Consider the following 72,089-nt stretch of genomic DNA (forward strand, 5'->3'; position numbering starts at 1 on the left):
TTTTTTTAGTTATTTTTGCCAAATTTATTCAGGTTATTGAATAAATTCATAATATTTACATAACATTTATACGCGGAAAGCCCGAGCCCTGCGAGGGCTTGAAGCGCTTTTAGATAACATGTATGACGTATGTGAAATATATGAAACAATAATGTATCCACCAAATACATAGCACGGTTTTCCATGAATTGCATCTTTACTGTAAATACTTTATTAATTAGCTTAATTTAACTTGTGACGGGCTTTCCGTGTTATAGGTAGCACCTAATTTCATATTACATGTAGATAATATGAACTAAGGCAAAGCCTCAAAGCGAGTTCAAAGAAAAAAGGATTTATCTAAAAATATTATGCATCATTTATTTGTCACAAAGAAACTATTCACTAGTCACAAGAATTCAGGAGAACCTATTCACTTGAAAAAGTCTACATTTAGTGTCACCATGCCTATGACAGCGAATATCATACATTGCAAAATTTATGGGAAGCCGGTGTCACGGTGACGTCATTACCGCGTATCCGTTTCTTTCTGCTTATTAATGACATTTTTTCCATTTTCTGGCCGATGCTTGATCTTTTAAATGCAAATGATATTTTTTTCAAACAACTGGAAATCATTTTTTCATTATTGTTGAGTGATGAATAATTTTTAGCAATTGAATGAAGTTCTGTATTCACTCCGGAAAGAAGTACTTCCTGTGAGCACCAGTCCGCTAGGGTGCGCTTTTTTAAAACTTCCGACGAAACTTTTCAAATCCATCACCAAGTGTGAAAGTATACTTGCGTTACCGTAAAGCTCGATTCTCCAGCACGCTAATATAAAATTAAGTGCTACCTATAACACGGAAAGCCCGTCACAAGTTAAATTAAGCTAATTAATAAAGTCTTTACAGTAAAGATGCAATTCATGGAAAACCGTGTTATGTACTTGGTGGATAAAATAGTAGGCCTAAAATAATTTGAATGAGTCTGGGTTATGACGTGATAGCAGACTCAGTTTGATATAGTCGATCATGGAAGGTAATGAAATGTGCAACACCCGCAATGCTACCAGTTAGACAAGCTTACTGTTGCTGAGTGGCTGCTTTTTAATTCCTGACTTTTGCAGCCACCGCAGTTTGACCGTCACAATATAACACAAACTGTATACGTCGGATTAGTTGTACTAGCTAGTGTGTTTTTCCAGGAGGCTATTCACTTCAAGCTTCCAACGAAATCGAAACACTTAAAGATATCCGATGGCCTCATCAAATGTTATTAACTTTACTGAATATATAAATTAAATTTGGTCATGATAATTAAATGCCATGCTGTTGCAGTTAATTGTTCAAAAAGCAGCCATTATATAGTCCCATTACACATTTATACTGTATAATGTATTTATCTGTACTTGAATAAAGTGTGTGCTATTTTAAATCTAATGCATAGTTCTGTTAATACACATAAACTTGTAAAGTTTATGTTTAGACTTTGCATAAAGGAAGTGGCTAGGGGTCGGTTACTGGACCTCTAGACCCGGAGTTGAAATATCCGGTTATCAATATATATATACTATTATGAACTTGATAACCAGTGTTCAAGATATGATAAGTTGTCATAAAGATGCCGTCATTATGGGATTTTTTTTAAATAATCTGATTTATAATTAGTTGTCACTCTTGAATATAAAATTTCTGCTAGTCATCGTTATTTATTTACTCAAGTTCAACAATTCATGAGTACATGCCATGTCTTAAATACTAAAGAAAATATTAAGTTTAACATTTCGGCGATATTTTTCCGACTATTTCGGGAATGGTTCCGGTACCATTCAAATGGGAGACAAATTAGTTCAGACAGAATAGACATTCTGGAAATTGGGAATAAATGACTCACAAATTCTCCAAATTTGTGGAAAATGTACTGTTTTGTAAATACGCATTTTTTTCAGTTTCCATTTTCTCTCACTGGAAAAGTATTTTACACATAACTGTGACTCAATGATTGACATAAAATTTATGGCTTTTTTCTCTCAGAATTGGGAATTTCAACTGCTGAAATTTGGACTAAATGCCATATTTGGCGACAGGGAATGTGACATATTACGGGGTCCGTCCATATAGAGAAAAAATCGCTGTAAGAATTTGATAAAAGCTTCCATTTAGGGCGTCCAGATTCCCATTTATCATTTATCAAATTTGCGATAGCATATTTATCAATTAAAGATGTAAGATAAGGTACAAGCTGTAAGAACACCAACTCAGACCTGTAAGTCACACAGACGTAATATTATAAAAAGTAAAGTATATCTTCCTTTAATATTTTTCTTTCAGATATAATAAATTATGTCTGTGTGACTTACAGGTCTGAGTTGCTCTTACTGCTTGCGTTTTATTTTTCATTTTTAACTATTAAACTTCAAGAGCCCTCTTATCATCATACAAATGCTTTTTCACCAACTCCATGGAAATAGAAAATCCGAACGTACAGTCTGTGCTTCAGTAAATTTCCAATGAAAAATAACATTCTTGCAGATGTAATTTTGCGAAATAATTGAAATACAATGGGGTTAACTCACAAGTATATTTTTTCAGAATGAGTGATTATTATATTTGTATCACTTTCATTATACATTTAAACCAAAATCAGCTATCAGAAAATCAGTGGAATAAAATAAGGCTTCATTCTTGATACCAACAAGATATGTAGACATTAAATTCTTTATTGTTGATATTAAAGGTCTAAAATAGCTAGCATTGCCCCATACCACTGTCATTCTCTTATGACACTTATATAATAGCATGTCAAGAATAAAACCTTTGGCATTTTGGAACTGCTTAGACATTTGTATGATCTGCATTTTCCCAACTGTTTGTTAGTGAAAAGAATGCAGAAAAGTAAGCAAGTGAATGTAGGACTATTCAACACTCAAATTAATTTAGTACCCTTCAAGTCTATTATGTCGTATAAATAGTGGACCACAGAAATGTTTTCATTGACGCCGATGACGTCATATAGTGGCAAATTTGTTTTGTAGCGTTCACGTCGTAGTTCGCTCATTTTTCAAGTAAAATTTCACCATATAAAATCAGACCGGTGACAGATTGATAAAGTTGTCCATAAAAATAAATATACACACATTTAGTTTGTCGTAAATATTGTCGTAATTAAATTTTCCAAAAGTCAACATTTCCGGTCTTAATCAATGAGTGATTGCGTCTAACTTTGACCAATAAGCGCCTAAATAATCAAGACTTCAAATGGCGGCCCCCATGACAGCTGGAGACGAAATTCAATTTGCATGGTATAGGAAATACTTTTCTCATTTGTTTTCATTATTGTTTCATATATTTCACATACGTCATACATGTTATCTAAAAGCGCTTTAAGCCCTCGCCTTCGGCCCCACTCGGGCTTTCCGCGTACTAATAAGCTTTGATAATGTGGCAGTTGAGTCCAATAAGTCCAGGGGTGTTCAAAGATAATCCGTCACAGATCCAACGCAGGTCCGCTCGATTGGTCTGTGACCTGTGACTTCTCAAATTACAGCAGTGTCAAACACATATTAAAACAATTGGGATGGCGTTCCCTTGCAAACAGAAAGAATGATGCCAGGCTACTGATGTTTAACAAGATTGTCCATGGACTGGTTGCAGTGCCAATGCCATCTTATATTTTACTTCCTACCCGGCTCACTAGACATATGCATTCCCTATCATTTTGGCAAATTCAAACACCCTGTAATTATTACAAGTTGTCCTTCTATCCATCATACTCTGGAATTCTTTGCCGGCTGACATTGCTCAGGCACCTACCCTGGACCAGTTTAGGCAAGGGGTAACCAAGCTGGGCAAGTACTTCTGAGTGACCAGACTGTTTTTAATCCTTTTACTGTACATTTCGCCTTTTTACTAGCACTATCAGCTTTGTTTCAAATTCTCACAAATACATTATGTATTACTTTATTTTTCCTGTACATTCCTTCTTATGCACTGACGCGCACCTGCATGAAATACTCGCAAGGGTGTCATGCAGTATTTATAGATAGATAGATCTATTTTAAAGCAATTATTGGATTTACCTGTATTAAAAAATAAACATTGTCGACTGTGAGGTCAACTGCCACATTATCAAAGTTTATTAGTACTTAGTGGTCGCAACTTGACCGCGATGGTTGACCTTAGGCTGATTATTCATATCGATTATTTCCTTGTAGAAATAAGGGGTGCATATGGAATTAGTTTGTACACAGTGCAGTATCAAAGTATGTATAATTACGTTTGATCAGTTAAAACTTTCCAATACACTAATTTATATTCACACAAATTTATATTTCCATTTTCTCGTGCTGCTCGTGTTTAACGTACACTCTTTTTGTTGCCCCCGAAGGGAGGCATATTAGTTTTCAACTGTCCGTCCGTTAGTTCGTCACAACGTTAACTTTTAACGTTAACTTTTTGCATGAAGGCTCCCAGGACTTTCAAACTTCACATGCTAATAGTATTTATTGAGTACACGACCCCTACTGACTTTGAGGTCACCAGGTCAAAGGTCAAGGTCACAGGGGCCAACGTTAACGTTTTGCATGAAGGCATTTTACTCGTGAACCACAGCACCCAGGACCTTCAAACTTTACATGTTGATAGTACTTATTGAGTACACAACCCCTACTGACTTTGGGGTCACCAGGTCAAAGGTCAAGGTCATAGTGGCCAATGTTAACTTTTTGCATGAAGGCACTTTACTTACGAACCACTGCACCAAGGATCTTCAAACTACACATGCTAATAGTACTTATTGAGTACACGACCCCTATTGACTTTAGGGTCACCAGGTCAAAGGTCAAGGTCACCAGGTCAAAGGTCAAGGTGCTGCGGGGGCATTAGTCACCATTAGTGACAGCTCTTGTTCAATAATAGGTTGTACCTCATTATGTATTATAATACAAAGGTCAACCATCGGGGTTAAGTTGCGTCCACTGTATGTAATAAACAGATAAATATATTTGCGTCAGGAAATATGCACTCGTTTTAGAGCGGAAGAATATTGTTTTTCTAAAGTCGCGCAATATTTCCCGATGCAAAGCTAATAACCTATAACTATTTCGAATCATTCCACCGGGTATTCTGAACCAATATTGAAGTTATTCATTTCTACCTTTAGATGTCTACTGATAATGATATGTCACTTTTTTGTCCATTCAGATCACACAAAATAAACAGACTGATTGAAAAATAAGACAATAATGAACGTTGTACATATTTATTATTATAATTTTAACATAAAAAACAACTACTCAGTGTAACACATAATTATGATAATAGCAAAAAAGATCTTTTAATCAAGACATATTTTTACATGAATGAGATTTAAAAATAGCGGAATAGAATCAATAAACAGCTATTTAGCATAGAACATAAAAAAGAAAATGTATTATAATTCGGAATACACTATATATTTAATATAAATATATGTTTTTTTATAAATAAGTGTGTTAGGTATAATGTACTTCATGATCATGTATTATCAGCGCGTTTTGAAGAGAACAAGTCTGTATCTAAATAAATGTTTTTTTTTAATTTTTGCCGGAAGATCTGTTGTCAACAGCTGTAAATCGTTTACAGTGACCCCATTTCAGGCCGAACACCAAAATAGACTGTAGTTATTTCGTCACATTACAATAAAAATCTTTGAAAAAGTACAGTTTGCATATAACTGTGAAAACTTGGGTTTAGGAAGTAACAAGGGCTTGATTCATAGCATTTCTTGCTAGTTTGTATTTTAATGAAACATTCTTTTTGCTTTCGTTAAGAGTGTTAGGTTCGGCAGATTCTTTCCTGTATCATAATTATGCTAGTAACTTGATTGTGCGTGCGTGTGCGTGCGTGCGTGTGTGTGTGTTGTCAGTTATATAAACAATGGTATCTTCTTGTAGCAGTGAGCACAATGTCCAGCCTAATTGTGCTACCTCACTGGAATGTTTGAGTTGATACGTACCATCAGGCTGAAGAGTCGTAGAATTATAATCTTAGGTCAGAGTACCCAGCGAGGAAGCTGCTCGTACCATGTTTCGTGTTGTTGTTGTTGTTTTATTGTTTTTGTTTTATATTGTGAATGACGTGACCGGGGAGCGAACCAATAACCGTTCGCAGTCAAAGCGAGTGCTCTACCACTATGCTGTCGAGGCGGTTAGAAGGACAAGTTTCAGTTTATTCAAGAAGGAATTTCTATATTTTGAACCATCTGGAAAATTGTTCCTGAGTATTTTTTGTCATCATTTTTCTAAAATTATGTTGATAACAGTATTTAGATTTCATTACTTACAAACAGAAATTACGAAACACGTAGTCAAAGAATAAAATTGTGCTGTCTACTTGTTACCGCCTTTGTTACTAAGTAAAATTAATGCTATATAGAGTACATGTTATTTAATAATATTATTTATTTTAAATTTCAGAAAAAGAGTAGCAACAAATAATAATCCTTTTGTACTGCCACTCAAACGAAACGTTAACATAACACCTTACTTGGTAACAACAGTTAACTCACAATAGTACAACATCCAAACTACTGTATATTATATAGCTACAAACAGTCGTAAATAAATGATGAGTGTACAGCACACTGTGACATTGTCTTGCTCTGGACTTCCTTTGCAGTTAAACATGTTATACTAACTTTCCGATAGTTACTTTTACATTCACGTACACTGCATCCTATACACAAATTCTGAAACAAAAAGTCATTCATGTGAAATAGGTTGTAAGAAATATTAAGTCAACGATAATTAAAGTCATAACATGTGAAATAGCTTGTAAGAAATATTAAGTCAAGGATAATTAAAGTCACTACATGTGAAATAAGTTATAAGAAATATTAAAATAGAAAAAAAATAGAAACTTCACAGGTCGCTCAACATGATAAAAAACGAAAATGTTGCAGGCTCGGTTTGATTGAGCCTGTTCATGAACAGTAGTGGAAATGCATGCTACCGTCAACGCCCTCTAACCCTGGGTTGAGCAGAACTCAACATTTACACATGCTAAAAGTACAAAAAGCAATTTAGAGACATCCGCAGATGTATTCAAACGGCGATGAACATGTAACCTTCAATGATACACGTGTTGAGGCGTGTAATTCCACGAAGAGCGGCGTTTGGTCCCCAAGTAAAGTAAAGGATTTGCCCTAAACGAGAAAACAATGGGCAGAACTAAACAAACTGGAATTTAGGAAGGGGATCTGAGGTTATGGAGCCTGCGTATCACAGGAACTGTCAAAAGACAAAATTAAAAAGCAGGCACCATATCCAAGGGGTGATTATACAATACCCAAGGCTGTGAAAGCGGGAGCATTGGAACCACCCAGGCCGAAATGGTAATGTTGAGAAACTAAACAGTACCAATAACACGACATAAAAGTCGTGCCGAACGATCTGAGAAGATCGAAATATAACAGCCCTGATTGAATGTACGGGGAGACTTTTTACGGCCGCCACACGGCACAAACAACGCTGCTGTGATAATAAAATAGAAAAAAAGTAGAAACTTCACAGATCGCTCAACACGACAAAAACGAAAATGTTGCAGGCTCGGTTTGATTGAGCCTGTTCATGAACAGTAGTGGAAATGCATGCTACCGTCCCCGCCCTCTAGCCGCGGGTTGAGTCAACGATAATTAAAGTCATTACATGTGAAATAGGTTGTAAGAAATATTAAGTCAACGATAATTAAAGTCATTACATGTGAATCTGTACACAGAGACAAGACGTGATTTGGATACCACAGGCTTTATTACTTTTACGGAGGCTGTTCTCACACTCGGAGTAACTAGACGGTATGCATTATGCCAGTTTTTTTTTGTTTTTGTAGTTAAACATTCGAAAGTAAATGTCTCTGTAAAGACATTGCACGATTGTGAATTGCCCCAAACAATTTACATGACTAAGAGACGGTATATGAATTATCTTATAAAAGACAGCTTGCGATTTTCAAACGAACGCGTACGAGTACTGGTACGTTTAGGCACAAGTACATTCTTTTTAAGTTCTAGCTTCTTGCTGATTTTCTTATTGGCGAATGACGAATATAACCATGTAATTCAGGAAAAAGATGTTGTTTCGTTCCATTTGTACACTGAAATATATTTTATAAAAACAAACTGCTGCTAATAATGTTTCGGCTTGCTTACGAAGAAAAACCATAACTTAGACAATTAATGGGTCTTTGATGGAAACAAGTTTCCTCTTTGGTATAGCTGTAAGCCTGCTTAAGTTCGTACTTAACACACTGAATGATAGATGGCACAAACGAGCGGGCTGGCTTGACTGGCTAACTGACAAATATTTTACTTGACAGTTCATCAATCTTCTTATATTTATTCTGCTTCTTTCTTTTATTATTTATCATTTAGTCACGTGATAACTCAGTTAATCAGATACAAAGACTAGGTCACTGGTAAGTAAAAACTCAGAATGAACACACACGAAACATTTTACGAGTTCATTAGATACTACAGGTGACCTTTGCAATGGTATGTAAAATAGAATCATAACGCTATGTACTTTAATAACGTGTCAGTCAATGTCTTCTCGTTTTAAACTGGTAAAAGGTATTTCCTGAAGGAAGTACGCATGCCATAGAAATGCATTTCTCTTGCTTCACATAACCGCACACGTTACCGTACATGTATGTGTTTGAAATCGCAATTTAAACAACAGAAGAAACTGATGACAGTTTTAACTATTAAAACTAAAAGCATGAATACATGAATTTTGACATGTTAGGCAGAAACCTTACTTCTGTATAATGTGAAAATAATAATCAGCAACAAATTATCTAATATCACGTTAATATTAGATAAAAGAAATCGGGTGAAATTTACCATTAAGATCAATTTTTCCATCTCCATTTAAATCGGCGGATTCAATTAGTTCATCTATCAGAGTTTCGTCATTAGGGTCTTCTCCGCAGTCCTTTAATATTCCTGAATGTGAAATAGTCGCGGTTAAGGTAAAATGAGAAAGGGATACTCTATTCAAGAATCAACAGTACTATTTCATGTAAGTTTTTGCTACAAGAAATCCTAAGAGTTAAAGTTTTGCTAGAGGACTGGATCAACGGCCTGGTATTAGGCAATATTTCGATTTTGATAACAATAAAACTATTATAATATTGACCTTTAGCTCTTTACATTCCGTTACCATTGTATTCTTGCATAGTCTTGACAATACGGTTTAGTTCTTTAGGTTCAAACCCGCCCGCTTTGCTCAATAAGGAGAGCGCAGATCTATGAATCGCGGGATCGTGATTTCGATCTCCGGGCGCGGCGGATGTTCTCCGTGACGATTTGATAAAAGACATTGTGTCTGAAATCATTCGTTCTCCATCTCTGATTCATGTGGGGAAGTTGGCAGTTGCTTGCTTGCGGAGAACAGGTTTGTACTGTTGTACCCTTAAGTTCTTTACGTTCTATAACAATTTTTATTCTTGTTACAGTGGTAACAATACCCTTAAGTTCTTTACGTTCCATAACAATTGTTATTCTTGTTACACTGGTAACAGTACCTTTTAGTTCTTTACGTTCTATGTAACAATTGGTTTTCTTGTTACAGTGGTAACATTACCTTTAAATTTTTACGTTCTATGTAACAATTGTTATTCTTGTTACAGTGGTAATAATATCTTTAAGTTCTTTACGTTCTATAACAATTGTTATTCTTGTTATAGTGGTAACAGTACCTTTTAGTACTTTCTTTATATTCTTGTTATATTGTTTACAATACCTTTAAGTTCTTTACGTTCTATAACAATTGTTATTCTTGTTACAGTGGTAACAGTACCCTTAAGTTCTTTACGTTCTATAACAATTGTTATTCTTGTTACGGTGGTAACAGTACCTTTTAGTTCTTTATTGATATTTTTGTTATATTGTTTACAATACCTTTTAGTTCTTTACGTTCTATGTAACCATTTTTATCCTTATCATACCAGTCAAATGCTTCCCTAAGAATATCTTTTGGCTCCCCCTGTGCGCACTGCTTTTCCATGAATGAACAAAACTCTTCACAATCAATTTTCTTATCACCTAAAATATAAGTAAATGAAAAAGTAAAGGATTTGAAATCAATACATGATTTCATCTCTGTCATTAAAGGAGTATATTGTCATAAATTCTGACATAAACATAGAAAGCAATGTTTATACATGTGAACGAAAGATCAGCTATGGACGTTAAAGAGTGTAGAAACAGAAATTTAGTTTGATTTTGACGTTTGAGATTTCAATTTAGAGACAAGCCGATAAGGGAAATCAGCATATTTTTCTTAACCACTACCTGTTATAACTACTCAAATTGGCGTAGTCGTTGCGTGGTGGCCTGCCACATAGACGCCAGCGGTTCAATACTCCGACGAATATCATGTTTTGCAGTGAAAAATGTCGAGTGTAATTTTACTTATGTTTGATGTCTTTTTTGCTTTATAATGTCATGTACAAGTAAATTATAAAGTGTAATACAAAATTGAATAGAAAGAAAACCTACTTTGGAACAAATAGTCGGACGCCTATGCGTTGTAATGCGAACATGTTTAGTTATCATACTAATAGTCAAATCTATGTGACAACACATTTATTGCAAATTGCATTAGCATTCGCAACGAGCTATCTAAAACTGTGTCTGTTATTATTTTACTTGGTTGCCTATCTATGCTACCAAAGGGTGTTCTTATATATTTGAAAACAGTCTTAAAGTGGCTGTGTTGTTATACTTCTTTATTATCCTTGATCATGTATTCTATAATTTAGGTACGCTTTAGCCGGACGTAAAGGACGACACACACCTTTATTACTCGTGATCTGTTATTACTTTGCTTGGTTACGTTCTAGGTTTCAATCTTATATATTGATTAATTATTCGTTTTGAGAGTGAAGGAAACGATATGTGGATTATTGAATTTCTTTACCGTTCTTATCGGCATCTCTAATATACTCTTCCACCTCTTTATCAGTGGGGTTAGTTCCACAGACTCTCATCAAAGTCATGACTTCTTCCTTACATAGTTCCTCATTCTTGTTTGTATCAAATTCATGAAACAGTTCAATCCATCCTAAATAAAAACAATGAATAAGCTTCAAAACCACTTTGCCATGGAAATGCCTATATAGAATCTAGTATCAAAACAAACACGTTGCTTTTGTCAACTAAGTGCCAAAATATCTCAAAACGGATATAAATTTAAAAAAATAATCGAGCATGAATAAATCTTGCAAAATAAATGTTATGCAAAACGGAACTGAGAATTGCCTGTCTATAAATATATACAGTTCCTTGCTAGTTAGCCTTTTCACTTAATGCAACAAGGTCTATATTCATTAAATCAAGGACCAGTATAACTTGTTAAAAACGACTCTTTCAAAACAGTTTTATTTTAACCACCTTCTTATTGTCAACTGCATGATAAATGACATTATACTAGGACAAACTCTTGGACACTTCCTTGTACAATTATTAAGGCGTTAACAGCAACAATCGATATTCATTACTTCTAACGAAACTTGTATGAAAATAACAACAACTGACGTCGAGAAATATTGTTTGCCTCATAGTTAGGTTTGCCTTTACATTGGTTTAGTACATCTTCGGAATTCTTGGAATTCTGAAGTATACACCCTTGTCGCGTTAGCATCTGTATATAAATGAAAACGAGAATAATTCGGGTTGATCATGTTACCTGAGCCACATTTTTACGTATTAATTATATATCTATGAAAACTATAAAAGTCATACTTGTTCTATAAATATTTAGATTTCATTTTGATACTTAGATATTCATTTTAAAATTACTAAAATTACTTACTGTACCGCTGATCTGTAACCTGAGCCTGTAATATATATATATATATGATATATATTTGGATGCAAGGAAAACCTATTTTTGAAGTAAAAAATACAAGTTTTGTCGCTAATAATACGTTTAAGCATGTCAATATTATGTTTGGTTGTGATGTTGATTGTACAAACCGTCTGGTGTTACTCCAGCTGTAATCCTATTTTCAACTGTCATAATACTCGTAAACATTTGTTAAACACAATGATTTCATGGTTTTAATATCATCATATCTTACCAACAGTGTCCACTTATTAAATCATATGCTCGTTTTTATTTTCATAGATTTTCCTAATGATACTGGTTGTGTACAATATGTATACATTAATCATTTTCTTTAGGAAAATAATATTAGAAAGATTTTTACCATTTCAAACTTTCTTGCCACAGATGAACACTGTATTCCTAAAAGTCACTACCTCGTTCAATAAGTAAAGTATGATATATTGGCTATAATCCGCTTTGCAATAATTTATTGGAAATCAATTAAAATATTCATGAAAGCTGTGGATGTCAGTAAACAGAGATGGTACAATATTCAATTACTTAAGATTTCTACAAGATGCGTTGGTATAAATGCCGCTGAGTTCAAGTAACAAAACTTACATCTACAATAAGATCTTATAAGAAAATTCTTTTGAAACATGGGACGCACATAAGCATATGTCTTATACTCGGTTTGTTTTTTCGTTTGGGGCAAACCCATTACTTTATCTGGGGACCAAACGCCGCTTTTCATGGAATTACACGCCACAACCCGTGTATCACTGAAGGTTCCATGTGCACCGCCGTTTAAAAACATCTGCGGATGTCTCTAAATTGCGTTTTGTACTTTTAGCATGTGTAAATATTGAGTTCTGCTCAACCCGGGGCTAGAGGGCGTGGACGGTAGCATGCATTTCCACTACCGTCCATGAACAGACTCAATCAAACCGAACCTTCAACATTTTCGTTTTTTATCGTGTTGAGCGACCTGTGACGTTTCCACTTTTTTATTTGGTTGTGAAATCATGCAAAGTGCGCACGGTTGCCAGCACAAATGTAGTGGGAACTCTGTCTTAAACTCATATTGAATGGACTACACGATTCCAAAGAATCACATGGCGTTTTAGTAATAGAAACACTCTCTAAGCACAGAATGCCTTTTTACAGCCGCTACACGAAAGTTAAAAGTTGCTGTTTTGTAGATTTTGAAACTTTAAGAAGATCCTTTTAAAGCATTAATCATAATAAAATGAAATAATAACAGACTCTTTTTTATTGTGTCATCTGACACGTTGTTAGGAGGTGTAACTCCCCTGATGTCCATAGCACCGGCTAAAGTGAAACCCTGTCATAAATGAAAATTCTGTGGACTCCAAAAAGGATCAGACTGAGTCCAAAGGGCTAGACAAATAACAACACCCAAACAGTGTTTTTACACTAATGCAAATGCAGTGGGCATATCGTCATAAGACGTGAAATACCGTATAAGTTATATCTAGATTAGTGTAAATCTTCAGACTTTGTGCTTTAATAATACAATGCCCAAATGGACCTAATTTGCTTATCTGAGAAGGACCATGACTTAAATCTTGCTTCTGATCAGGTTTGATGAGCATCCATTAAGCAGTAAATTAAAAGCTAATTAGAAAGATCCTCTATTTGTTTACTGTGGCAGTTCCTAAAATTGGCCCAGCAGAACCATTTGAAAAAATTTTGAAAGAGGTCAGTACTAGGGTGTTACAAACCAGGTTTTGTGATTGTCCATGAAACAGTTCATGAGAAGAAAAGTTTTAAGGTTTTTCTAGCTTAAGCTCTGGTAGTTATAAAATCCGTTAAGCGGACCCATTTGAATACTGTAAACCTACAATTTTTCGCGGGTAGTATATTTCCGTGAAATTAAAAAGCCGCCAATAACTCTGATCTAACAAAAAACGCGAAAGATTTTACCTTCAGCTTAAATAGATGGCTATAAAATGGTTCTGTGCTTACATATATCTGGATATTAATAATTCACATTCCAGTACCATAATTGTATTACATGAGTGCACAAATCCATATTATTTCAATTAATTGACAAGTAACTTACTTATGAAGCAACAGCATTTCAATATCGATCCGTCAGGCAAACAGGGGATAAAAACAAAAGCAATATTCATCTATTGAACAACATATACATGTAATTTACAGTCGGCAGCTAATATGATATATTATTTGAAAGTAAAATATTGTGCTAAGTATGGATTAATCGCCTATTTAAATGGCAAACAAATGACAGTGTAATTACAGCAATTTACTGACTGCCCATAATTGGGTGTGTGAATAACCGTTGATGTGGATGAAAAAGATTAGGTTGCATTTATTTATAATAGATGGGTACAATAAAACTGAACGTTTTCGAGAATACTATAAATGCAACTATGCAGTGATACTTACCTTATTATACTAAATATGTTTACTTACGATTTAATTTTCGCGAGATTCGCGATGGATATTATTCCGCGAAGATTTGTATCCTCGAAAATGTCCACGTTTTGAAAAACGCGAAATATAGTATCCGCGAACATTTCAGGATTTACAGTACATCTGAGACAGAACCTTATTAAATGCTATATACCAAGTTTTGCAATGACCTTTCAAGTGTTTCGCGAGAAAGAGTTGTTTTAAGATTTTAGATCTAGCGGCCCCTAAAATCAAACAAGTGGAACAATTTGAAAAGATGCTAAAGAGCAAGTTAAAAGATTATCCATGAAGCGGTTCATGAGCGTTTAGAGATTTTTCTATTAATAGCTCTCACAGACACTTGACTTAGTCAAGCAGAACCTTTTGAAAATTTTGAGAGGGAGGACCGTACAAAGATACTACAGACCAAGATATGTGTGATCCATCGGTCCAAATGGAGAAGTCCTTTTTCAGTTTATTTTGTATTTATAGCTTTGGTGGCCCTTGAAATATGATAAGCGGAACCATTTGACCAAAAGTGAGAGAGTCCTTTACAAGGATGCTACAGGCCAAGCTTGGTGATAATTCTGAGAAGAACTGTCTAAAGTTTGTTTTCTATTTATAGCTTTGGTGGCCCCTTAAGTCAGTCGAGCGGAACCATTTGAAAGCAAAACTTGAGGAAGGACCTTATAAGGATGCTATATACCAAGAATGGTGATGATCCATTTAGCAGTTCATCTCAAAAGTTCGTTTTCACTTTTTTTGTATTCTTAGCTTTGGCGGCCTTTTATATCACTTGAACCATATTTGAGAGAAGGTCTTACAAGGATGCTACATAAGACCCGAATTATTTCTGCCGAATTTCACATTATAGAAATACTCATATACCTTTCTATAAATAACAATAAGAAGCCGTTGAAAATGACCACTGATGGATCAATGTACAGTCATGCCTCACGCGCCGTTATTACAATGGCCACGCGTAACAGGAAAGTCCGCGCGTATTTATGTCAACGTCATTCAGCAACATCAGTACGACGGTGAGAGGATCCTGAACCCTTTTTATACAAGAATTAAAGCTGTTGATTGCTTTATGGTTGTAAAAAGCCAAACAATTTTATGCATGCAAGTCTGAGGGAAGTAAGAAAACTATAAAACACAAATAAATGGTGTTCTTTTGTCAGAATATCCATGTTCCATAGTCATACAATTAAGTTAACAAAAATAAGGAAAACCTATAGTTCTGAACTGTTCTTAGACTATTCCCTGAAACTAATTGTAAGCAGGTGTCTGTATATCTTTATAACGAACTCACTTTACCTTGTCACGCTCTTACTTGGTAGATTTGCAGACGGGAATGTACAATGACGTACTATCCATTTCAATTCTAATTTTGTTTTAGAAAATATGATCAGCCTGTTACCGTAAAGCGAGATATATTAACATACATGTACCTGTTATGTTATATATGAGAAATATGTGCCAGTTAGTTCAAAGACTTTTATTTTACTCAAGGGACAAGCCTCCATATCTTTGTTAAAATTTTAGAAATTGTTTCGTCGGACCCCTTAAGGGTTTTTCTAAAAATGGTTGCTTCGTGTATGTGCGCATGTTTGTGTGTGCTAGACTGTGCACGTCCACGTGTGTGTAAGGTGCGTGCATGAGTGCGAGGTGGAGGTGGAACTGAGGTGCTAGTCGTGTGTACGTCCACGTGCTGTGTATTGCAGTTTGGGAGGCTGCAGTTTTGGAACGTTGTATTCCCTGTTGCATATTCATCCATGCTTTTTAACTTCCTAGACAAAACCAGACTTGTACATTTTACGAAACTAGAAAAATGTACATTGAATAAATTTCACTGAATAAAATAAAATGTATCATAAAGCGCCGATACCAGATATTGTTTTGGTGGTGATTGACCATTTCCTTGATGCAGAAAGAAAATAGAATGCAAATACTCAAGAAATGAAGTAACAGAATGAAACCACTACCATGTCTTACAAACGGTCTGGATCCAGGCAGAATGCCATGAAGATTTTGTGTATACAGGATATCAAATACAGGAAAGGGAGGATATGCAATAAGCAATCGGACGTGAAACGGATCAATATTTTTCCATTATTTATAAAGCGTTTATGTTTCCATTAAAATATGAAATGGTTGATAACTAAGAAGATCAAGAGGGAGTCAAAACAATTCTTAGAGACACAACACAACCTAGTGACACATATCCCTCTCACGTTTTGAAAATCATTCTGACAATACAGGTATGATAAAGCTATACAAGATTCCAAGCGGACAATTTAGGATCTTCCTGAATACATGCATGTTTTAACTTAATCTGCAACCTTATTCGGGCAATTCTCTTTTCATTTGAGTTTAAAACATAGGCAATGGTTATTTTCCACAATACAAACAGAAGGTGGTCTAAACTTACCAAATAGATCATACACTGTATATACTGCTTCAATAAAATATTTAAATTTTAAACTTATTATTTTGGCCTAATATGTATCATTGTCAATGTGTAACCAAATATCGTCTTTTTTAATGTTTTAAGCAAATCATGTATAATTACCATCACTGAAATAAAAAAGAATAGTTATTATGTGGAGGGTCTTTAAATAGACGATAGAATAGACAGCTGGCCATGGTGCTGAATTAAAGTCAAAATTGATTGGTATTTGTCATACATGGAAGCTATATTGAACGCTTGGCTAAAGAAGTGAACTATGAACTAGTTGTAGCTCATCCAATTCAAGGGAAATAGTTATTTGATGCTTAATAAATGATTAATACATCATTAAACACAGTAGGCGGTAAATTCCAAGGCATAGTGAAGGCATGGACAGCGATAAAATAAGTATAAGAACCAAAAACACTTCATTACTATTTGTTGGCATTTATCAAAAAAACATGGACAATTCTGTCCGAGTACATGCAGGACGAAATAATTATTCATCCAAATACACGTATACGAGCTCATATCAATAGGGTCATTAATAACTTAGTATAGGACCAACTAAATTCCATTTCCTCAGTGGATTGTCTACCGAATTAGATTTCAGTAAAAAGTAAATAATGTAATATCAATGCAGTATAGGAATGGTATGACGGACTACGCCCTGCATTTCATAAACATTTCATGATACAACATCATTTCAATAATTATCACACAAATATATATTACCACGAAAAATTGCCCTTAAAGTTTGAGGGCATTCACTGTTACTAACATTATACATCAGGAAAAACATAGTTGGAATATCTGCAATTCCAATTAATTGTACTGTCCGAAACAATTCCCCACTCTCAACTCTACAAAGCAAAAATAGTGGGCATGTGAGTTGTAATGTCTTACACGTCGTCCGTCAAAATCTCGAATGACTAGAAGAAACCGTTAGGCCCTATACACTCGTTACTTAAATCAGAACACGAGAAAGACATCCATTACTAGAACAATCAAATATAAACAAAATACATTTAAGGAGAGAGTTTCAAATAAGCCTACAGCTTCCAACTCAATTCTGTATGCATTTTTATATATGTACATATTGTAACTGAATTGTGATAAAAAATATTGTTTAAACCAAACAAAATACAATTATGATTTCTTTCACTGCATTCACAAGGGGCAGGACGTGAAGTGGTTGCACACTTGGTTCAAGCGAGCGAAATGGTCGCAAACTTACAAAATGGCGGATATTTACTGACATCTTCGCGTGTTCGCTTGCTTTTTATCAGGTAAGTGAGTTTCTATGGTATTCTGAACTCTACGGGTATGTGCATGCACTAGTTCCATGTCTACGTCACACTTGGTTTTGCATTTCAGCGTCGTAGACATCAAATTCTCGAAGTTATTGAAGTTATAAAATGGTCATGTCAATGTTTTGATATTTGAAATGCGTCGTTTGTTGCCTATTTTTTCATTCTAATGATCAAACTAGCCTGTTTTGGGACCCTTAAACGTGACAAAACAACTCATTGTGAAGAACTCTATAAAAGTTTGGTTCTGCATGTATTCAGGGGTAGTGCTATACCCAAATAAATAGTGTTCAAGCTCTTATTTGTCGCACACTTGCACTTCAAGCAATTTCGGACGCAAACTTTTTCTGGAAAAATAGTGTCCAACTCTCGGAAAATGTTTATTGTGAAACACGCTGTGTTTATCCTGTTGAAAATAGGTCTAAAACATGTAATTTGTGGCAGCAGACAGACTGGAATGTAATAATTCTATTTCCAGTCACGTATAAATACGTTTGAGCACTAAACAGAGGCTTATTTTTTTAACTTTCTATGATTTTGGACCAAACATTCGCACTTGAGGTGATGATTAAAATCTGGGGCTGGTCAAATTCCGTATTACTGTACTGATAAAGACATGAAGTCACAATGGACTTGTTAAATCCGTGACATTTTAAATGAAGCTGTGATCATTTTCATTTTCTGCGCGTTCAAACATTTTCTAGACTCTTGTAAAACACTGGAAAAAAATGTAAAAATTGCACATAAGATGACATTTTTGACCGAGAAGCGGACAAAGGGAGGTATCAGTAAAACGTAAATACTCCATTTACAAATATTATTTCGTAATGGAACTGCGCAGAATGTTTTACTAAAGATTTTCTGAGAAATAAATGTATGAATTGCCGAAAGTAAATAAAATATAGTTACCCTTATTATTTAATTTGGTAAAAAATGTGCTTCCGTAGTGTTGGAAAAGTCCCTAATAAATAGACCCTAATTGTTTTACCGTTTTCCATTTTAAAGCATATGCGCGTAAGTGGGCATTATTTCACACTTGAAATGTATTTTACATAAGAAGACACTTTTTCGCATATATTCAAGTTGTTTACTTAAAAACGAAAGTAGGACATGTATTATGCGGCAATATAAGGTTATCTAACCAGTTGGCTTGCATTTCACTGCATAATTTTTGACATCCCTTTTTCTTTTCGATTTCTTGTAACAAAGATGTTTATCCTGTTGAAAATAGGTCTATAACGGAGTGCAAATCTATCAACTTTATCAAAAGTGATCTGAAGATGCTGAATTTTATATGAAACAAAGAACTTTTTTTTCTTGGTATATAGCCTACAAAATTTGGCAGAAATGACATCATAGTTATCATCATAGTTATCTCTCTTTGTTACACAGATGCGCAGGCTGGTTTTAATCCATGCTTGTCGTAAACGCACTATGTTGGTTTTCTCGAGGCACGGCTCATATATATTATAATCAGTTTTTGTACAAAAATCAATTTGCACATGTTACAGTAAACAAAAATTTAACAATGACTATATTACAGTTACAATGAGGAAGCACAATATCATATTATATGTAATGTCAAGGGTAATGCAGACATTATGTAACATATTAATTGATATATCAATGTCAAATACAACTTACATGTAATTCAAATATCAATGTGAAAAGGTCACATACGACACAAATGTACAGAAACAAATGTAAATAAAAGAAATATTCCTACATAGATTTAATTGATACTAACAATGTATTTATTTTAGCATTGCAAAAAAGTCTGCCATTTTTGTTTTCTTTTTAATGTTAGTAAGCAACCGGCAACTATATTTTTAATTTTTACAACTTTTGAATTTTGTTATTAAGTTGAAGGATGAATACGTTATCTAGATTCAGAGAGTGGTTTAACACTTTTAGGCTTAAAACGTTCAAAAATGTAATGAAACATAAACCTATACTTATTTACTTTAGTGTAAGTAGGAATCAAGCTTTGAATCACGTGAACAGTAAGTTTATTTAAAAAAATGAACCCCTTTCAACATTATTCAGTATACATGTACTCAAAATTATACATTAGTATATACGTATAATGTTACTTTAGGTGTTGTTTACTATTTTTTCGGCTCGAATATTCACAGACTAATCTGCTTACCCAAGCGCCGGTGTAATGAAGTATTTCGACCCCCATAGAATAATGACCCCCCGGTCATTATTCTATAGAAAAAGGGACCCCCGGTCATAGAATTATGACCTCCAGATCATAGTACTATGACTCCCCCACGTGAAGTAAACTGAACCTCACGAAGAATATTGACTCCCATAAAAAAACGACCCCCTGTCATTTGGTCAAATTTAGTGATAACTCATGTATCTAAGGCCTAATTGCTGCATTTTATGCCCCCACTCGGGGGAGGGGGGCATATAGATTTGCCCTTGTCCGTCCGTCCTTCCGTTTGACCATTAGCCCCAGATACCATCACTTGACACAGAAATCAGAGCATTCCGCAACGGGAAAAGGGATTCTATTTCTAGACGCTGTATCTTGGTGTATACATTTTTTTTTCAGGAAAATAACAATTCACAATACGTTCACAAAACACACCAGTGTCAATTATCCCTGCAAACTTCGGTATGAAGTAATTCTTCAGAAGAAAACTGCACAAGAAACTGCTAGCATAGAACTTAGTACTAATAGAAGTTGCAATACTTAGCAGTGGCAGTAAAGTACGGTAGCGGCAACAATAGAAAGTAGTAGTAGTAGTAGTAGTAGAAGTAGTAGTAGTAGTAGTAGTAGTGGCAGTGGTGAGTACGGTAGTGGCAGTAGCAGCAGCAGCAGCAGCAGCAGCAGAGGAATAAGTGACAGCAACAACAGCAGCAGGAGAAGAAGAGGTAGATGTACAAGACGTATTAGTGGAAGCAGGTATAGTAGTATCAGTAGTAGCAGTTGTAGTAGTAGTAGTAGAAGTAGTAGTAGTAGTAGAAGAAGAAGAAGAAGTACATGTAGTAATAGCAATAGAAGTAGCGGCACCAGTAGTAGTAGTACAATCAAAATGTTAACTATTGGCAATGGAGGGTATTAGAGTTGTAGATCTAGTAAAATTGTCCGTTAGGTTTGGTGGGGATCACTTTTTAATAGATATTATCGTCGAAAGTCTTTTTAGGAGCCGGTGCTTTACACGGAAAGAGTAACTTTTTTAAATAGAATAATGTCCGGGAATCGATATTGTATGAGAGTTCGAATGTAGTAATTTCGGCAGTGAGTGTTTTACATGGAATGAGTCACTTTTTCTATAGAATAATTACCGGGGTCGTTATTCTATGAGATTCGAAGGGAGTCATCTTTAGGGAGTCAGTATTTTACTTTGAGGGGTCAGTTTATCTATAGAATAATGACCGGGGGGTCGTTATTCTATAGAGTTTTCAAAGGGAGTCAGTTTTTTATAAGGGGAGTCAATATTTTACAGGAAAGGAGTCACATTTTCTATAGAATAATGACCGGGGGTCGTTATTCAATGGGGGTCGAAATAATTCATTACACCGGCACCGGCGTTTTGCGTAAATGCGGCAAGATTCCAGTTACAATTCTTGTATTTGATTTAAAGTAAATAATTGATCCTCAGTGAGTCATCAAAATTACTGAAATAACTAAGTAAGATAACTCTTATTGAATCCCCTTTTAATACTGTTCTCTTAAGACTTTTGCATAAAGCCACTGTAGCCCATAACAGCAAAAGGTATTAGATTGAAACTTAACACAGCTCTCTTTTTCAGGTTAGAGAATTAAGTGAATGTTGTGTCTCCCAGTTATCATTACAGCTGAAATTACAATTTCTTTGGCAATACGTACTATTACACTTGAAAAGTAAGTGTTCACTGACTATTTTGTACGAATAGCCGAGCTGGCTGCTTCACTAATAACTCTGTTTTGTTTTGTTATCCCCTTGTTAAGTCTCCTTTAATAAGTCTAGTCACGTGATCAAGATACATAATGTGTTCAGAGGGCTGAGCGCGAAACTGTTGTAACTGTATATGAATAAAGAACAAGATACAATAGTTTCGCGCTCAGCCCTCGATTAATTTATTGTTTTTTTCGTTTTGTTTGTTGTTTTTGTGGCAATTATTGTATGCTTATCTCTGAAACATTTGGAATACATTAACTTTATCAATTAAAAATAAAGATCTTTTTATATATAAAAAAAAAAAAAAAAAAAAAAAAAAAACATAAGTAGAGCATTTAATGTTGATACAGAAAAAACACATATTTATATATCACCAGTGATGTAATAACATGAACGCATACGTTATGCTACATTGCCATGATACATGTACAAAATCATATATCAGTCTGAAGATATAATTGTATGTTAAACGTTTTGAGTTCATTAGAAGAGACTAAAGTACAATTATTGTTGTTGTTTATTCACCTGCATTGAGTCAGTGTTGCACGATCACAATACGGACAGGAAACAAGATGCATGCGAAATACTTCTTTAAGGACATTGCAGCATAGTTCATATTTTGTTTCCGAAACATGCATCGTCAACTTTAATTATCTTATAAGATATATGTACATACGTATAGCAAAATAATGAATACATAAATACCGACACTTAAACACATGAACGTTTTAAAATTAAAAATTTTCAGGAGAGCAGAACTGAGATAAATGTTTAACTGTAGTTACCACAAGACAAAACTCAAGTGTATACATACGTCAAGCGGAGCGAAGTACCCGTATGCTATCACCTCAAGGGCGAATGTTTGGTCCAAAATCATAGAAAGTTAAAAAATAAACCTCTGTTTACTGCTCAAACGTATTTATACGTGACTGGAAATAGAGCCATTACATTCCAGTATGTCTGCTGCCACTTCGAGAAAATTACATGATTTGCCTCTTCAGCGAGTTGCACAATAAACATTTTCCGAGAGTTGGACACTATTATTCCAGAAAAAAGTTTGCGTCCGAAATTGTTTGAAGTGCAAGTGTGCGACAAATAAGAGCTTGAACAATATTTATTTGGGTATAGAACTACCCCTAAAAACATGCAAAACCAAACTTTTATAGAGTTCTTCACAATGAGTTGTTTTGTAACGTTTAAGGGTCCCAAAACAGGCTAGTTTGATCATTAGAATGAAAAAATAGGCAATAAACGACGCATTTCAAATATCAAAACATTGACATGACCATTTTATAACTTCAATAACTTCGAGAATTTGATGTCTACGACGCTGAAATGCAAAACCGAGTGTGACGTAGACATGGAACTAGTGCATGCACATACCCGTAGAGTTCAGAATACCATAGAAACTCACTTACCTGATAAAAAAGCAAGCGAACACGCGAAGATGTCAGTAAATATCCGCCATTTTGTAAGTTTGCGACCATTTCGCTCGCTTGAACCAAGTGTGCAACCACTTCTCGTCCTGCCCCTTGATTCAGACCTAAATAGTTTGGTACGTTAACTACCAAAGTCTAACAGAAAAAACAACTCGGCGCAAAATAGAATCTCAACTTAAAAATAAGACGAAAGCTTTCTTATTTTTAGAGAAAGTACATTTTTCTTTCCAAAATTTAGCTCAAACTGTCACAAATTGACATACGGGCCTTATTTTATCTGTAGTGTAAATGCAGGTATTGCATCATCTTTTTGTAAATTTTTGAGTTATTGAGGTAAATGTCAGATTTCATGCATAAAATACCTCTAATGTTTTTCTGTATTTCATAACATAAATTTCCACGTAAATTTCATTAAATTCTGTTCAGTAATAAGAAAGTTGATATTTTATAAACTTCAGTAATTCGTGATTTTATCCCCAAAACCACTATAATGGGCCTCAAATTGTCAATTTCAATTCGCGCCAAAGTAGTCAGATTTCCCGGCTATATCGTGAATCCCGTGAAAATGACAATAGTCATAGCTCACGGCTTAGCCGTGAATCCCATGAAAATTAGTATTTGGCGGGACATTACCCTTTAAATAGACTGGACTAGATATGCCTTGCGCACACCACCTTCCGACATTATAGACGAATCTATGTCTGAATTATTTTCTTGCTAGAAATTTATGCTCGATCGAGGTAAGAAATTTATATGTTAGATTTTTGTATGATTTTTGCATTACGATTTTTATTTGGTAAATTTTTGTTCATTCTACAGAATTCTGTAACATTTACTTTTCGGCACATGATTTTGGCTAGTTTCGGTATGTCAGGATAATTTATTAAATTTTTCAGACTTTTGTAAATTATTTAGAAAGAGGAGTCTAAACGTTTCGTTTATATAAGATGTTAGATTTATACTGAAATTTGTAACATGATAATTGTAAGGCACTGTTTCAAAAACTTATGTCAAACATTTTGTTAATTATGGAACGACATTACTGCATTGTATGGTTATGTATAAATCTATATGGCAAGTCTAGTGCCATGTTTGTAATATATTATTGTAATATGAAATTGTGTGCCAGACTATTGCATACACATACAATGTCCGTTTTAGTGTATGGCATTTGATATTATATGGATGCCAACTATCATATAACGTTTGATTTACATTGAATTTTGTTAATTTGTAGTTGTAAATAATAGCGGCAGTTTATCATTTCCGTATCTATAATGTTTCATCATAAACTTTTCATATCTTTTTCATACTTCAATGTCAGACTTTTAAGTAATTAATTTTGGTAATAATGGAAGTAATTAGTGACGTATTTTAATCACGTGACGTATGAACTTAGTAGCACATACGTTTTGTATAAGTAGCATGTATTATTTATGGGAGCCTACGGAGGTATGGTGTACCCAAAGAAGCAGTTTTATGCCCTGACTTATTTGTTTTGCTATAGTGCTTACCATATGTTATATATTTTAGCTTCTTCCGCCAGACGATTTTACCTGGTGATGTCATAACCCGGAAGTACAATGCCCGAGGTTCACTTGTCTTCACTCGCCTGGATGTGATATTCCCAGCGCAGAGCTTTCGTCCCATGGTTGTGCCGTAAACCGCAAAGACGCTGATTTTTGTTATCCTCTGAAGTCAGCTCAGGGATGCAATCACCTACCACCATAGGGAGCCAATATGGAATCAACGTATTCACGGTTTAAAGGGACTAGAAGATATGTTGTCATATATTGTTTGTGCTACTTAAAGTTCACAATTAAATTAAAGACCTGTGTCACGTCAGATTAGAATGGAACTATAAGAACTTTTGTATCTAGAGATACTGAACTTTCTTTTTTTTTCTTTCTTATAATCAGTTTTTTTTTCATATCATCTATTCATTGTTAATAATCATCTTTTGTAAATAAATTTGTAAATATTGTAAAGGGTGTTGATTTGTTCTGATGGTTACTGTCGCCGGTACGGCCTTTCCTGTCACACAAACACAACATATGTTATCAGAACTAAGACAGTATAACTTATCACAGTATATCCTGTTTACAGTAAAAAAACGCGTAATTTTCCCAGAACAGGTAAAATGGGTATTATATTCCCTTACGAACTGCTAGTTGCCTTGCAGAGATCCAATGTACAGCTTGCAGTTTCCTAAAAGAAAGGTCAAACAATTCAACAAATCATCTTACATTTGGGAATAGCAAACTAAAGCCACAACTACACACAAGCAACCCAATCCACTGTAGTTCTTGCACATTGACAAAATAAATCTATTTTTATTTATAATTAGGCCGCCTGTAATAAACTAGGTTCGACAAATTCTGCGTCTTGTACAGTAAGAGTATAATTCTTTTTTTCCCTCACCCATTTCTAAAAGCATAACGATTATGATGCAAGATGTAAGAGATGCAGATCAACCAAAACGATACCATAGTTAAACGTCAGTTTTTCCCCTTGAGATTGAATCTGACCAAATCTAAATGACAATAACTTTCGCAAGGTCGGAAAGAAAAAGTCCTCTCCAAAATATTCAAAACTTATTTTCCAATTTTCAAATATTAATATTTGCATCAAATCAAACTATTAATTTTCTGCAAATCCAAAATAAATCTCTTTTTACCGAGTTTATTCAAGGAAACACAAAGTACCACAACCTCAGAAACGAAAGGAGACTCGACGATGTTATTAAATTTTAACATTTCTAATGTTTTAATGTCGATTTGTTATATTTGAAAACATGTGCTACGAAACGGAATTTCATACATAAATGTTAGAACATATATTATCTCAGGATTTGCAACTATTTTATTCCAGATTTCTAAATTGTTACGTAATGAACCGTTAACATAATGAAAACTTACGTCGAATTAACTTTAAAAAAAATCCTGGATACAGGAGTTGAGCGCTGAAGAGCTAAAATTCCAGTGATACAGAATCCAGATGTCTAAGTATTTCGTTGTCACAGATTGAAAGTGTTTCATATTCGTTACAGGGGTCCAGCCCCCATGGGATATGTAATTCTGATGTACGTATTTCTATGATATATGTTCTTGGCGGGAATATTTACAGGCTTTTAGACAATGTGCTACATTATTCAAATTCTATCTCCTGACTGAAATCAAATTGAATTTTATATGACAAAGTCTAAACTGTTATGGTCCTATCTTATCACTTACAGAAGAATATTCTCTTTTAAGTTCTTTAATCTGTTAATCAAAGTGATATTTAGTGAAATGCTTCAAATCGCCTACTTCACAATTAGCTGAGGGCTTACATCGAGGAACGCCTGCTGAATCATGCCCAGAACTCAACCGTCAAATTCACCTGAATAATGTTTATCTGCAGAGACTGAATGTCAGCCAGTAGTATCTGCTGTTGAGGGATTATCTTCTCAACCATAAATGTATTTAGAAGCTATATTTTGTTCGAAGGTTTATTCTTGTCTAAATTCTCAAGTGTTATTGTTGCAAAAAAGCACTATTAAGTTTTCTGAAATTTACCGCTAAGATTAATCTTCAAAGTTGAAAATGGTATTTAAGCTTTGAGATATAAAAGCAATACTTTGCAACAATTCGTGTATATCACATTTTGAAACCCAACCGATAAATTCTCCCCACTCTCTCTCTTTCTCTCTCTGTCTCTCTCTCTGTGTGTGACATAATTATCACTTTCATTTCATTTAGTCTGATCGTTATTACGCGGACAGACCGTCAGGGGAGGTAACTAGAGTCACGGATTGGGGCTAGTTCTATAGTTAGTTTAAACATAGTTTATTTCAAACAAAATTGCAATAATTACAATTCATGATACATGATACATAAGATAATGCCTGAAAAAGGATCAGAGCCACATCTTGATACTCGATACGTAACCATTTACCCCTGCATATTTTTACATTGTTACGTAACAACTTACCCCTGCTCTTGATACTCGTTACTTAACCTTGACTTGATTCAATACCTCATGTTTTGATGTAAATGAGATGTGGAACCAAAATTTGTAGTCCTGTTTGGCGCCATATAACCTATACTGTGTTGGTGCGCCGTAAAACCCAAATAAATAAATAAATTGTGTTAATATAATTCTCTTCAATCATTTGCATGCAAAATTCATGTGTCAAACGGAGCCGTCTAAGAGTTCTGCTTTATTAGCGTTTAAATTAATTAGTACAAGAGAAGATTTCTTTAAACATGGTGAATATGAAGACAATATGCTTTAAGCAAATAAACGAAAAACAATGATATCCCATTATGGATAATTTCGAATCGGGGCCGTTGACATGTACAGCGAGTGAAGAGCGTGGACGGTAGCATGCATTTCCACTACCGTCCATGAACAGGCTCAATCAAACCGAGCCTGCAACAATAACTTATGTTACGACTTTGCATTTTTATTTACTTGCAAATGTTCATAACATTACGGATTAGATATTAAATCCTTATTTTAAACTGAATCAATGCAACTAAAATAGTCATGCTGAGTATAAACATGATAAAGATGTCTATGGTTTCTTCTCCAAGTGACCTAGTTTTGCCTTTGGTTCCTTATTTTGCGAAACAATGGTATCATTTAGACCTATAATTACTTTAATTTTCAATTATCAATAAATTCTAATTCTAGACATAGAATTTTTAAAAATGAATACAGAAATTGTTATGTTTATGTGCTAGGTTACGGATGACTGAGTACTCATTGTAAGCACAGCACTGCCTAATGAACTATTTTCTCCGGATTTTTTAAGGCGAAAAGCGTTCCCTTTGTGACTTTGCAACAGGGAACGAACGTCTTCAAATTGAGCGTCTTCAGTTTCACTGGAGGTGTTTGCCGCAAACAACTTTGTTAACTGATATATATATATACAGTGATGTCCAATACGTATTGACGGTCAGGTCTTAAACAAATAGTCATCTTCCACATGGAAACTACTTTGCACATTGTTGATCTTGATCATGAAATGTTTGTGTGAATAAAGCTACAAATTCTGAAAGTAGAATAAAAGAAGGCATAGAAAAGTAAATGCTGTTTTTTTTTGTTTTTTCCCCCAACATTTACGGGTATTAACATATGGTCACAATTTCAATACTTCTGCAATTATTTCTGCCACCGGTAGAGTAGAATCCTGATTTAGATGAACATTTAGAAGAAACGGTTATCTGAATATGGCTGATATATGATATTGTAACATAATCAACATTTTAGCGTTTAGTTTGTACACGGCATTTCAGAAAAAACTTGTTTCAGCTGAACAACAATAATTAGAACGAACATATTGTAGGTACTGACAAAACAAAAGCTAAAACATTTAAACAAACGTAACTATGTTCTGATTTCTGCGATTACCTTCATAGTCAATTTTTCCATCACCATTCACGTCCACTAGCTTAAACAAATCATCAATTTGATTTGGGTCGAAATTACCGCTTGTGAACACTTCTAAAAGGTTAATATAATGGTGTAAATATTAATTCGATCATGTTATATTCATAAAATGGCAATTTTGATTATTAAAATTGTTTTATCTTTACAGAAATTATATGTACAGTATGATCACCATAGTAACAACAACAGGCAAATACTAGTATGAATATAGTTTGTTCAATGAAATTCACTAAATTGTTACCTTTCATTTCTTTTTCATCAAGATATCCGTCTTTGTTTTTATCGAATACTGTAAATGCCTCCCTCAATTCACCAACAGGATCAGGAAGCGTTCTAGCAAATTCATAGAATTCCTCAAAATCTATGTACTCGTCTCCTAAAAATTAACGTATCACAGAAATTCAAAATGAGATAATCTGAAACGCATATATACTTTTTTTCGTTGAAAGTCTTTTCTATTTTCTCAATAAAAATGGTCTTAATACTGTTCTATGTCGACTCTGTTTTATCAAGTTGCGCCCTAGTCTGTATTTTTAAAATAGTGTTAAATTCCTGATTTCATAGCTTTGGATTTTGTATTATCATCTCTTGAATGTGCCTGCTTTTTAATTTTGTCTTTTACCGGTTTCTGTGATATGCAGGCTCCTTAACCTCAGATCCCCTTTCTAAATTCAAGTTTGTTTAGTTCTGCCCATTATTTTAGCTCGGGCCCAAACGCCGCGCTTTTATGGAATTAAAGGTTCACTGTGCACGGCCGTATGAACACATCTGCGGATGTCACTAAAATGTTGAGTTCGGCTCAATCCGGGGCTACAGGGTATGGACGGTAGGATGCATTTTCACCACCGTCCATGAACAGGGTCAATAAAACCGAACCTGCAACATTTTCATTTTTTGTCGTGTTAAGCGACCTTTGAAGTTTCCACTTTTTCTATTTTACATACATTTGCGTTACGTATCGCTGCCTTTTGTTTTCCGTGCATTGGTTACATATCACTACAATGTTTTGCTCTATAGAATAGAAAAACTGGAAAACCTTAGATCGCCCAACACGACATGGATGAAAATATTTCAGGTTCAGTTTGATTGAGCCTTTTCACGGACGGCAATGGAAATGCAAGCTACCGTCACGTCCTCTATCCCCAGAAACCTTGATAACAATACCGTAGAAACTGTCTTGGGGTATTTCAAAGAAGAAAAACATTTGACAAAATCAATGTTCCACGAGACCCTCGTACAACTTGAAATATACATTTAAATTTATTTTCATACATCCATGAGTGCTGAATGAAAAAGGTTCACCGGACATGTAGCCACAAAACACAAACAAACACCGTCGTACTAAATAAAATTATGACTTGCTCCGCTTTACGTTTAATGACTTGAATTGACAATTGAAGATGCACTATTAATGTTCATTTGTACTTTGGTAGAGTATTCCAAATAGTGTTGCCGAAATAGACAAAAGACTTTGCTAGGTTTCGAAGGGGGATCTGGGGAGTTCTGCCTTGAGTGTTTGAACTAAAAGTAAATGTATTTCTCTGGTAAATCGAAGCTAGGTCATTAAGACGTTTTGTACACTAAAACAGCTTTTTGAAAAATAACCCTTTCCGGAAATGTCATCCAGCTTAATTCAAGGAGGAGTATCAAATTATTTATTAGTATTGACCTACTTCTTTTAAGGAGAGGAAAACCGTAAGCTGTTACAGCTTTCTGTCCAATTCATTAATTAATGTGTTGTAAACGTTTCATGAATTACTGAAATAAATATGTTTAAATTAAATCATTTATCAAGGATTAACCTCATGTCTTTTTTATATATAACAAATACTATCTTCTTACAAACAAGAACAGTTACCTAATATACATGTATTACAACAATAGTCAAAGTATGGCATAATCTAATAATTGTAGAACTATTTCCTTCTAGGTAGTGAAAGAAATAGTTCAATGCGCTGCAAAAGGTAAAGTAATAAAACAAATGCATTTTTAAAACAATATCAACATGTGTATTCCAAGACAAAATAATTGCCTGTATATATCCTAAACAACTTTCATAAATACTTTACATACCGTTTTTATCCAGCAGTTCCATGTAAAAATTCATTTCATCATCAGTCGGATTAAATCCTAGGTAATTCAGAAAAGGTTTAAGCTCATAGCATTCAATAACTCCATCTTGATTTTTGTCAAAGCGGTTGAACAATTCAAACCATTCTGTAATAAACGTGCGTATATTTAAAGATTTAATTGATATGGTCTTATGAGATATGACGATTGTTTTAAATTCTGTAATGTTAACAGGATATCTCTGATGATTGATGACAGAAACTGACACAAGTTTACGGAATTTAGAATTGTTTGCATGTGTCAAACTTTGTCACTTTAACCGCGTGTTCTGCATCACTGAATACTAACTACAATACATTTATAGGTGGGCCGATGGTCTAGTGGGGTTCGAATTCCGGTCCAGGCACTGGAAATTTATTAGATGTTCTTGAGTGTCTCCCACCTAATTAGAGGCCTGTACTGGTTCTTCCCAGGAAAGACGGCTCCGCGTGTATCGGTGCTATACACCGGGCACGTTAAAGAACCAGACTGTCTATTCGCAAAGAGCTAGGCTAAGTTAGCCGGACACGCCTGTATCTAAAACGTTCTCTCTGTCTGTTCTGGGGGCTTTATCTCACTCTGTCCCTCTGGTTAGATCGCTCTGTGTCTGTACTAGTAGAGGATGAATTTCGCGCCCTGTGTGGCCGCGTCTGCTATATGTAAAGCACTTTTGAACGTGTTTATCATGGAAAGGGCGCTCTATAAATCTGGTATAATAATAATAATAATAATAATAATGATAATATATATATGCACAGTTATTAAACTATTTATAAATGCGTCGTTATAAATAATATCAATCAGGTTTATTCATGTATACATGTAATGGCATACTCAAGATTATTACATAAATTTAGTTTTCATGTATATAAACGTATATATGTAAATTGTTATTGTATTTTTTCCGCAAATAGGACAATGCTACAGAAGAGGTGCGGTAAGATATTTGAAATATGGGAAGTTTTACCTTCTTGGTCCATGTCAGCCTGTAAGACAAAACAGACTGTTATATTCAACAAATTTACTTAAACTGTGATTGTTTTAAATAAAGCAGTCAATTGCAAAAATAAATAAATAAATAAAATAAAATACACAATTCCATTTGACTTAATTACATTGGACTTATATGAGTTGATGACAGAAACTGACACAAGTTTACGGAATTTAGAATTGTTTGCATGTGTCGAACTTTGTCACTTTGGTCTAGTGCTAGGAAGCCTCGTTACCGCCTAAACAGTTACCCTCGAGGCCGGATATTCCTATCTGCACCTACAACCAGTGAAAGAATCTTATATTCTCACTTATCGGACAGAAAAATCTCTATTTTTAGAAATGCTGGAAAATCTATCTCACATGGGTTATCCCACACTCCTGTGACGGACTACTTCATGCACTGAATATACATATTATTTATGTATAAAATAATTAAAAATCAGGTACCTTTTTTAATCTTTTCTCATCCGTTCCTTATAGTTCGTACCTTTCTCTCGATTCCTAATATTTCTCGATTCAAAATTCTTATTATGATAAGAACGTACCGTTACGCTACAAACGATAAAACTAAAGCGGAACTTTGTTATTGTGCGTCACTGAAATGTCACGACGTCACTTCTGCTTACGGACGTCAATTTCCCGCGTTTTAAAAAGTTTCATATTTTCATGCTTGTTTTTATTGTTTCTGTTGTGGTAAGTGAGAAATAGAATCCATCATTGGTGTCCGGTGAAGATCGGAAATCCCAGCCCTCGGGCGCACCGCTCAAGTCTTAAACTCGGCACAGCCTCGTTTAAGACTTGAGCGGTGCGCCCTCGGGTTGGGATTTTCTGATCTTAACCGAAGACCAATGACAGATTCTCTATATCTCACATGGGTTATCCCACACTCCTGTGACGGACTACTTCATGCACTGAATATACATATTATTTATGTAAAATAATTAAAAATCAGGTACCTTTATCTTTTCTCTCCGTTCCTTATAGTGTATTTCTCGATTCAAAATTCATTACTTTATGATAAGAACGTACCGTTACGCTACAAACGATAAAACTAAAGCGGAACTTTGTTATTGTGCGTCACTGAAATGTCACGACGTCACTTCTGCTTACGGACGTCAATTTCCCACGTTTTAAATAGTTTCATATTTTCATGCTTGTTTTTATTGTTTTTGCTGTGGTAAGTGAGAAATAGAATCCATCATTGGTGTTCGGTGAAGATCGGAAATCCCAACCCTCGGGCGCACCGCTCAAGTCTTAAACTCGGCACAGCCTCGTTTAAGACTTGAGCGGTGCGCCCTCGGGTTGGGATTTTCTGATCTTAACCGAAGACCAATGACAGATTCTCTATGTCCAGAAAGTTGTATCCAAAGTCAATACAAAACTAAAATTTTTATACAGACAGGGTAGATGCTTAGACTTTAATACAAGAAAAATTTTATGCTCGGCGTTAATACAGTGCCACTTTGACTACTCATGTTCATCCTGGTATGAAGGCCTAAACAAAGGTTTAAAAAAACTACAGATTATGCAAAACAAGGTTATTAGATTTATTTAAGGTTACTCTCCTAGAGAGTCTATTACAAGCGAAGAATTTGCTGAATTGAACAGCTGTCATACTGAATGTTAAAAATAGAGTTACACAACTAAGACTGAATCACATGTATAAATTTTTTCACAACATATGTCCACCTTATTTAAATGATAATTTTGTGACAGTATAAAACATAATACTAGATCTAGTGAATGTTATTTTACTGTTCCTAGGGTCAACAGTATAAGTAAACAGACTTTTTATTACAGCAGTTTATTACATGAATACCTATAAATAGTAACAAATTTGTGCTGAAAATTCTCCTGTTATCGCATTGCGTCGTGTAATAAGCCCCAGGGCCATTATCGATAATGACCCTGGCGTTAGCGCGGGAAATTAACGTCCGTAAACAAAAATGACGTCATGGCGTTTCATGGAGGTAAAACAGGGAATATTTCCATTTTATTTTATCATCTTGAGCGTAACATCGTGTATTCTTCGTGAAAAAGCGTATTTTTCTCCCTAAATTATGCAATAAGCAAGAAAGTAAAACTATCCAGGTATTTGATTTTATACAGTAAATACACTCTTATACAAATAATATAGAAACTGAAAAGCTGAAATTTATTGTGCCAGAAGATGCAAGTACCCATATGAATGACACAAAAAAAAACATTTCTTACTATATTATAGGTAAACATGTAATAAACAGGTAAATACATGGGAGCGCGGTGCCTTTGAGTGATAATGGCCCTGGAAGAAGATAATAGCCCTCGGGCTAAAGCCCTCGGGCTATTATCACCTTGCCAGGGCCATTATCACTCAAAGGCACCGCTCTCCCATATATTAACCTATACATAAAGGATTGGAACTCCTTAACTAGTAACATTAAATCAATTGAAAGTTTTAAGAGGTACAAGTCTAGAGTTAAAAAGCATTTAATAAAAATCTAGTAACAGAATATAACAGTGATTTTGTATACTATTGATCTCTGGTGGAATACATATGTCTGTGATATTATTTTAAGCATACTTTTAATAATTCCGTTTTCCACCTAAGTCTTGACCCCCATTAATCTTGTCCTAATATTTTTTTGTGTTAAATGGATCCCATTGGAAATAAGCTTTTAGCTTAATGGGTTATCCATAGGTCCCTAGCATTTTAATAACACAGTTTCTTTTTTAGCAATGACATTTGGTATTATCATATTAAAAGTATGCAAATTGTGATACTGTGCTATTTAATGTAATAGAATTGTGATTTTTTTAGAAAAAAATGTTTTATGAAGTCTTGTCTGTGATATTTATGTATTGTAATGTGTTCTTTTATGCTATGACCTAACTGTAAATAAATAAATAAATAAATAAATATAAAAGTTCCAAAGGAAGTTTAAACATGAGCAGCAAATCTGTCTTACAAACATGTTATATAGCTCTATCAATCTCAGCTTTTAATTATATTACAAATCTTTAGCAATCGAAATATACCTTTGGATTATGTAATTTCTATTCACGCAACTTGGTCAGATTTCAAATCACGTAACCACCACCTGAGGTTTAATACATAGTAAATATGACTTTTTAAGCAGATCATGTCCACTGTTTGATCGTCTACCGTAACAAGGTAATTTCTTCATTTATCTTTAAATATAAGAAAATACTAGTCATCTTACTTTTATACATTTGTAAAGAGCTCCAGTGGTAGTAATACATGAACATCTTGGTAAGTTTTTAATTTTGAGTATTTTCCGCTGTAAATTTTGGCCATTTTAGACACAAACTAAGTTTAAAATTTCAATTTTTACTTTATTTGTGAATGGATAATCATAAAACTTCTAAAGTATCCTTGTTAGAATGAAACTTTTCCGCATAAAACTGAAAAAAAAAGATCATTTCCATATAAAAGTTGGCAAAAAAAAATTTCATTTTATAGACCGGAATTTTACACAAACAAAAGTACAAGTTTGGGCACTAAAACGGAAACCATGCTGGAGTGGTTAGTACCAAAACTGCAACATTCACTGTTCGAGGCTTACGGCCATGTCCGATGTACGGATGAAATGATATACTGACAAGTTCAGTAGCAGGATCAAAGTGGAACGAGCATTAGTTTGAAAGTCTGTTTACACTGTCGATTAATAGAGATTTTCAGCTTACTTCGACGCGAACTGCGGACCACGGACTGCGAACTTACTATTAGGGTTTTCTCAAACTGTATGTAAGTTTTTTATGCATAACTGAACAGTGGCATATTAAGCATCCGGTTCTAATGCCGTAATACTGTTTCCATTTAAAATATCCGAGAAAAGACAGTTATAAGATTTATTAATATCTGTTGTATTGTGTATATGTCTTACAAGCATTCTTAACAGCGTGGGTGCATTTTTTAAAAAATATCCTTTTACCTTTTATACCCTTTTTTATTAATGTATCTATACAAATCTTTCGACTACCGTATTTATAAACAAGACATCGCAAACATATTCTTTTTTATCTGAAGTGTACCAATTTATTTATACGTTTGTAGTCAATTTCGCGAGGTTCTAGCCCGTATTCGCTAGCAGTGAAAACGGCTGTTAATTCAATGATCAACATACCTTTTAATCAAGGATTTGAACCAAGGCCACCTGGTAAGGAGACAGACACTCTTCCCCTGTGCCGCAAGAGGTTCGCCTATTTTTAAACAGGTAATAAAAACAACATAAGTTACTAGTTAATTGAATATTTGGTATCAAAGAATGTATATAATGATTTTAGAAATATAGTTTCGTACTATTGCACTCGGGTCACTTAGATGCTATTGTACGACGCACAATTTTGAATATGCACGATGCTTGACAGTTTAATGCACCGCGGTAAAAAAATGTCTTACTTGGTATTATACATGTATATTCTGAACTATTTCAAACCCTACAAATTCATTTTTATACGGTACCGAATTCATTCAGTTTTCTCGGTCACGTTATCAGGATATAAAAGATGGTTACATTATAAATTTTTAAACCAATACCGTGAGTTTTCATGAGTTTAAATCTTCGTCCAAATTCCCCAAAGCCGAGTATCTACACATACCATATGTATGCATGATGATCGGAATTTGACCTTGGACGCGTCCCATGCCTACTCCGCTCGGTTTTAGATTGACATTTTGACAGCCAGTTTTAATGGTACTTAAAGATTAAATTCCAGTTGAAACTGATAATCCATACTGAGTAGTCACTTTAAGATAGTAAATTTAAAACTTAACTTTTAACATGCAATTCTTATATCAGATTTAATCATTATGAAAATACGAAGTGGCTATTTCCTTTTTTTTATTTCCAAACATGCTGATACATAACTAATTCAGGATGATTTAGTTAAAATGTGGTAATGTATCGGATCTCGTTTCGACGGGGTTAAAAGATACATGTATGAGAACTTCCTTGTATGTTTATACAAAGTGTTGAACTAAATCATTCAAGATATTTCAGTAAAACTTCTATTTTATCGAACATTAGATACAATTATGAAAATTAATGAAAAGCAATGAGCTTCTTCGTACAGAAGTCTACGAGCATACGGTATTTATACTATGCAACAAAAATTAAACGGACTTTCATTTCATTCAGAATGTTTTATTATTTTTTTCACAATAATATTTTGTACTGCGTTTTTTCTTATTTTGTTGCTAGGAAAAACTAGTCTAGGAATTGTATTGACGGACACATATTAAAACCAGGAATCGACGTTATCTTCAAATCATTGTTTCAAGTTGTATTTTTAATGCATGAACACATTAAGGTAAAGTATTATCGTAGTAAAGTGGGTTCAAAACTTCACATGTCAATTCGTTCGATTCGCGCGGAAGTTAAGTAACGCCAGAAAAGTCTCCAAATATAAAAACAAAATGTTAACGCATACGTATAATTGAAGAACCTGCTTAACGCAAGTAAAATGGGACAGAGTATTTAGATAACATCTGAAAATTGCGATTACGTGTTTTAAATTTAGCCTGTTCACTATCCATATATTTTCAAACGTATATATTGTGTAATAACAAATAATTATATCACAATACACTAATTTGTACAATGAAGGCAAAAGTTACTACACATATTGGTAAAAGAAATATCAAAGAAGTATAATTTTTATAACTCTTTGGAAATATATATACCCTAAGTATGTTTTCTTTTTTTTTGCGAACCTTAAAATATTTTGAGAAAACCTCTACTGTAAGTACGCAGTCCGCTGTCCGCAGTCCGCCTCGAAGTAAGTTGAAAATCTCTAATTAACTACTTATTACATTTTATTAAAGGAAAACAGCAGTATTTACGGCCTATGTTCACTTTGTATAAAAATATAAGAAAACTAAACATACCTATTAACAAATCCGCCGATCCTGTTTGTTAGTTTTTCCTTTAAACAGTTCTATTGATATTTAAAATGAAACGTAAAATGCAGTTTAATAAAGCGCCAATAACTTTAAATGTACAGTTTCGTTTCGTTTTTAATCTAACCCTGTAATATTAGAAAAGGACTGCTTCTAACAGCGGTAATTTCACAGCGTACAATCGTACATCTCAAAATGAGTAACTGCAAACGTATATGTTTCAAGTAAAATTAAAAATGTTGACGGGCTGTATACTCTATCATTGTTACGTGAAAAATGAAAATATAACCAAACACCATTGATGTTTCAGTAGTTTGATCAGCATAAAATATACACACATATTGTTTTGATGTATGTACAACTTGGATTCTTAGGACGTACATTTGATGTTTCAGTTGATTTAAATTAATAAAAGTTATCTGAGTTTTAAAATTCTGTATATATAAATATGATTGCCTTGTATCATTATTGTAAAGATAATCTTGATTTGGTATTAAACAGGTACATGTATCTGTTTACGAAAAATTACGGCGTCATATTAAAAACGCAACGTAACTGCAAAAGCACTAGATTGATATTGAAAAGGTTGCTAAATTTAAATCATTTTTAAAACCTTATCCAATCATATTTACATAAATCTTTATCAACTTAATAACAACTTTTAGAAATCCTTTTCGAGTGAAGTAAGCATGTCCTTTCAATTCATTAAAAGTATAAATGACATATGTTTTTTTAATCCGTTAAAAAGTCGATTAAATACAATTTTGAATTAAACTGACTGCACTGTCACTTAAATGAAGATATATATCACATTTAAAATGGGTCTAATTTTGTATTTTAAATACACTTTAGTCGTTTCATTTTCACAGATTATAGTTATAGTTTGTGATATAAATCAAATACAGTTAAGCTTATTTATTCTAGCTAGTTATAGATCTAATTGTTTATCTCATATTACCATGCAATATCAAAGTATGTTTTAAAGAAAGGTATTGCAACATTAAGGCATTAAGGCATGAATTTAATAGCTTTGAAATGCTTGCAAATGTCTATATTTTTTCTCATGAATAGATATATTAACAATATTTTGACAAAATTCATAGTTATGAGCATTTTTTTTATAAAAAAGATAATGCAGGGTTAGCCGAATTCTCAGCTCTTTGTATAGATCTATTTTCGCTAAGGAAGGTAACACTATGTGTAGGTAGTTATTTTCATTTACTTAAGTAATTATAGGCGTATCTTATAGAGACAGGCTTATCCATTTATACTATAAATACTGCCATGTTATTTTCCTAATGATATCTTCTAATATATTTTGCAGTATTTAAGAAAACCTGTAGGTAATGAGATCCTTTTTAGAGCATAGAAGAACTCAACCACATAACACTTGAGCTGAGTAGATTTGACTCAGTCTGTTCATGAGAGGTAATGAAAAACGCGACAACAATTACGCCTCCTAGCACCTGCTTAAGCAGTTATCTATAATCCAGAAACAATGAACGGATTGAAAATTTCCAAAAGCATGAGAAAATATAACAACACTAAATCGGCTCAATACGTAAAACACAAAGATATTTATCATATGACCTATAATATGGAGGCTTTACGCTAAAGCAGATCAGTTTGGGTCGTATAAAGCAGTAAGAAACGAATACGATTTTGAAATCAAGCGTCAAAAGAGAAATATTCAGTGAAAAGACAGAGAACGCTAAAGGTGATTCCAAGACTCTGTGTGGATTAGTATCTGAACTTACTGGCAGCGAATCCGAAAACCCACAGCCTCAAGGAGAGTCCAATAATTCAATGGCCGAAAAATTTGCAGACCTTTTCATGGCAAAAATCTCAAAAATATGTCAATCCCTAAGTGAGCACCAAAACTTTGAACCTCAAACAAATTAACTGAACTGACTCAAGACGAAGTAAAAAAACACTCATCAATAAATTGAAGACTACATCTTCAGAGCTAGATATTTTGCCAACATGTATTCTGAGCTCACATGTAGATGAACTTCCCACTAGTATTTCTAAATTGGTGAATCTCTCATTACAACAAGGTGTTTTTCCTGTGAATTACAAACAAGCAGTTGTCAGACCTTTGCTAAAAAACAGGTCTTGAACTAGAGCTTTCCAATGTTCGTCCTTTGAGTAATTTATCATTTCTATCGAAACTTATGGAGAAAGCTGTTCTTAGATTAAACAAACATGTAAATCAAAACCGTCTTTTGCCTAAAAACCAGTCTGCATATAGGTAATACCACTCTTGTGAATCTGCGCTGCTTCGGTTGGTTAATGATCTTCAAAGTAGTATGGAGAAAAAGGAAGTCACGGCCCTTATTGCAATTGATCTAAGTGCGGCATTTGACACTGTCGACCACGACATTCTTATAGTTGTCCTAAAAGCATAGTATGGTGTTTGTGAAACATCTCTTCAGTGGGTAGACTCTTACTTAAGGCCTCGTACTTGTAAGATTAATATCAACAATGTATATTCATCAGACCGCCATCTTGAATGCAGTGGGCCCCAAGGCAGTTACCTTGGTCCGTGGTTGTATCTCACCTATGCTTGAACTTTTTTTGATGTCATTCCAAAATCCATATCAGTCTACGGTTTTGCTGATGATCATATACCAAATAAAAGCTTCCGTCCCACATCGGTTTCCGTAGAATCACAAGCGATCGGAGGCCTTGAACAGTGAGCAGTTATAATCAATGATTGGATGAATGGAAACAAACTGAGAATGAACACTTCAAAAACTGAATTTATCATGTTCGGTAGCAGACCTCAATTGAACAAATGTTTTACAAAATCGATTAACATTGCGGGTGATGATATCAAACGTGAAAGACCATGTAAATCACAAATGTCGTACAGTCATGTTGAATTACCTACGAATTAAGAACATCCTTAAATATTTAACAAAAGCAGTCACTGAAATTTTAGTTTGTCTCTAGTTACTTCACATCTGTATTACTGCAATGTCATACTGTATGGTGTAGCTAGCGGTGAGGTGCGTATGATGCAACGTATTCAAAACATGTGCGCCAAACTTGTCCTTAACAGAAGGAAACTTGACAGTCTAAACAAGCTTTGTGTGACCTACATTGGTTGCCAATGAAAACAAGGATTGTGTTCAAGATACTTTCTTTCATGTATAGCTGTCATATTGGCAGAACACCAATGTATTTAACAGAACTGCTTACACAGTATACTTCTAGTAGACAAGGTTTGAGATCGTCAGAAAATTCTGAATGTCGTTATGTTGTTACACACAACAAGTACAAAACATTCGATGATAGAAGTTTCTGTACTTTTGGTCCAAAACTGTGGAATGAACTGCCGTTAGAACTACGCAAAAGTAAATCACTTGACACATTAAAAAATCTTAGGACACTGTATTTCAGGGACTTCGTGTCATTGTTGTATTTTTTTTTGATAACAGTTTTATATGCGATAGCAGCAGATGATAAACTTTTTGTAAAAGGTTTTACATTTCAATATTTATATTTTCAAGAGTTATTTACTTAAACGTAATTGTTGGTACATGCTCTATATGTAGGGTAGTGTGTAGTATTTCTTATTTTCAAATAAACTGTGATAGCACCATTAGCCAGGCGTGGGGGGTGGGGTGGGGTGGGGTGGGGGTTGCAGCCTGTCTGGGCGTACCATGTTATTTCCCTTATATATTTAATGGATAAAATACAGATTTGAAACACGCGCTTGCATTCTGTTTTGCCAACATGACACGACTTATACGCGGATAAATATGAGAATCATTTTCGTCTGAATATGTATCTTCGCGGAATTCTTTGTCGTCGCAAACCTTCTTCGTCAGCATTCCTGTTCGTCGGCATTCTTCGTCGACGTTGGCATTCTTCAAAGTATTTTTTATCGTCGGCATTCTTCATTGTCTTGAACGCTCTTCTTCATCATTTGTCGTCGTTAGCATCTTTCACTGTCGTCGGTATTCTCCGTCGTCATTGATATTCTGTTCGCCATTCTCCGTATTCGTCGGCATTCTTTAACCGGGCAAAATGTCAAGCCCGCCAGCTGTCAAGTGTGATCTTAGACCTAAAGACCTGGTTCTTGCACATGACACTCCGTCTCATAATAGTGAACATTCATGCCAGTTACATCAAAATCCCACCATGCATGGAGAAGAAATGCTCCGGATAAACTTCAATTTGACGTTTGACCTCCAACTGTGACCTTGACATTTGAGATATGAACATGGGGTTTAAGCGTGATAAGCCTTCTCAATGAGGTAATTATTCATGCCAAATATAAACCAGACTGGTCCATGCATGTCAAAGTTATGGTCCGGAAAAAATCTGACGGACGCACGGACGCATGCACGTACATATACTGAACCGCCAAGAGTGGCGACTGAATTGAGCTCTCGAAAAAAATGCTCTTTGGATAACTACTTTGTTAAGATGGGTCAGTATTACGGTATGAATTTTATTTGAAAACAACTGAAAAGACCGACCTGGAGGTTTCGTTTACCTGAACTGTGCAATAAAGAATTGGCAACATGAGAACCAACTAACCAATTTACCAATTAACCAAAAGCAATTAGCCAAAAGATATCTTTCTAGATAAAAGTTGTTTGCTATCGGTGGTATGTTCCGCGGTACTAGCTTATAAATACACAAGAATTATTCATAAAAAAATTGAACAGTTTGATAACGTAATGAAATGCTAAAGCAGATATCATATACAATGAACTATAATTGCTTTCAATGACATGCAGTCTATTCCAGCAATGCAGATCATTCTCACCGAGCATTCTCCATTACTATTTACTATTCAGTTAGCAATATGTTTCTGTGTGAACTAATGCACTTTTATTTGATGAAACATACTGAAGGAGATGAATCCTTGTTTCCAGTAAAACATACGGATTTCGACACAGTTGTAATATTTAGAGATGTGTCACGTTGAAAATGCTATAAAAATGATAAAAAAATATAAAAATAAAACGTTTTTCCTTTGTAACGTCCTCTTGTTCGGCAGCGTACAAGGCGTTATCACCGTTCGCCGTATGCAATGTCCTCTTGATCCGTATTCAACATAAAACACTACTGTTATCCATCGTTTCCAAAAGTGAAACATTTACATTGGCAACTACCTGAACATAAACAAAAACATATTTCATGATGAAGATATAAACATTGCTTACATTGATAAGTATGAAATTTATTCCTCTTAATTTTTCTACTTGAACCCATTTACAAAATATATAAGAAAAGACATTTGACAAAAGCAAGTGGTGAGTCATCTAGTTGCTGTGTTGTTACGGGAGTAGGGATGATGCAGGGCGCATGTTCACGTACTCTTAATTTACAGACAATTACACCAGACAGGTCATTATTATTGTACTCGAAAGATGTAACACTTGATCAAGAACTAATTTCTAAACAGCTCGATGAATTCTGAAAAGGAGAAAAAAAGAATATATTTATTGTTACACCACATGTACAGTTTTTCTCGTTAATTGTCTTTCAAATAAACAGTTTTGTTTAATTTTTTTTTTCTTAAAATGTGAAACAAAACTCGCATTAGCTACTAGTCATTACACGAAGTATATGTTTTGATCTTAACATCAGTTCAAGTCTGAAGTCATGCAGACACGAATATTTTGCAAATGAGAAACCTCTTCTAGCAATCACAGGTCAAAAAGCGAATTTCTTTAATGAAGGCTAGATAGGGCTTATAACACAGAAAAATCTTTTTTTCTATTCATTTTGAGAATAAACAAAAATATAAAAACGATTCATGTACTATTAAAGTCTATTTTTCCGTCATTGTTCACATCTACTGTTTTGAATAAATCGTCTATCTCATTCGGATCGATATTGCCACTTATAAAAATTGCTGCAAAAGTATTAAAGAAATGCAAAGATGTCAAACAAATGAAAATATTTACTACATATTGCACTAAAGTAAAAAAAAATAAACCAGCCTGTAAACCTATGTAACCATTTTTTGGCTTCCTTCCTTTATTATACCCACTTAAGTTTTATTGGCGGAACTATATAGAAACCACTTTGAACTATCGCCTCCGTCCTTGTCACGCCCGAAATGTGTTCTTGACACATTTCTGGAACGTATATATATGTACTGAAACTGAAACTTAATTTTGAAACTTAAAATAAGGTTTAGGGACGTAAGATAACTTCACATATCAGGTCCCATAACTGACTTTTTTGACAGAAATATTTCCTTTTTAAACGCAGACGATGAGGCAAAACTGATGTCTTAACTGAACATCTCTAAAATCAATGAAGATATTGCATTAGAACTTCAAAATAGATCATAATGATCGTAAATAAAGAGCACAGAGCTGTTTTAATGACTAACTTGTGAAATACTGTCATTTTTTCACTAAATGCAATTTCCTTTAATATTCCTTAAGCATAAATTATGCATGTGTTAGCTTGAAACTACAATAATATGGGGTCAAGAATTAAGTGAAGTAAAATCTTTTATGTTGACAAAGAAACTCACATGAACCATAACCTTTTTTGAATTAATATAAAACTGTCTCTCAGATGTACAATGTGACACAATGAGCATTATTTAATACCATTACTACATTTTCCAGTACGGCTTTTAGTGGGGTATGACAGCTCTAGCTTTTATTTGGGGCTCAGGTATGATCAAATAAACGATTTGTTCAGTGAGACGCAATGAGCATTAGTAAGTACCTTTTCCAGCACGGCTTTTAGTGGAGTCATCTATCACATTTATTAACAACTCTACGTTATATTTGGGGCTCAATTATGATCAAATAAATTATTTGTTTTATGGGCATATATAAAATTTACAATACGCCTTTAGTGCAATTTTGCATTAATATACTTCGTCATTAATAAGCTCGATTATTTATAAAGCTAAAGTGTTTGTCTCCAGAGCTTCACTGAAACCCGTTTTTTTAACCTGTTTCCAGCGACGCTATAACGATAGATCAACATTGGCCACTGATACTGAAGACTTTCTGTATTCGGGAAGGACAATAAGTTAAATTTTATATTTCATTAAAAAACACCACTTATTTGATAACACACAACTTATTTCATATAAGAATCACTAACCTTTTAACTCCTTTACATCAATGTAACTGTCATCATTTTTGTCATGAAGTTTGAAAGCATCATAGAGTTCACCACTAGGGTCTTTAAGTGTCTTTACAAACGCAAAGAAATCCTCAAATGTTATTGCTTCATTTGCTGAAATAGTATTTTGTTAATATAGAGTAAGAATAAATATCCAACAGCAAAACGTTCCAAGAATCGAGAATCAAATCTAGTATATGTATGGATGTGAACATGATTAACATATACACCACAGTAAAAAGACTTATATAATAATATAAAAACATCGGCTTAACTGATTTGCCTAACTTTGTCATAAAGTCTCGTCAGTCATGCAGTAGAATTAAACCCAACATATTGCAGTAATCTTTTTAATTCTTCTGCCGAAACAACTCCATCTTTATTTTTATCAAAACTGCCGAATTTCTCATTCCACTCCGCAAAGTTAATAAAATAGTAAACAAACTGATGTATGCTCCCCGAATATATACTGAATAAAGGAGGTTACATATATGAATGGGTAACAAAAAACAATTTCAATTAAAGGCTATGTGATTTGGTAACTTGTGCAGGCAAGTTACGGCCTTGATGTAAACGTCTATCGTTATGACAAGTTTGATTGAACTTCCAGCTTTACCTCTGTTGAATGATAATAATAATAATAATATAATAAAAAAACCGGCAAAAAAAAAAAAAAAAAAAAACAACCTGAAAATAAATACAAAATGCGGAGATAAACAAACACATATTGATGAACGGTTTATTTTTCTTGCATAATTTGCTCAATGAAAATCAGTTCAATCTTGTATCCAAAATGCTTGGATTCCGGTTGTATATGGCAGATGTTTTGGTTATGTATAAATTAGCTCGAAAATACGTGAGAAAGCATGAAATATGTTAAATATGTATAGTAACTAGGATTAATCAGCGGACTTTGATCACAAACAGACAAGTTTGAGTTTTGAATCGTTAGCGGTCTCCATGCTCGAATGGTTTAGGTCTCTGACGTCGAATCACTTGCAGATGTAGGTCGTCCAAGCCTCACTCGGGCCGTTGAATTCTTCATGTGATGAATCCATCCAGCTGGCTTACGAAAGGTCGTTGGTTCTACTCAGGTGCCCGCCCTCGATGAAGATAAAATAATGCACGGAGTGATACCTGGGGTCTTCCTCCACCACCAAAGCTGAAAATGTGCCATGTGACGTATAATTGCGTTGGTGCGACGTTAAAACCAATAAAGTAAAAAGAGAATTAATGCCAAGTAAATGAAACAACAAACGAAGGCGTAACTAATCCTCTACTGTTGTCCTGAAAACAAATAAGGAACAGAGTTGTATGTTGAAGGACATTGGTGAGGATTCTTTTGAACCTTTCGAAAATCCTGATACCGACACTGAAACACCTATTACGGCTATAAATCTTACCTCAGTACCAAACATGAGTAAATTATCTAAGGCTGATATCGAACCCTGGCTTTGTGCTAGCAGCCAAACTTAAAAATGAACGTATGAAAGAGGCCTAGGTTTTGATTAAAGCAGAAACCTCCGAGATAAATTTTACTTGTGAAAAAACATCCTTGACAAATGAACTCGGTGTAACAAAACGTGAGCTTGATGAGCTCCAGCAATACGTATTTAGGATGCATCTCGACAATATTCACAACTTGACACGATAGCAGTGTTCCTCAGAAAATGTTACAGGAGCTATCTGTATAGCAAAAGTATGTAAAATGTTAAAGTCAGAACCCGTTAACTAGTATGCCGAGTGCACTTTATGATATATACTGGGCGTCATTGAAAAGTTACCAATTATATATACCTCATTATTTTTTATACATTATTGACGTCACCTTTTTATGGCCTGTGCGCGGTATATCACTCACAGACCCTGTCTGATTATGTCTCCTTACCAGTTTCATGATTGTCAGGTGAGAACAGCCCATACGACGCCTAAAGTCCGGCGTCAACCATGCCAATGGCCTGATGACGTTGAGCGTCCCTTAAATACGACATTCTTAGCAAAGATATTTTGGTTTTGAACGTTTTTCTCTTAGTATGTCATCTAACTTTCAAATGAGATGAATGATTTGCGATTAAAGATGCATACATGTCGACTTTGCTCGGAAAAGCCATTTTGCACGTGTAGGCCGTGACTCAAATGGGGTTCATTAAATTTGTCAAATCTTTACACCAGTGACTACTCAGTTGGGTCAAAAACATCGTCGCGTTGTGCTTTTAACACAGTTCAGTGCGATTTTCAAAATATAAGAGTCCATAGAGTGGTAACTTTTCCAGTGACGCTGAGTATATTTAGTGATGTATTGGGTCATATAGCTTAAAAACTGTAAGACAATTTATCCAAGGCCTTGTATAAGTTTTGCGAAATACACATAATTGTATATAACTTCAAAGGACTATATCCTCCCAAATGACCTAATAATATGCGATTTCGCTTCATAGTGATACATGCTTGTATACTTTGGCAAAATCAAATGAAAACAAAATATATGTCACTTACGTCGTATAACTGCCAGCAGTATTACTGTATATCAACCTTTGTGTTGAAAAAAACAAAATTGAATTGATACTTAACTAGTATTTTGATTAAAACAAAATCCTAATACTTCCACATCTATTTGAATACAAACATAATCTGGTTAACAGAATGAAGAACTAACCATTTTCACCTTAATTTTCAAGTACATTTGTAATATAATATATAATGTGTACTCCAAATCACTAATGAAACATAACAATTTAGTCAATATTATTCATTGTAGTAACTAATGATCTTTTGACATTTCATTCATGAAGTCTAAATAGCTCCGCAGTCATTTGAATAATTGTTTCAAGATTTTAGGTCAATAAGATTCGTACCGTAACAAATGCAGTATGAATACGCGCATTTATCGATCAAAGTTTATAATTGTTTATTACATGCACATTATATCAACGCTCAATTATAATTGATATACATCATTTTTATTCTGAATATCACAACATCAGTCTTTAAGTGTCGCGTGGCTACCGTGAAAAGCAACCCTGTACTTGGACTCAAAGTTGTCATATTTTCAAAAGAGGGTCTTGGGGTATTAAACTAAAGGAATTGAGATTGACTTAAACTATAAACACCACAAACAATTGCTTTAGTTAGAGATGTTACCTTAGATAAGTTTTCACATATAGCTTGTTTCACACTAGAAATATTTTAACATGGCCCGGTGTGGAAATTTGGGAACTTTTGACAGCGACACTTGCGCCGTTGTGTTGTTTTGGTGGGTTTGGCTCTACTAAAGAAAAGTAATTGTCATTTCTTTTCAACTAACACTAACATTTTTACAGAACGTATGCATTGCATAAATATGTTTTTTTAACTGCTGGTCCGCAGTGTAAATGCGACTTGAATTCCTCGGTCGATACACAAGATACATTTGTCAACACAAGGTGCCTGTTATAAAAAGTGGAATAGCTTCTTGCAGCAATCCTTTGGTATGGTTCTTGTTTGATCTTCAAGAAGAACGTACAATTTAGATATCTTTCTGATTTTCCTCTTAAAGCTTGATCTTGTTGATATATTTGGAAAACGTATAACCAGTAAAAACAGACTTCCGTGATTTTGTCATGAAATACACTTTAGCAATCAGTATGATACATGTACAATTTGCTAATATGCTAATCGAGTAATAAATTTTGGCATTATTTTTCATCTTAGTTACAGTTCTCGTACATTTAGTCAAATACTTGTATATATTAAGAAAATTTGACGGTGTTATTTTGTTCCTTCCAAGACATCTGGATACTTTTTTTTAAAAAAAGTCGCAAAAATGCAGATGTATGGTTGAGCAATTATCATTTATTTGGATACAAAGATGTAGATAATGAATTTTCACTGATATATGGTCAAACACTCATTTGCGAATTCTAGACAGATATGTGTTATTTCTTATTTATTTCTTATTTTTTTGTTACTTTTTAATATAAGGTGTAAATTGTAAATAACATAAAATAAATACCATAGCACCACTTGAATTTATTCAAATGTTTACAAGTTATTAACAGTGAATGAGAAAATGGCAAGTTTCCAAAAAGTATTATGAAAGATATTACCAGAAATATGAAAGGGGAGTTAGAAGCTTAAATTAGAGTAGTCACCTTGCTCACAACTAGTAAGTCGCACTTAAATCCTAATACATTATTTAAGTTCATTTTTGCAAATGCGGCATATTTAGACTTTCACAAATTCTCTTGCACGTAGCTCACAATTAGTAAATCGCACTTAAATCTTAAATTATTTAAGTTCATTTTTACAATTGCGGCATATTTAGACTTTCACATTTTTTTTTTGCACCAAAAAAAGCCCCACTAAATTCCCCTTGAAAAAAGGCAAGTATTAAGTGTAATATAGATAATCAATGATTCCAGGGTCACCCAAGAATCCTTGTTAAACATGCTTTAGACCGCAAATGTTAACAAACACCCCGCCGTTACATGACTGAAGTACTGTTGAAAAACGGCGTTAAACCCAAAACAAAAATGAACAAGGCAGTCTGAAAGACAGCTAAATCCCCCGCCACTGCTATGGATAGTGAAAGGGTAAAACCTTTGATTTTACCTTGAACTGACATGGCTGACTCATGAATTCTGCACAACGTCTTGATGAGGTGATCATTTGACCAAAGTTTCATGAAAATCCTTCAAGGGGTTTAGGAGATACAGAGCTGAAACCTTTGACCTTCAGTTGTGACCTTGACCTTCAGTTGACATGGCTGACTCATAAGTTCTTGATGAGGTGATCATTTGACCCAAGTTTGATGAAAATCCTTCAAGGGGTTAAGGAGATACAGAGTGGACACCAAATGGAAGGCTCAAACTTTCGACCCTTAGTTGTGACCTTGACCTTGAGCTGGCATGGTTGACTCATAATTTCTGCACATCGTTCTGATGAGGTAATCATTTGACCCAAGTTTTATAAAATTCCTTCAAGGGGTTTAGGAGATATAGAGCGGACATGAAATGGAAGGCTCAAACCTTTGACCTTCAGCTGTGACCTTGACCTTGAGCCGGCATGGCTGACTCATGGGTTCTGCACATCGTCTTGATGAGGTGATCATTTGACCCAAGTTTTATAAAATTCCTTCAAGGGGTTTAGGAGATATAGAGCGGACACAAAATGGCAGGCTCAAACCTTTGACCTTGAGTTGTGACCTTGACCTTGAACCGACAAGGCTGTCTCATGGGTTCTGCACATCGTCTTGATGAGGTGATCATTTGACCCAAGTTTCATGAAAATCCTTCAAGGGGTTTAGGAGATATGGACCGGACACGATTTTGTTACGGACGGAAGGACGGACGGAAAGACGGACGGAAGGACGGACAGACGGACGGAAGGACGGACGGACGCAGACCATTCCTATAATCCCTCCGTCACGGCGGGGCATTAACAAACATGTATCATAAGTTTAGAAACAAGTTAAAGCATAGCAAAAGTTCCTTCTAGGGCACATCTGTATAAATATAAGATGATCGTCTTGTAAAATTTTGGTTGCAATGTCTGTTTTATACTGCCAAAAATATCAGGTAAGTATTTACGCTAGTTATTTCACATAAATTGTTAAATCCAACAACAAATTAAATCTGTTACCTCTTTCAGTAGAGTAAATACGGCAATAAGACATTGACCCGGTCAGTCTATTATGATTCGATGTGTGAATTCGTTGCGCATAATTACAAGCTGGCCAATTAAACTCCGTGACCTTAGAAATAACCTCTGACGTTAAACTATTCTTTCAACCTATTCTTTCAACCTTTGTGTTGAAAAAAAACAAAATTGAACATATATGTTGAGTGGCGCCTTAATACACAATAGTATACCAGTGCAGCTGGTGCTGTGTCATTTTATAAAGTAAATGTTAAAGTTTCTACTGTCATTTTTCTCTCTCTTTCTTCTTAAATTTAAGCAGCAGAGCAGGAGAAGAATAATTATTTCATAAAAATCGTAAGGATCTTTCTTGAATTTTCCATTTCTTAGTGCCATGTATTGTGAAAGTTTAATTTTGTTAATATAGAAATATGAAAAATAGTTATCATGTTTAATCAATTTAAATTTTGGACTATTAATTCAAAGACTTCAGTTGACATTCTGCCCCACACATAAAATTCAAAATTTGCCTTAAACTTGTATATATATCAACACCAAGCAATTTAAATAATTTATTTAAATTATACCATAATTTAGACAGCGAATGCTTAAAAGCTAATAATTTGCACCCATGAAATATGTTGAAGTATGCAATATTCTTAAGAATACAATTTCATCAAAATTTAACGTTAAACAATTTTAGTTTGCCGACTCTCTTTCTGCATCTAGTCCAGCGGTTGAATATGGAGAAACCAGAGCATATATTCTATTAAGTTTTGAAAAACGTGTCACAGCATTTTGTTTATTTGTTTATTGGGATCGAAACATGGTGAATTGTTTTGTATCAATTTTCCAAAGAGGAACTGTACAGGCTAATGCTAGTGTGAAAACAAAACTAAAAATAATCTTGAATATATGTTTATTTTAAACATTTAAAAGCAAAACTAATTATAAAGTACGACTCCTTCACAATATACAGCATTATGTGAATGAAGAACGAATTTGTAAATCATATACTTATTGGATAAGTGAGCCTAACTCTTGCAACCAACGGAAGTACTTACAAACTTTTTAAAAGAATCTTTCAATTAAAAAAAAAGAAACAATGTCAAAATATTAGTATTGTCATATGTGTACTTTACTAGTTGAGAAGATGAAATGTAAAGGCTAAATTCAGTTGCGTAACACTTTGTCCAAAATATTGAACATATTTTCCCTGTCATATATTTCACATTGATATTATTGACGAGTCATTGAGTTCAATGTAAATATATTTAGAATACAAACAGTCAAGTAAGAGTCAGATTTATGAAAGGCTCTGAAAAATGAAAACGATGTTTGTCCATAATTACATAAAACATGTTAAGAGTAATTTTGAAATAACGGCGCATTTTTACATAGTTTTCCGATCCAACGTCCAATTCTTGTGTTCTAATGATAGGTAAATTTCTGGCGGCCACAGTTAAACACGCCAGTACGATACAAAGCTGTCACATGGGTTTTCTTTATAGACAATTCCAAATAACAGTGAAAATCGCGAAACAATATATGAAGATGATAGACCCCGCGTACAACTCAGACATTAAATCTGACAATGAAGAAGCTGATGTATTACCCGTTTTCAGGTAACACAAGCTTAGTTTAGCCTACACAGTTCACCTTGATATAGTCTTTGAACGGCACATTCCACTCTACAAGTGAGCCTGTATACAAGTTATCTCAGAAAATAAGTTCCGGAAGTGTCCTGAAGGATATATTATTGAAACTGAAAACAAAGTTGATGTACAACAGAGTGATCAGCTATGTATGAGAACTGTCTGTCATGTCGTAATGCTTTCAAAATATTTCAGTGAAGAGCTCCACAAATTCTGGAATAAAAAGCAAGGAAATGTGATTACAAATAAAACGGGTAAATAGCATGATTGATAGGCAACGCGATGACGGTTCATTTTAATATTATCATCTTCCGTCAATTGGCGTGTTAAAAAGACGATAACGCCTTTCCCAATGAGTAAGTAAATACATTAATAAATGAATAAAAATCTTAAGAGAAATCATATATTTATATTGATGTTGTGTGACATATTGTCAGACAAGAGCCGTCGTCAGCAATATATATGTATACCCGTTTCAACAAAGATTGTCAAGTATTTAATAAAATGACTAGACACTTCTACCAGTATTTGAATCAACCATAAATTGTAGTAGTGCTACAGTTATAATGTAATTTAGATTAAGTAGTTTATTGTAGCCGTTCTTATATACACGGATTTAGGTAGAACATTTTATATAATACATTAATGAAAAATATTTACCTTTATATTCAATTTTTCCGTCACTGTTTGCATCAACCAGTTTGAACAAGTCATCAATTTCATTTGGGTTGAAATTTCCACTGGTAAACATTGCTACAATATGATTAACTTAAAGTAGAATACTGAGTACATTGTAGATTGGTCAGTCAAAACATGCAGTTTTCTGATAAACACTGGTATAAATATTAGAGTGAAGCAGTGTGATAAACATGATGTAAATATTAGAGTGAAGCAGTATGATAAACTATTGATGTAAATATCATGTTGAAGTAATCTGTGAACATTACTACAAATATCAAGTTTAAGTAGTCTGGGAACATTGCTAAAATGTAAGCTAAATTAGTCCGTAAACTTGCTGTAAATATAAGGCTGAAGTAGTCCGTTAATATTGCTGTAAATATAATGTTGACATAGTCCGGGTACATTGCTGTCAACATAAAGTTGAAGTAGTTAATTAACATTGCTGTACATATAAAGCTAAAGTAGTCCCTAACATTGCTGTAATTATACGATTGAAGTAGTCCGTAAACATTGCTGTAAATATAAATTTGATGTAGTCTATTAACATTGCTGTAAATATAAAGTTGAAGTGGTCCGGAAACATTGCTGCAAATATAAATTTGAAGTGGTCTGGTAACATTGCTGTAAATATAAAATTGAAGTGGTCCGGAAGCATTGCTATTGATATAAAGCTGAAGTAGTCTGGAATCATAACTGTAAATGGAAGGCTGGAGAAGTCAGTCCGTTAACATTACTGTAAATATAAGGCTGAAGCAGTTCGTTTACACTGCTGTAGTAAAATTGGTCTGGGTACATTGCTCTAAATATAAAGCTGCAGTAGACCATAAACATAGCTGTAAATATAAAGCTGAAGTAGTCCGCGAACATTGCTGTAAATATAAGACTGAAGTAGTCCGTTAATACTGCTGTAACCATTAAGTTGAAGTAGTCCATGAACATTGCTGTAAATATAAAGTTGAAATAGTCCATGAACACTCCTGTTAATATAATGCTGAAATAGTCCGCGAACATTGCTATAAGTGTAAAGCTAATGTAGTCCGTTAACATTGCAGTAAATATTAAGTTGAAGTAGTCCGGGTACATTCTGTAAATATAAAGTTGAAGATCATTAACACTTCTGTAAATATAAGGTTGAAATAGTCCGGGTATAATGCTGTAAATATTACGATGGGGTAGTTGTAAATATAAAGTTGAAATAGGCATGAATGTATATATGAACTGAAGTCGTCTAAAATATATAGTTGAAGAAGGCCCGGGTCATTGTTGTAAGTATAAAATATTCTGAGAACATCAATATAATATAAACTTGGAGAAATCTGGGAACATTGCTGTAAATATAACTTTGAATTTGACCGGGAGCATTGCTGTAACTAAAAACATAAAGCTGAAGTAGTCTGGGACCATTGTTGTAAATAACACAGAACATATTTAACTACAATTATCGAAGCCGTGTTGACAATATTTGCTAGAAAAAGAGAGTAAGAAGTTTAATTCTTAACAATGCTCAAGATAAATGTGCAATAGTCTGATAAAATTCAGATAAATGTTACCAAAATAAACATTGAAATTTGCTTAAATAAGTAATGCTCAAACAATGTGGCAAACGATGTTAAAATGAAGTTTAAGATGAAGCACAAGAAATTGTCTAACGTTCAATTACCTTACTCTCATTCATTTACATTGCTTATTTATGGCGGCTGAATTCTGCCATTACATTCTGCGAACACGTATTTGTCGTATCGACGCGTTAAATTTTCGTTCTGGCGTGTTGGTGTCCAAATTAGCGCGCCAATATGACAAATACCGTATTTCTTTTTTTTAAGTTTTGGATCGCTTTAAATTAAATGCTAAGCTACAATTACATTAACATGAATTAACAGATGAATAATTACTGTTGAAACACGTCAAAACGTTGAATAGTGCGCGCCGATACAACTAGTACAGTTTTTGGTCGTGTTTGTCGTTTTAGCGTGTTGGCGCACGTCGAACGAAATGGCAGAAATCAACCACTAAACATTATAAAGGCTATTATAATATAAAAATCAAAGTAAAATGTACCTTTATCTCTGTACATGACTGTTTCGGCTTACAGCACTGAGTGTAGACATTGAGTTTAGTAGTTACTGGTGAATTTCAAATAAAGAGTATTTCTTATTCAGATGGTTTAACTTCTCTATCAAGAGTACTTGAAACTGAATGTGAATTTGGTATTGAGCTCAAATTCACGGACCTGCAAACAATACGAAATAAAAATGTGTTCACCAGTACAGAGCTCATATTGGTGTGACGTCACTAACGTTACCTTTCATTTCTTGTTCGTCGATATAGCCGTCCCCATTTTTTATCATGCAGCTTAAATGCGTCCAAAAGTTCACCACTCGGATCTTTAAGACTCTTTACAAACGGAAAGAATTCTTCAAATGTTATTGTTTCATCATCTGAAGAAGAAGTACACTTGTAAACATTATAGAAAGTGTGCGATGGCCATCAATGCTGTCTGGCAGAGGTATTCCGAAGTTATAATAGCAGAAATTGTGATACATATGATTATCAGCACATTAACAATTTCAGATTAGTGTATCAGATAAAATATTAAATTACTTAGATCTCTCTCACTTTTTTTGCCAGCATGCTGGGCGGGTTTTATTAAGATTTATGAAATCTAAGATTTGGATCACTAAATATTAAATCATAAGCTACATTTACATTAACCTAAAGTATCCGATTGAATAACTACTGTTATTAGTAGTAGTGTTGATCAACATTAAACGTTTAATTCAGAAGTTTTGATATTGATATATAAATTCAAAGTTTAAAGATGACATCATGGAACTTAATGCAAAAATATGAATATTTTAATATTCTTATAACTGATTTGGACAAAGCATAATCTAATTACAGTGCATAAAAATTTTCAAAAGAATTTAGTACAATATGAAACTACAGTACCTATAATAATATTTTCGGCTAAAACTATGCCACCACTTGTATCTATATAAATGTGTACAACACGGAGATGTGGACGCAGTGGACGAGAGAGCTAAGACGCTTTCCTACGTAGGTGAAGGCCCCTGGTTCGAATCCTGGCTACTCTCATTGCGGTGTGTCCTTGGGCAAGGCACTTTATCACGATTGCCTCAGTCGACCCAGCTGTAAATGGGTACCAGCAAATTGCTGGGGGTAATATATAATTGGTTTTAACTGTTCTATAAATAGGGTCGCTCAAAAGCTCTAAGGAGCTTATGTTAACTGTTTCACAAAGCGACGGTAAATAAAATTACCTTTACCTTTATACCTACTTTTGCCGTCATCTAAATCTAAAAATGGTTTTATCAATGACCTCTACAGTTAAAAATTTTAAATAGTTATGTTCATACTTCAGAAACACCCGTTTAACGAATTGGTTGACGGATGCCAATCATCTGTCTGGAGTTCCAAGTTATAATTCAAATGTGATCCCTATGATTATCACACAAACAATTGATTGTATCAATAAAATATAAATTATTAATTCTGTTTAATTTAATCTGTTTTATAGATTTAGAAATCTTTGGACACTAAAAAATCAGTACATATTCATTAACAAGTTCCATAACTACTGTTATTAAAGATAACATAACGTTTAATTTAGCATTTTGTATTGCATATAACTATTCAACGTAAATTATCAGAACTTTCAATCTATGAAATTTTAATATTCTATCTTTTGGACAAAGCACACAAATTACAGTGCATAATTTCAAGTTGCAAACTAAATACGAAAATATTGGCTAAAACTAAGCACATGTATTATAAAATTGGAAAAGGAGATTGCAAGAGAGAGTAAACCTCACTAGTGACGGGCCCTAGCGAATCCTGGTACTTCTTGGGTCCTGGCAAGGCATACAATTCATACACGAAAGACCACAAATTTGTAAAAATATGTTTTATGCTAAAAAGTCTAAAGCACAATGAGCATTAATATTAACTGCAAAAGATGGTAAATAAAATTTCCCTATGTTAAGTAATCTAAAAATGGTTTACATTCCTCGCGTAAAAAATGTTATTCCCGTAACCCCAGTTATTACCACTGTATATCTTTTCAAAACATAATTGTGTCACGTTTTAGAAGTTTTTAATGTTAAACATAGACCAAACGGTATGAGAAAATAACTTTTTAATCTAAAGTTTTCGTGGAATACAAATACACCCGAGATACAAATCAAATCTTATAGGAAATACTACAGTATAATCAAATATTTTGTTTGACGTAACTCTGCGATAAATCTGCATTTATTTACAAATTATAATAAAATATTTAAGAAGATAATTTGGAAGCAGAGAATGCAAGCAAGCAAAATATTTGATAATGTCTGGTTATTAGAGGTAATAAAATCTACAATTCTAAATCTTAAGCTCTATTGATGTCGTATTTTAGATCAAGCGTATCATGTATCTGTTATTTCTATCATTAAACTCTTAATCTGTTTGTCTTATAAATCAGCGATAATACAATAAAGGGATTTGACATTTGGCTTCTGTAATCTGTTGTTAATCCTATCTACTCGTCTACTGCTGTATAGGATTAGGTTTTTATTTCACGTAGTAATGAATAATACGCTTGTATTTTTCTTCTTTGTGTCAGGCATAGCAAATATGAAACTGAAACCCGTTTAACAAAGCCTACTTAGAACAAAGATAGAACTTGGGAGTAAGGTATTTCACGTATATTCATTTCAATAATTTTGCTATTCTTGAAATCTGAGACGAATGAAAATAAGATTGATTTGTTCTGAAATTGAATTAACATATTTTAAAAAGTATATACGTTAAACTCTTTGAAATAAATGTAGTTTAAAATTCCACACTTACGAGGGAACTTAGGATGAAACGCCTGCTGATTTTTTGCGACACGGGTCCCAGATTTATACATGTAATCTACGCTCACGGGTCCCAGATCTGTACATGTAAGCTACGCTCACGGGTCCCAGATCTATACATGTAATCTACGCTCACGGATCTATACATGTAATCTACGCTCACGGGTCCCAGATCTATACATATAATCTACGCTCACGTGGCACAGATTTATACATGTAATCTACGCTCACGGGTCACAGATCTATACATGTAGTCTACGCTCACGGGGCATAGATCTATACATGTAATCTACGCTCACGGGACACAGATCTATACATGTAGTCTACGCTCACGGGTCACAGATCTATACATGTAATCTACGCTCACGGGTCACAGATCTATACATGTAATCTACGCTCACGGGGCACAGATCTATACATGTAATCTACGCTTACGGGTCCCAGATCTATACATGTAATCTACGCTCACGGGGCACAGATCTATACATGTAATCTACGCTCACGGGGCACAGATCTATACATGCAATCTACGCTCACAGGTCACAGATCTATACATGCAATCTATGCTCACGTGGCACAGATCTATACATGTAATCTACGCTCACGGGTCCCAGATCTATACATGTAATCTACGCTCACGGGTCCCAGATCTATACATGTAATCTACGCTTACGGGTCCCAGATCTATACATGTAATCTACGCCCACGGGTCCCAGATCTATACATGAAATGTTTTCTACGCTCACAGGTCCCAGATCTATACATGTTATCTACTCTATGCTCACGGGTCACAGATCTATACATGTAATCTACTTTATGCTCACGGGTCACAGATCTATACATGTAATCTACGCTTAAATCGTCAAAATAGAATCTAACCTGAAAATGTTAAGTGGTACTTACTGTTTTTATCTAACTGTTTCATGTATTCGACTAGCTCGTCTGCTGTAGGATTGAATCCGACATATTGCAACAATCTTTCTAATTCTCCAGCAGAAATACCCCCATCATTATTCCTGTCAAAGTTTTCAAACTTCTGTCTCCATTCTGAAGATAGTAACTAGCATGTATGGCAAAGAACTGACAAAACTTTATTTAATCTCGAATTTCCGACAATACCAGCATATGTTTCATAACATCAAACTTTTTGAAATATTTAGACGAATCCTGTAATGTTTATATGGTGTGTTTTTGTCTATTCGTACTATTATGAAACTGGAAAATTAAAAAAAAGTCCTTCAGTAAAGAATTGCAGATAAGACAACAAATAAGTCGTATTTATTTATCCCGGACAATTATATTTCAAAAATAGAATACTTAAGGTGTTAAGATTAGATTAGACTGGTTATGGGTTAAGGTAGGTGTAAGTAGAATATTTAAGTAAACGTCGTTGAAAATGAAAATAAAGTGTAGGTTATGTACATAGATTTTAAAAGGGATAAATAGGAATTTCGTATGTGGTTGTAAATTTGAATATTTTACTTTTGCAATAAAATAATAAAAGAATATTTTGGTCTCATGGAAAATTGATTTGCAATTATAGTGCATAAACATACACATAAACCTTGCACCGTTATGGCACTTGTCTTCCATTTTCCATATGGCCGAGCGGTGAGTCTTCAACTTGGAATCACTTACCCCTAAACGCTTCGGGTTAGAAACCTAGATTAGACCATTTTGGTGCATAATTCATAATTCTTTTAAGTAAGGAAGCCATCTATCAGGCTTCCGGAAGGTCGGTTGTTCTACCAAGGCGACCACACATGACCGAAATAAATAATGCATGCCTGGGGTCTTCCTCCAACATGATTTCTAAGCTGTAAAAGTCGCGATTTGACACATACCTTGTCGGTGTTACGTTAAACCCAACAAAAAATGAATGTTCCGGTGATCAATTTGACTTTAAAAACTTTAAAAACAGAAACAGATTAATGACTTGAATTAAGTAGTATCGTACCACTTGATTTAATACATTTCAAGTAGTTTTAAGTGATTACTTACGATTTATTACACGCGGATATCGGAATTTTCGTTATAAACACTGCGGACATAGAATAGCAGATGAACTTTCTGCAACAAAAGCGGTTGTATAAAATTTTGTGCAGCCTTTGATAGCGGCAGACGTTATCTACTTTACTATCAAAATGCAGAGTTGTGTTTCCTTAACATTTTTTAAAAAACACCATAACAACGAGAAAGTTGTTCGAATACATATTCATATAGCGCTACCTGCAAGTGCTTCGCAATGTTGTACAACTGTTGCATAATCGGGGACCAAGACAACGTAGGCAAATTATAAATGTTATAAACAGTTTCAGCCTTAACATTGCTTTAACCTTTTTACTCCTATACAAAACAATCGTGACAAAGTCAGTGACTTAATGGGTTTGGACTGCAACGACCGTTGCTGCAATATCGCTGCTTTGTTTCAAAATTGCTCTACGACATTTGTTCTTTGGATAAGAATAAGAACATTTACAATAATACATTTTTGTTGCCGTTTTAGATATTTTAGAGGTTTTTCATGAAATGCTTTTTTTTTTAAGCAGGCATTTGACACGTAAAAAGAATATGAGAATTTTATTTGTGTTTTCTTTTCATGGGCACATGTTCGGAGAGATGTTAATTTGTTTAATTTTTGCATATAATGCGTAAGTGTTGGGGATAGAGAAGAAATGGTATGGGAGTAACTAAAACAGGAATGAATTGCACAGAGAAGTGATAAAAGCACTCACAAAACTTTGTTGTTTTTGAAATTGAATATGTTATGGCGGAGCAGAGGCATGTAAACTAAAAATATGGAGGGGACTTCAAAGAGCAAAAGAGGTTTTGATTCAAATTATATCTTACTCCTTAATCCTATGACATTATTATATGAAAAAAAAGTGCTCAAAAAGTGCAGCCTAACAATATGGTGCATAATATAAAAGAACTGGTCGCCTGAAGGCACAATCTTTGAACAATAGCAAAAGTAGTTACGGTAAACCAGTGGTTTTCAGAGGTGTAAACTTAAGCAACCTTATATACCCTAAGAAAAATGGAAATAAATTGAATGGACAAAATGAACAGCTTACATGTTTGACGCTAAATTGTCGCTCGGCAATAAACAAGGATGTTCTTATTGGTCAATTATTACGCGAGGAAAAGATAGATTTTGCTCTTCTTACAGAGACTTGGTTTTCGGACGACAAACAACACCAATATGAAACGTCTGATCTCAATCAAAATGGCTACAAACTGAGTGTTACGAACAGGCAAAATAGGGTGGGTGGTGGTGTTGCACTGACGTGTAGATCTGCTGTAAACATGCGCAAACTTTCGGCAGGAAATTCTCACAGTTTTGAATATGGTATTTGGCAGTTGATTTTCAAGAACATTACCATGCATGTAGTTGGGATTTACAGACCTCCGTCTTTATCCACTTGTTCCCAGTTCGTCACAGACTTCTTTCAATATATGGAGGGAGTACTCAAATGTAATGGTCATGGGTGACTTTAATCTTCACATTCACGATGACACAAATGCAGTAACAGAATTCAATAATTCTTTGTACGCCATGGGTTTACAACAACATGTACAACAACATGAAGAAAGTTAGAACTGAAATGAAACAAATCAGTGATAATTGTGTGAAAGATTGTAATACAAGGGAGATAAATTCACAAAAGTTGAAAACCCAATGTGACCGTGAAACGTCTCTTAACATTTTTATCCGCAACCTGCCTGAAACAGGCAATGAAAACACTTGTGCGAAAGTCAACAAGCTGATCAAGGAAGGTATTAAGCTCAATGTATGCATAGATTCAGCGGAGAGAAAGGAAAGAAATAGTCAATCCGATAATGGCGTAGTGGTCGCAAAGTGCAAAAGTGCAAACGATAAACAATTAATCCTTGAAGGAAAGTCAAATCTAAAGAATAACAGCGAGTACGAGAGAGTATATATAGAAAGTGAAAAATCAAAGGCAGAGAGAAATAACATTGCAAATTTGAAAACAATTGCTAGCGTTATTGGACATGATAAAATATTCGTTCGTGGAAATAAACTTGTTGTTAATGAACAGCACAACCACAATGATGTACCCGGTCAATGGCAAAAAGTAACATATCGCCGTCCAAGAAGGTCCTACGAAAGACATAGTGGATCTTATTACGATTATCCAATCGAACGATACAGGCAAGGATATGGGAATCGTGCATACGAAAACGCGCGCCCCCATGACAACCACCACGAATATGACAACAGGAGATCTCGGGATACACGTGACTTTCGAGATGACTACTATCGAGGATACAACACCCGTTCATCTTCCTATGAGCGCCGCCATGACCAAGACCCCGGATATGCCGATAGATCACGTAACAACCGCGAAACACGTGATTACTATACTCGTCGCCGACGTTAGGTATCATGCGGGTTTTGGAACTGCAACGGTTTCAATAAAGATAGTGCATCTGAAAGTAATATTCTTAGATCAGACTGTATTAAACATCTAAACCTAGACATAGTCGGAATTGCGGAGACACATCTACAAAATAGTGATAAACTAGACATACATGGTTATTCCTGGATTGGAAAAAAACAGAACAAATATTCATAAGATCGCACCGAAAGGAAGTGGAGGCGTCGGAGTATTAATAAAACACGAATTATTTGAACAATTCTTTATCGAACAAGCACAAAATTCTCAAGAGGGAGTCATTTGGATTATCCTGACTGAAAAACGTTCGAGTGAGAAACTAGCATTCTGCGTTTGTTATCTCCCGCCAGGAAACTCATCTCGCCAAGTAAATATCAGTGACTTTTTTGACAACATTCTTGCTGAAGTATACGAATATCAAACAGATGCGCTGATAACTATTGTCGGGGATTTTAATATAAGAATTGGTGATAACGAAGACTGTATACAAGGAATAGACAATCTACCACCCCGAAATGTTGTAGACTACAAATGTAATCAATATTGTGAAATCTTTCTTGATTAGTTCGAACTTTTGCATTCTGAACGGAAGGAATTGTGAGAAGAATGATTTTACTAGTGTCTCTACTCGTGGCTGTGCAGTCGTGGACTACTGCCTTGTGCCATATGAATGCTTGACCAGATATAACAGTTTTAATGTAATAAGAGCTAGTACATTGATTGATGAAGCAGTGGATATACATTCGATGAGTAACATCAGCATTCCTGATCACTCGTTTCTAAAGTGGATTATAAATCTCAAAAATGTATGTGGGGTGCGGAAATATAGTCAGAGAAGCGATAAAATGAAACGTGATGAAAACGTTATATACAAAAGAGATCAAATTCCCCATGAGTTTATGAATTCAGAAGAAGTTTTAACTCTCGTTCAAGAAAAAGTAGACTATCTTGAAATGAATCAAAATGAGCAAAGATACATTGACACATCTTACAACGACTTTGTGGAAATGTTGAAAAACGAAATGAATAGTCACTTGAACCCAAAGATAGTTAAAAGCAATCTGGAATCTGGAAATAAGAGAAAGAAAAATACCAAGAAACCCTGGTGGACATCTGAGTTAAATGACCTGTGGAAGAAATTGTGTCAAAGTGAAAGGAATTGGATTAAATGTAAAGATAACACCAATAAACACGTTTTAAAGACAGAGTATGTAAACGCGAGAAAAATCTTCGATCGAAATATCCAGCAACGGAAAAGACGATATTGGCAGGAGCAACAGAATCAACTTCTAGAAAGCTGCGGAAATAAAAATCAAAGTGAATTCTGGAAATCTATCGGACAAATCGGTGTTGGCTCTGAAAGGAACAAAATACTTCCATTAGAAATTATATTAGAAGATGGGTCAACTACCTCAGATGAAGAGAAAGTTCTTGACAAATGGAAATCATATTTTGAAAACATGTTTTCAGAAGATGGAACTCAGGAAGAGACTGAAATCAAAACCCATACACAAAGTAACATAAGAAATTCAAACGTTTCCTCGTTAAATGAAGGGATCTCAATTCTGGATGTAAGAAAGGCAGTGCAATCTCTGAATAAAAACAAATCCCCTGGATATGACAATATACCCGCAGAAGTGTTGAATACACATCAGTGCATAAAATACTTACATAGGTTGTTCTGTGTATGTTTTGATACTGGTAAAGTTCCCGAGGCGTGGAATTACGGTATTATCACCCCGGTGCTGAAAAACTCAACCTCTGATCTACGAGACCCAAGCAACTATAGAGGTATCACGGTGACCTCAGCGATCTATAAAGCCTATTGTTACGTCTTAAATGAAAGACTAACAAAATGGGCAGAAACAAATGAAATTGTTGATGACTCTCAGAATGGATTTCGTCCTCAAAGAAGTACGACTGACCAACTTTCAACCATGACAAACATTATTGAGAACCGCAAAAAGGCTAGGAAGTCGACGTTCGTGTCGTACGTCGATTTCAGTAAGGCATACGACAAAATTGACAGGACAAAACTGTGGAATAAATTGCAATCAATAGGTGTAAATGGAAAGTTCATTGAAGCCATAAGATCTCTATACAAGAATGTAAAGTGTGCCATAAAGTTGAATAACATATATTTTGACGTGGCAGTCGGTTTAAAGCAAGGGTGTTTATTATCTACAACTTTATTTAATCTGTACTTGAATGACCTGAGTGATATTCTAAGACAATCTGGCAAAGGAGTTCAGTTTGACAATGATTTAATAAGCCACTTATTGTACGCAGACGATCTTGTCCTTCTAGCAGAAAGCGAAAGTGACTTGCAGTTCTTGTTAGATCGGTTATCGGTATGGTGCACACAAAATAAAATGAACATAAACGTTACCAAAACAAAGACCATGCATTTTAGAAATCAAGCTACTCCAAGAACAAACTTTGAATTCAAATGTGGCGAAGCATCATTAGAGTGTGTTGATCAATACAGATACCTAGGGATGGTATTAAACGAGACTCTTGACTATGCAGTGACAACCAAACACGTAGCACAATCAGCCACCCGTGTTCTAGGACTTTTGATTTCGAAATTTAAGGCTATTGGAGGAATGCATTATGACGTTTTTACAAAACTCTATGATACAATGGTTTGGCCTATCATTAGTTATGGCTCGGCAATATGGGGGACCAAGGAATTCTCGTCGATAAATGCTGTTCATAATCGTGCTTGCCGATTCTTTCTTGGTGTCGGAAAATACACGCCTAATGCTGCGGTTAATGGCGACATGGGCTGGACCCCTCCAATTGTTCGCCAATGGAAGAGTGTATTAAACCACTGGTTTCGATTGAATCAAATTGATGAAAAAAGACTGTATCACCGTGTATTTAAAGTAGCTGAAAAACTGAAATTTAGATATAAAAACCATTACTATACCGTTTTTACAAAATTGATAAATCAAATGATAAATATGGATGTATCAATTGTGTATGATAAAAGTACTCAAAAGCAAATTATCGAAAATGTTCAAGGAAAGGTTTTCTGTGACTACGTTACACATTGGAAAGAGACTATTACCTCAGTACATGGAACCAGGAGAACAAATGGAAACAAACTTAGAACATATAAAAAATTCAAGCATGACTATGATACTGAAACATACGTTAAATGTAAAAGTATAAACAGATCTTGTCGAAGCGCCTTAGCTAAATTTCGAAGCGGGGTAGCTCCACTTAAGATAGAAACAGGTCGTTATCAGGGACTAGCTGTTAATGAACGTGTATGTTTCAATTGTCGAGAGAATGTTGAAGATGAATTCCATGTTTTGATGAAGTGCCCTTTATATGATGACATAAGAAAACATTTATTTGAAAATGCTAAGCATATTGACAGTAAATTTAGTACGTATAATGATAATGTAAAATTTATGTTTTTACTTTCAAATGCTGAATCTGTTAAACATTGTGCCAAAGCTTGTCATGATATCTTAATTCATAGGCGAAATATTTTGTACAAATGATTTTAATATACTATTTTAGTGTAAATATACTTTGAGGTTATTAATTGAAATTTACTTGTATGTTTAATATGTCTTAATTTTGAGTATCTTATAGTCTTAATGTTAACAGTTGTTTTAAAAAGTTTTATACTTGTCTCTCATAACTCAATGCTGAGTGGTTTTATGCATTTTATATCGTATACTTCATATTGTTGTATATTATATTATTATGTATGAAAGTGAGACGTTAATAAAATATCTGTCTGTCTGTCTGTACAATTTAGTACACACACTGGTGGTAATATTCTTGATTTGGTCCTTACGGAAGTCGTAAATGGTGTTGAAGTAGTTTCTTGTGAACAGGGTCCATATATTTCTGATCACTGTGCAGTCAAAACTGTGACAAATGTTAGAAAGGAAAATATAACAAGTGAGGTGGTGCTCTTTAGAAATTTCAAAGACATGGATACGAATACATTTTCAAGCGGTCTGAGAAAAATGACAGTCGAAAGTGATAATGTCGACCTTTTTGTTGAAGAATTTCAGACAGCAGTAGAAAAGATTATGAACTCACACGCACCATTTATAGAAAAAACAATCATCCATCGCGCTCCAAAACCCTGGTTCACAGAAAAACTTCTTCACCTTAAAAGAGTGGCTCGCAAATCTGAACGTTTGTGGAAGAAACATAGACAATCACATCTGCATGAAGCCTTCAAAACAGCACGTAAAAACTACGAAAAAGAACTCAAACATGAGAAACAATCATCTCTGAGTGAAAAAGTTCTTAATGCAAAAGGTGACTCGAAAAAGCTTTTTAGATTTGTATCTGAGACAACAGGCACTAGGTCTGAGAACCCTATGCCAACTGGACATGACACTACACTGGCTGAGAAATTTGCAGATCATTTCATGAATAAGATCGAAAAAATTCAAGCATCGTTGAAACATTTCGATAAGTTTCAACTATGCGAAAAAGATATTCCTTGTTTTGACAGTTTTAAAGATCTGAGCGAGGAAGAAGTTAGAAAACTTATAAACCAACTACAGACAAAATCATGTGAACTTGATATTCTACCAACAAAAGTGCTAAAATCATACTTGGATGAGCTGTTGCCTGTTATTACCAAATTGGTTAATTTGTCGTTGCGCGACGGCATCTTTCCAACAAAATGGAAACAGGCAATTGTAAGACCTTTGTTGAAGAAAATGGGACTTGAACTTGAATTCGCAAACTACAGGCCTGTTAGTAATCTATCGTTTCTGTCAAAATTAATTGAAAAAGCAGCTCTGTTCAGGCTCAATGATCATGTAAACAAACACAATCTTCTACCAAAAAACCAATCTGCTTACAGGAAAAACCATTCTTGCGAATCAGCACTGTTACGTCTTGTAAATGATTTACTGGATGCTATGGAGAAGAAAGAAGTTACGGCGCTAATTGCCATCGATCTCAGTGCCGCTTTTGATACTGTAGATCATGACATTCTTGTTGATGTGTTAAACAAGCAGTATGGCGTTCGTGGAACAGCACTGAGCTGGGTTGATTCCTATCTGCGCCCCAGAAGTTGTCGTGTAAGTGTCAATTCAGCCATGTCATTTCCACGCCAAATAAACTGTAGCGTTCCACAAGGGAGCTGCTTAGGACCGTGGCTATATTTGACATATGCGGGGACACTGTTTGATGTTATTCCGCCGTCGATTTCAGTTTACGGCTTTGCGGATGACCACACTGCTAATAAACGCTTTAAACCATCATCTCCAACAGTAGAATCCCAGGCAATACGGGAACTGGAACAATGTGCTAAAACAATCAACAACTGGATGAATGAAAATAAGCTTAAAATGAACACTTCCAAAACTGAGTTCATCATGTTTGGTAGTAGGCAGCAGCTCTCTAAGTGTTCAACTGACAAAGTATGCATTGTAGGTGATGAAGTGAAATCAGTGAGCTTTATTCGATATCTAGGTGCATTCCTGGATGAAAACTTGAATCTAAAAGAGCATGTAAAACGAAAGTGTAGAACAGCAATGCTCAACTACTTCAGAATAAAATGTATCCGGAAATATCTTACCAAGGAGGCTACCGAAACCCTTGTCCTGTCATTGGTGATATCCCATTTAGATTATTGTAATGCCATTCTGTATGGTATTGCTCAAAGCGAAGTAAACAAAATGCAACGAATTCAGAACATGTGTGCAAAACTTGTCCTAAATCGAAAAAATATGACAGTTCCAAGCAAGCGCTGTATGACCTTCACTGGCTACCAATCAAAGCCAGAATCACATTCAAAATGCTCACCTACATGTATAATTGTTCAGTTGGAAACTCTCCAGAATATCTTTCTGAACTTCTCATAAAACAAACACAGACAAGAAACTTTCGTTCTTCAAACTCCGTTACTGGGTGTTTCGTTGTTCCTTTCAACAAGCGCAAAACGTTCAGCGACAGAAGTTTTGGTACTGTTGGACCTAAACTCTGGAATGAATTGCCTCTCGAAATAATGAACTCAGACACAACAGATGTTTTCAAAAAGAAGTTGAAAACTCATTATTTTGGAAATTACTTTGCACTCTTTTAGAGAATATGACTGTAATTTTTTCAGAAATTGAAGTAACGTGAACTGGATGATTTTATTGTGTAAATACATTCGAATATGAACTATATTATAACAAATACAAAATACAATTGTTTGTAATTACTTCTGGACATAACGCAATAACCCACTTATTCTTACTTAATAACAAACAGCTGTCTTACTGTATCTTAATATTCTAATATTTTATTAATCTTATCTGATGTCCGATCTTTTTCTTTTTTTTTTTAATACTTACTAAATAGTTTATTCACAATGGTATTTATGCTAAATTATGTTATATGTCATTAAATATCTTAATTTTTGTCGTATTTTTATGTATTTGTAAAACGCCATTGAATATGTTTTGCGTAAAAATAGGCGTTTAATCAAATAAAAATAAAACAGTTTTATGATTGTATGTAATGCATATTTGGAAATAAATACTGTTTAAAACAATTGAAAGAGGAATATATTGGGATGGATGTAACAGTGGTAAAGGAAAAGGAATGGTTGTGTATTGGCATACACAGAAACAGTAAAAAGAAACATAATAGGTAGAGCGTTGTTTCATATTTAGTTTTAACTTATTTTCTTTTCGTAAATTTACTGTACATTTACGCAAAAACACCCGAAAAATTGAAAGAAGTAATTGACCAGTAAATATACATATTTTTGCACGTACAAATTCGACAGAAACAGATACTGGCACCAAACGTAACTGTTGTGCTAACCTTCCTATTACAGCTATATTAAATTATTTTCAAATTAACGGAGGTATGATTATGCGATATGGAAAATATACAAACCTTTCTCGTCATAATTTGCCTGCAAAAATTAAATACAAATTAGAAGTCATTTAAATTAAAGAACTATTGCGGGCACAGATTTAAACGTGTTAATACTTTAAATGTGTTCTAACAATTAGGTAATAAATTGTATGACAGACTAGACATAATATTTTAAGAAACTACTTTAGATTTTTAAATAAAATTTTATCTAGTTTAATTTAGACTCCTGTTTTATATCGTATAGTTCTTATACCTCGTTAGTTCAATTTTTCTTACATAATTGTTGTAATGAAAACGATGAAATTCAAAAAAGCAAAATAACAACAACAAAAAGAAACAAACTTGCCATATTTGTCCGAATATTATCACAGTTACTTCCTGTGATCAGCGTTTAAGTTTTATTCCTTTGCCCATATATACTTATTAATCCGCTAAAGTTAATTCTTTCACAAACACAGCACCAGATTATAATATCTGTAAAAACATTTTCTGTTAATCTTTAAGCTTTATTTCTGAAGTCTTGTGATATTGGATGCAAGTTTAGTGAAATCCCATGATCAAATGGTATAGATTTTCTTTGTCAATTTTTCAAAAAATAATCTTAATAAAAACAATTTCGTAGACTGCGATTGAGATTTCTTTTGGAAATAAATCGTTTATGTAAACAATTTTTAAATCATGGAATATATAAATCTACTGTAAAAGCAGTAAAAAGGTGGTTCAATTTTAAAAATCAGTCACTTCTTATAGGTTTCTTTACATTACAGAATGGATTATACATTACCTTAGTCCCAGGTCAATGACTACCTTGAATAGTTGTTCGAAATGTTTTGAATATCCTTAACCGGGACGCCCATCCAGCAGGCTTACAGAGGGTCCGTGATTCTACCGAGGTGCATGTCCGTGATGAAAAAATATACAATGGCATCTGAGGTCTTCCTCCACCATCAACGTTTGGAAATGGCCATATGACCAATAACTGTGTCGGTGCGACGTTAAACTCAACAAAATAAAACATTAACGGACACATCAACGACACAACCATTTCTTGTCTATAATTGTTTGTCTCTCGTTGTTACAAACATGACATTAACGACCTTTTTGTGTATCGTTTATAAATTCGGTAAATGGACACAATGACACACATTACAGTTTTGTACGAATTATTTCAAGCACGATATCAAACTGATCAGGTTCCAAAATTTATTTGCATTTTGTGAGAAATTAAATACAAACATATCAGTAAATACTTCTCAGCAACGTTGATATGATTCCTTTAAAATAAACACTCAATATGTTCACCGATATTTGACGACAAAATCGGATGTCTTCTTTTTCTAATGCCGGTTCAAACTAGAGTGAGCATTTTAAGGAGGGTGATCACCTATATAGAGAAACGTACTATAGATTGAATTGGATAGCGTTTTTATGCAACAAAAAACAGACCTTTATGGGAATTATATTGAAAGAGTGCTAGTGTTTTGGGAGTGGTTGCGGGGGGGGGGGGGGGGGGGAGGGGAGGGAAGGTAGGGTAAGAGTTGTGGGAATTATGTGATATGAAAATATCAAACAAGAAGATTTTTCCACTACATACATATATATGGAAAAGCGACCACACTCCTAAGCGGCCGTGTTTTGACGAATCGGAAGAACAATCATAGTAGAAGGTTGCATAAGGACCACTTGTGTGAAATTATTTCGAAGTCAGAACAGTGGTTTAAGAGGAGATGTCGCCTGAAGAACTTTCTATTTTTAGCTCTGGTGTCCCCCATATGTAACCAAGTGGAACCATTTACATAAAAATCCATTGAGTGGTTTGGAGGAGATGTTGTTTAGAGATATTCAGTGTTGACGATGGACGGACGGAAGGACGCACGCACGCGCAACGGACTTCGTGCTGATGTAAGCTAAAAAACAACAACAAAAACATGTAAGACACGAATTGCTTTGTTTATACATGAATTTCGAATCAAGCGAAAAGGTAGATTTTATGCAAAAATATCTCAAGAAAGATGGAATTTCGATTTTTCAGCAGTAAAAACTTAGATGTGACTTTATTTTCTATTCGCCTCGTTTGATAAAGTCAGCATACAAAGACACTCGTGTAATATCCTCCATGTATTTCCGTAACAAGTTTCAGTGCATAATAAGTACCAAAAGGCAACTATCAAGGTATTTTACTTTTTATTGAATTTAAAACATTTTTCATTACTACAGATATGAAGTTCGTTAGCTGTAGGAGTGCTAGATGGGGTTTGATGACATGGGTAAACTCATTGGAAACGCCAACCCGGTGTACAAGAAATATGTTTATTTACATACATTCGCAAAGTAGAAACAAACATTATTTGATTGTAACATATCCATCCATGGACCTGCGCAGACTATTTCAGTTTTTGGTTACATGAATTAAATTTCTAATTTCGGCTATATTTTCGCATCATGATACAAAAATGATTTTAAAAGCTATAGATACCGCAAGGAAACCAATATCGGCGGAGAGCGACGGCCATTATATTTATTTACCCGTGTAAAGCTCGGACGAAGTATTATATGTTTAAGTAAAGTACAAGACCAAATACGGGATACACTGGCCAGGAAACCCATATTGGCGGAGAGCGACGCTTTTGCTGCTGTATTTTTGAAATTGGACATTAAACATTTCTAATACTCCACATCTTGCCGACCACTCTGTATTGCAGTATGAATAAGCAATCACTCGACAATCGAACAGGAAATGGTCACAACATAAGAAAGGCAAAAGAAACACGAGCAAACTCGGGCTGGGGGAGGGGAAATGATGTGATCGAGACGTTTTGCAAACTAAAGGGCAGAATTTTTCAATCACAGTTGATGACATCAAGGTATGTTTACAGTTGATTAACACGAGTCACAAAATGGACAATGAACTGTACGTTGACTGATTAACAAATCACAAATTTAAGCCCATTTATACAGGTTTTGAGAACAAGTGATCTTGCAGTGATCATTTTGTTTAAAATCAAATAAAATCCATATCGGAAAACTATTTTGTCATGTCAGCAAGTGACGTCTCT

The 72,089-nt window shown here is 34.5% G+C and overlaps 3 protein-coding genes and 1 long non-coding RNA gene across 5 annotated transcripts in view; all 4 read right to left on the reverse strand.

Moving 5' to 3' along the window:
• Window positions 1–5,254: 5,254 nt before the first annotated feature.
• LOC128548059 (uncharacterized) lies at window positions 5,255–12,040 on the reverse strand. The gene is made up of 5 exons (XM_053522407.1): window positions 11,998–12,040; window positions 10,940–11,083; window positions 9,919–10,062; window positions 8,860–8,961; window positions 5,255–6,708 (listed from the first exon to the last, which is right to left on the reverse strand). The coding sequence occupies exons 1-5, from the start codon at window positions 12,038–12,040 to the stop codon at window positions 6,680–6,682; spliced, it is 462 nt and encodes a 153-aa protein (XP_053378382.1). The 3' UTR covers window positions 5,255–6,679.
• Window positions 12,041–27,572: 15,532 nt separating this feature from the next.
• On the reverse strand, window positions 27,573–37,961 carry LOC123545055 (neo-calmodulin-like). Its single transcript, XM_045331316.2, has 6 exons — window positions 37,813–37,961; window positions 31,897–31,915; window positions 30,894–31,037; window positions 29,062–29,196; window positions 28,782–28,874; window positions 27,573–28,422 (listed from the first exon to the last, which is right to left on the reverse strand). The coding sequence occupies exons 2-6, from the start codon at window positions 31,907–31,909 to the stop codon at window positions 28,364–28,366; spliced, it is 444 nt and encodes a 147-aa protein (XP_045187251.1). The 5' UTR covers window positions 31,910–31,915; window positions 37,813–37,961; the 3' UTR covers window positions 27,573–28,363.
• A 13,219-nt stretch (window positions 37,962–51,180) lies between these two features.
• LOC123545801 (uncharacterized) lies at window positions 51,181–59,586 on the reverse strand. The gene is made up of 4 exons (XR_008370296.1): window positions 58,658–59,586; window positions 55,198–55,333; window positions 52,875–52,967; window positions 51,181–52,427 (listed from the first exon to the last, which is right to left on the reverse strand). It is a non-coding gene; the product is annotated as an uncharacterized LOC123545801 (long non-coding RNA).
• Window positions 59,587–70,222: 10,636 nt separating this feature from the next.
• The window catches only part of LOC123545800 (uncharacterized), an 11,196-nt gene continuing 9,329 nt past the window's right edge, over window positions 70,223–72,089 (reverse strand). For both annotated transcript variants that reach the window (XM_045332107.2, XM_045332106.2), the window contains one exon: window positions 70,223–72,089. This exon is cut by the window's right edge and continues 2,331 nt beyond it. The gene's annotated coding sequence lies outside the window, so the exon portion shown is untranslated.

This window comes from Mercenaria mercenaria, chromosome 1, assembly GCF_021730395.1.
Source record: "Mercenaria mercenaria strain notata chromosome 1, MADL_Memer_1, whole genome shotgun sequence".
Lineage (NCBI taxonomy): Eukaryota > Metazoa > Mollusca > Bivalvia > Venerida > Veneridae > Mercenaria > Mercenaria mercenaria.

What these genes read in the sequence shown, in the direction of transcription:
- LOC128548059 (XM_053522407.1), bottom strand. Translation starts at nt 12,040, where the DNA reads ATGACAGTTGAAAATAGGATTACAGCTGGAGTAACACCAGACG. An exon ending in AGAACGTAAAGAACTAAAAG is followed by an intron (nt 8,962 to 9,918) that starts GTATTGTAAACA and finishes TTTCACATTCAG; the next exon opens with GAATATTAAAGGACTGCGGA. An exon ending in TGGAAAAATTGATCTTAATG is followed by an intron (nt 6,709 to 8,859) that starts GTAAATTTCACC and finishes TTTTTGTTTCAG; the next exon opens with AATTTGTGTATAGGATGCAG.
- LOC123545055 (XM_045331316.2), bottom strand. An exon ending in GGAACTGCTGGATAAAAACG is followed by an intron (nt 29,197 to 30,893) that starts GTATGTAAAGTA and finishes GTTAATTTTTAG; the next exon opens with GAGACGAGTACATAGATTTT. An exon ending in TGATGAAAAAGAAATGAAAG is followed by an intron (nt 28,875 to 29,061) that starts GTAACAATTTAG and finishes TTAACCTTTTAG; the next exon opens with AAGTGTTCACAAGCGGTAAT.